This window comes from Neomonachus schauinslandi, chromosome 8 (assembly GCF_002201575.2).
Source record: "Neomonachus schauinslandi chromosome 8, ASM220157v2, whole genome shotgun sequence".
Classification (NCBI taxonomy): Eukaryota; Metazoa; Chordata; class Mammalia; order Carnivora; family Phocidae; genus Neomonachus; species Neomonachus schauinslandi.
Genome location: NC_058410.1, coordinates 7,946,415 through 8,018,503, shown reverse-complemented (window position 1 = coordinate 8,018,503; position 72,089 = coordinate 7,946,415). Strand labels below are relative to the sequence as shown.

General features: G+C 43.5%; 2 protein-coding genes across 3 annotated transcripts in view; one reads left to right on the top strand and one right to left on the bottom strand.

The window, feature by feature from the left end:
* Window positions 1-2,695, top strand: part of LOC110583361 (solute carrier family 22 member 1) — a 27,712-nt gene extending 25,017 nt beyond the window's left edge. Inside the window, 2 exon segments of the mRNA XM_021693428.1 lie at window positions 734-833; window positions 2,629-2,695. Of these exon segments, the coding sequence (XP_021549103.1) occupies window positions 734-833; window positions 2,629-2,695 (167 nt within the window).
* Window positions 2,696-35,099: 32,404 nt separating this feature from the next.
* On the bottom strand, window positions 35,100-65,064 carry SLC22A2 (solute carrier family 22 member 2). Of its 2 annotated transcripts, XM_021693472.1 has the most exons (11): window positions 64,476-64,886; window positions 62,304-62,407; window positions 56,656-56,810; window positions 54,324-54,492; window positions 49,758-49,872; window positions 47,941-48,047; window positions 46,403-46,617; window positions 45,443-45,551; window positions 44,492-44,604; window positions 41,412-41,511; window positions 35,100-35,166 (listed from the first exon to the last, which is right to left on the bottom strand). In XM_021693472.1, exons 1-11 carry the CDS (start codon window positions 64,884-64,886, stop codon window positions 35,100-35,102), a joined length of 1,665 nt encoding a protein of 554 aa, XP_021549147.1. The 2 variants fall into 2 exon arrangements, with proteins under 2 accessions (XP_021549147.1, XP_021549148.1); XM_021693473.1 differs by lacking the exon at window positions 35,100-35,166 and having other exon boundaries at window positions 41,408-41,511; window positions 64,476-65,064.
* Window positions 65,065-72,089: the final 7,025 nt, after the last annotated feature.

Below are 72,089 nucleotides of genomic sequence, written 5' to 3'. Positions count from 1 at the left end.
TCTTCTGCTTAACAATTGAGAATAGACACAAGGAGACAAATGGGAATCAAAGTTTGGTATCAGCTTTGTAGTGATAAAGTTGGATTAGAGAAGGAGGAGGAGACTCTTCCTTGTCTCCCCAAAGTGAGACCTTGCGACCTCCAAGACCCTGCTTACCCACTTTGCGGAAGGCAAAATGGCTGTCTGAGTGCAGAGAGCGGCCATGTCTGGGCTCCAGGTAGATCCACCAAGGAGTGGGAGGGGGAGAGAAATAAGGAGAGGGGAGGAGGGAAGGAGAGAGAGAAACAAGAGAGGCCCACACTGCCCACATATATATTATCTATGCTTCATATTGTATATATAGTAATATAATATTAACATATACTAACTGTAGTATATATTATAGTTTATAGTAAGTATAACATAATATATAAAATAATACATTATAATATAATTATCTAATATGTATAGTTTTATATATGGTAACTACGGTATATATGATATATATGATATATAATAATAAATAAATCCCCTAATACTTAAACATCAGTTACGGTAGAATTTCCCTATTCTTACTCTGATATTTCCCCAGTTATCTTATTGCTTTAATTTTTGCCCTAGATGCTCCTGGTTTCTAAAAAACCAGAGTCTCTCACAGGTGTATTACCTAGCAGCCCTTTAGGTAGCGGCCGGCATCCCGCGGAATGCCGTTGGTTGTGAGCTAACGGTTCTGTGTGAACTGTTTCCTTTGAAGCGGTGTTGGGCCTGGTTGCCGGGGGAATGACGCTGCCTATTCCCGAGACTGAAGGGGTCACCTTGCCAGAGACCATCGAGGATGCGGAGAACCTCGGGAGGTGAGCCCATGGTGCTCAGGGACTCGGGGCCCCTGGGAGTGAGGCCTGCCCTCTGGTGCCTCTATTTCCTCCCTCTGTCTTAGTGGTTTAGGAGAGTTTTGCAGGTATGTGTGCATCTTTTTTTTTTTACTCCCAGAGTTGCTGGAGAGAGAAACACAAACAGTCACTGGTTTTGAGTAAGGAAATATTGGAGAGCACAAATACGGGTTTTTAGCGGGCAGTTGTCTGTTCTGAACTGTGGGATGGAGAACCCAGGTCTGAGATGCTGCCTGACTGAGGACTGAGTCCCTAGCTCATCCCCGGAGCTGACTGCTCTGCGTTGGGAATGATTTTTAAACCAAGCTTCTGTCCTTTTAACAATTGTTTGTTCAGGTTCTTTAGTGACTCTCTTTACAAAGAAGAACAATTTAAAACGTTCATGCCTGTAATGGGGACAAGTGCTTTAATGGAGTCTCAGATTCTGCTCTTTTTTTATTTTTTATTTTTATTTTTTTAGAGAGAGAGAGAGAGTGAGTGTGGGGGGAGCAAGGGGCAGAGGGAGAGGGAGAGAATCTCAAGCAACTCCCTGCTGAGCATGGAGCCCAAAAGGGGCTGAATCCCATGACCTTGAGATCATGACCTGAGCTGAAATTAAGAGTTGGACACTTAACCGGCTGAGCCACCCAGGAGCCCCTCAGATTCTACTCTGAAAGCAATAAAAAAAAGAAAGGACTAAACAGTGCTCAAGGAGGTGGTCACTCAGGTCCCCCTCTAGGCTTGCTCTGTGGATTCTATAGGAAAGACACATGTGTCCCCGTGATGAGAGAGACAATGGTCTATGGAGTCAGAGAGACGTGGGCTCAAATCCAGTCATCCACTTGGCCGCGTGACTTTGGGGATGTCGTTGAAACTTGCAGAAAGTTAACTTCCTTGCCTGAGAAATAGCCACACTAGTACCCAGTTTGGAGGGTTGCTGGGAAAATGCGATGAGATAAAGTAGGTGACAGTGACTAATCAATTGCCCGGGACATAGTAGGTGTTCAATAAATCTGATATTTTCTCCATTCCTCTTGTATCTTGTGTGAACTCCTCAGTGAGCCTCAAAACTTAGTATGCAGAATAATCACAAAAAAGAAGCTTACTGAAATGCAGATTCTTGGGCCTTCTAGGGTTTTCGACTTAATAAATGAAGGCTGGGACCCAGGAAATCTGTGCTTTTAATAAACTCTGCCAATGAAGTGCATTTAAGTGCTAAATAAACCTGACTTTGAGAAATTCTGGGTGTCTCAATACTGATAAGGGATACTCTATTTTAACTGTAAACACATTTTCTAGTTGCTGACAGATAGCTAATGTTGATTACCAGGTTTTAAGCTGTTTCAGTACAATTTGTCCGTAGACACCCGCTCATCTCTTGAGATCTCCCTCTGCTGGCCTCTTCTCTCTGTTGCTTGCTAATCTCGTTTTCACCTTTGTTTTGAGATTTATTCCCATAGACAACTTTGCAATAATTTCTCTCTTCTTTTCTTTCTTTCTTTCTTTCTTTCTTGGCAATAGTTTTTTTTTTTTTTAAGATTTATTTATTTGAGAGAGAGAGAGCAGGAGGGAGGGACAGAGGGAGAAAGAGTCTTAAGCAGACTCCGAGCTGAGCATGAGCGCAACACAGGGCTTGATCCCATGACACTGAGATCATGACCTGAGCTGAAACCAAGAGTCAGATGCTTAACCGACTGAGCCAGCCAGGTGCCCTGCAATAGTTTCTTAATCAAAACATTGACTGTTTTTTAACTTTTATTTTTATTTTTGTCTGCTACAGGATAGCAAAGCCCAAAGAAAACATGATTTACCTTCAGATCCAAACATCAGAACGCACTGGCACCTGAGGGAGACGCTTCGCTGGGACTGAGTGGCAGAGAGGAAGATGGGGTTTTCATCTGAAGAAAAGCTTAGAAACCCTGATTTCTCTGTGCTCTTCCTCTTGCCTGCCCCTAAACCAGTAGCCTGAACACTAAATGTGCTTTGTTTTATTTTCTTTCTTTAAAATCTCCTAAAGCCCTGGCTATTTTTTATCTGCTTACCTTTCCTAGTGAGAGCTGTTGGTGGTTACCAGTTACTTAATTACCTAAAGTATTTGGAAGATCCAATAGAATTTAAATATTGCTATAAAAGAGGCCTCTGTCACCGGTTTCCTAGAGGAAGTGTTGTTTTATTCACTTTCTGAAAGAAAATGTCTTTGTATCTGTAGTATCTATCTTGGCAAAAATATTTTAACATGTAGCCTTCTTGAAGGGCACTTGGTTTTCAAACATGGCGGCACTTCCCGCAAACCATACCCGAATCATGTTGAAAGTGTCATCGTCCTCTGAAGGCCAGAAGTACTGTGACCTTTTTAGGAAGCAGTTTCTGTCACCTATGCTCCAGGAATATTATATTCAATTTCACTCTTGGTTTTCATTCTTGTTGGTGATTCTAGAAGGTAAACTCCTATGCCAACTGCAAAATACTGTAGTAAATATATCAAAAAGAGTTTAGTTTACTGTGAGAAATGTAGTAACTGGTTCAAGTTCTGGTTGAAGAAGCGATTTCGTTCCTAGAGTACACCAAAACCTTTATTTTAAAATTTCTTTGCCTGTGAAATAATCCAAAGACCACGTAATAGCCAGCCTTCAGAGTGCATTGGAAAACCAAGTTTCTAATGTGAACGGGAGGCAGCTGAAAGACAGGTGCTGTGTTACAAACACTTCTGGCCTGATGGGCTAAGTTCAGGGACAGGCTCAGGGACATGAGACCATGGCATTCGGGCCTGAGCAGTATTTGGTCTTCCTTTGAGAATGGACATTGGTTACTTGGAAACCTGAAGCTTTGTCCTTGACCACAAAACAAAACAAACAAAACAAAACAAAACAAAACAAAAATAAGGAAAGGCCTTGTCTTCTGAATTCTATTTTAAAACCCATCTGGATACATGGAGGGGACCAGTGCTTCATTTCTGCTTCTCCACAGCAAGGTCCTTGCCCGATATCTTATCTTTCTGACCATAACATCTACACTCTTCACTGGTAACAAATATGTAAGTTGCGGGCTTCAAATCGTTTTTTTAAAATGTGTATTAAAAATGCCCTCTCTGATCTTTCTTAGAATCCTTCAGTGAAACGTCTGAGGAGGCTTTAAACGAAGGGAGTGTGTGTGTGGACTGAGGGGCAGCCTCCTCCGGCCAGTGTGCTCACCTGCTCTCCCGGGGGAGGAGGCTCAGTCCTGTGACCAGGTTTTAAGGGGTGTCCAGCTGCAGAAAGTGTATGAAAATGTTGCCTGTTGTGTCACGGGGAGGTACTGGCTGTCCTTCCCTCCTTGCCTCCCTCCGTGTGGCTACAAAGGAGCCACAGGCAATCCAGATGGAGTGAGGGTGGAGGGGGGTCTGTCAGGGAGTGTGAAGGCAGAGATAAGTCAGTCACAGAGACAGCTGACATCTAAATACTGGGAGAGCTGGGGAGGTGTGACGCAGGTGTCAGGAAATCTGCGAACTCCTGTGAGGACCTGGCAGCGAGGCCCCTGGGCCCCTGCTCCGGGGGCAAGGCTGTGGGGTCCTATTAGTTCAGCCCACACGTGCTGAGCACCTGCTGTGTGCCCCAGTCATCCCGGGCTCGCAGAAGAGCCCCCAGACAGCTGCAGGCAGGCTATGCTTCCAATCGCCCGACGCACAAACTCCCAGTAGCGCCCTGTGAGGTGATTCAGGTCGTGCTCGTGGGTGTGGAGGAGCAGGGCAGCCAAGCTTATAGGCAGACGGAGGGACATGAGGGTCTGCAAAATCATCTCCCCAGTCCTACCCCCCAAACATTTCCTTCAGTGCCTAGCACCCGGCCTTGAGAGATTTTGTCCTGCATGTCTTGAAGGCCAACCACCGAGAAGGAAGAAGTGAAACCCCACATTGGTCAGCAAGTGATGGGGATGGGGCCGCTCATCGTGTAAAAGCAAGTGGGGACCGATGGTCCTGGGACAGTGCGCAAGAGGGGCGGGTGTGACGGCAGGGCAGGAAGCACTCACTTTCAGCCTCGTGCCTAGGACACGGTGAGGTCATGGGAAGAGCCTGGACTCTGCTCTGGTCTGGAAGTGGTTCCCCCATCTCCTCCACCATCTGCTGATTTTATGGACTGAAGCAAGCTCTTTAACTGTCCAAGCCTCCGTGTCCTCCTGGCACCCACCTCCAGGTGGGCTCTGAGATTGCTGTGAGAGGGATGTGGAAAGCTGCAGAGCACCACCCAGGGACGTCATTCATGCCAGGCTCCATGTCACACGGCCCCGCATTTATAGCATACGTGGGGGTCAATCATCTCCAGCTGGAGAAGAAACTGAGCCATCCAACCAACTCACTCCCTGCACCTGGTTGTGAAGGGCAACGTGTCCTATTGTCCGTTCCACCTCTGCCTCCTCTGTGAAGGTCAAGGTTGAATGTCTGATGTTCCGAGATGTCGCTGGAGCCAATCAGAGACATATGGGGTTAGGCTTCGTACAAAGACACCTTTCAAAAGGTATTTATGAGACACATTCATAGACAGGAGCTCATTCAGTCATGGCAACAACATTTTATTTATTTTATTTTTATTTTTTTAAGATTTATTTGGGGGGGCAGAGGGAAAGGAGCGAGAATCTCAAGCAGACTCCCCACTGAGTGAGGATCCTGACACAGGGCTCTATCCCAAGACCCATGATGTCACAACCTGAGCTGAAACCAAGAGTCAGACTTAACCCACTGAGCCACGAAAGCGCCCCACGGCAACAACATTTTAAAGCTGATATTATTACCTGCATTTCAAAATTGAGAAAGCTAAATTCAGAGATGGTAAGTGGCTTGTGCTAATAAAGCAAGGAATTGGACCTTGCATTTAGAAAGGACCAGATTAGCTAGTGCCAGGGGAGTTCTCCACAATTCTCAAACTGTACCTCTTGAGTTTTTAAACTTAGAAACACCAAGAAACACACACACACAAAGAAAATCACTTCAAAACCCACCATATGACAGAATGCTATAGAGGGAGAATCAGCTGGTTCCCCACCCAGCCTCCCACCGGGGGCACTGCTGATAGCCGGCTCTCCATCCTTCCTCTTAACATTGGAGCCGCAAGGAAAATCGGGAATATCGGGCAGGCTGTGTCCTGGAGCACTAAGAGTGTGCATTTCCCCCCACTCTCCTTCTGTACCCCAAGTCTGGCCACTGCACGAACAGCAGCTGTTGTCCCAAGCTGAGCTGTCCCAGTAAAGCCAGAAAGCAAAGGACACAGGTCTTGGCACCTAGTTGTCTGCTAGGGATGGCGGAGACCCAGGACAGGAGAAGAGGCATCTTCCACCCATCAACGGAAGAGACAAAAGTGCTCTGGGCCGGGAAGACCACAGAGGGAAAAGCTGAAGAGCTAGGTGCTGGTCTTTGAGAACCTGTTCTGGGCTCTGGCCCCCCTACTCTACACTGGCCCCCAAGGCGGCCAAGTCTGGCTTAAGTTTGCCTGTGAATTACCAGAACCTTCCAAATATCAGGGACTTAGACAAGATGAAAGTTTCTTTCTTTCTCACATTCAAGAAGTTGGCTCATTGCTGTGCTGGGCAAGACTTCCGTCCCCAGGTGGCTGCTGGAACTCAGTGGTCACCGTCATCCCCACCACATGGACCTACATCACAGGGGACGGGGCACAAGGAGGAGGACGGTCTTCCTTTAGGGACACTTCCTGGAAGTGGTGCATGGCGCTGTGTCTCACCGGCTAACACATCTAGAGAGAACAGGAAACGGGGGTGGGGTACGTGGACCTTACATAAAATTGGGGTTTCATTACTGAGGAAGTGGTGACCATGGATTTTGGAGGAGAACCAGCTCTGGTTGGTGGGATGCCTGACCCTTCAAAACAAATCTGAGGGCCTGGGAGTAGAGGGGACCCGCACTGTTGGCCGTGGCACGAGGGAGGCCCCCAGAGACCCAAGTCTGGGGAGCCAGGGGAGGGGAGAACACAAATGCCCTGATTGGCCGGAATTCTCTGAGAGAAACCTGAAGTGATCAGGCTTGCCTTGAGTTGGCAGGACTGAGTTTTCCACGACCTGCTGGAATGGGGGCTGGAGATAGAAAACCACGTCCGAGAACAAGGCTCCATTTCTTGCTTCTTTGCCTTTTGCGGCCTAAGAGCTCACTGGGGCGCGCCATCCCCGCGGTCGGCAACGTGCATTTTAAACAGTTTTCCCATTTGTGAGCACATGGATCTGATTTTTTGCTTAACAACTTCATAGTAATGAATTGAGCAATGCAAGTGATTCAAGGTGCAAACCCCACCTTAGCACCTTCTCTTTCTGGCTTTTGTCAGAAATGTCCAAACTGCACAGAATTTCTCTCTGCTCCGCCAAGCATTTTGTGTGCAGACTCTACCTGCTGAACCAAATCCTATTTGTCTTATCTTATGAATTGATTTTTGTTCTTGCTCTCTCTCTGCACACACATTACAAATATATTACATTTCACAGCACATATTATATTACATATAAAATCACCCCAAACACACATGACTGTATTTAAAATCTTTCAATAGGTACATTTCCCAAACATAGCCGTGAAAAATTTTGCTCTGTTTTAATTAAATAACTCCCCTCTCCACTAGGGACTAAGTCCTCAAATGCGAGAGAAAGTGTTCTTACCGTCTGCCCCTTAGGAATGTGGAGGGGAGGGATATCCGTCTGTGTCTGCGGGGCTGCTGTCCCCTTAGGGACATAATTAAAATCCCGGGGACCAGATGGCCTTGTGTTTAGCAAATAGGTCCCACCAGGACCTTTCGGGAATGAAGGCAGGGTTAGGATGGGGACAAGGAAACAAAGAGAACGCGAATCAGCTGCCCAGATTTCCGTAAAGCTCAAAGCTGCTTTCTAGATTAAAAATAGGGGGACAGGGGCGCCTGGGTGGCTCAGTCGTTAAGCGTCTGCCTTCGGCTCAGGTCATGATCCCAGGGTCCTGGGATCGAGTCCCGTATCGGGCTCCCTGCTCCGCGGGAGGCCTGCTTCTCCCTCTCCCACCCCCCCTGCTTGTGTTCCCTCTCTCACTGTGTCTTTCTCTGTCAAATAAATAAATAAAATCTTTAAAAAAAATAAATAAAAAATAAAAATAAAAATAGGGGGACAAAGGGAGCTAGAAAGAAGATGTGGGAATAAGGTGCACATTTGGCCAAGTGGGTCCTTACAGGTCAGGCAGTTCCCACGCCCCACCCACCACGTCCTTAACCGGCTGAGAAAGAAGTGAAGATGTGAAAGATGGCCAGGTGTCCCATAGCTGGCACTGCTCACATGTGACAATGACAACTGAGGTCTATCCTGTCACTGCAGTGACAAAGCCCTTCACTGCCTACAAGCAAAGGGATCATAATAGCCACGTGGTCCAGAAGAAATTGACGGTGTGTTCTGGTGGCTCTCCCTCACCCAGACCCCAGCTGGTGACATCAGATGGAGGCTCTGCTGGTCCCAGGAGGGCAATAACGGAGTCTCTGAAGAGCTGGAGAGCAGCTGGGAAGAGAAGTTGGTAAGGCATGGCCCTGTCCTCCATCCTTCAGATCAGACTCTAGTTGTGCTTCCGACTGGTCCTGGAGGGGGGGTCAGGACTATCCAGAGGACCACACTAGGTGCCCTAATTCCCAGAAACCCTTTCAGTTTGCATCTATGCCTTGGGAACCCTCGAATGGTGACTAAAATGTTAACCCTGTGTCTGGCCGGGTTATCAGTCAGCACCTCTGTGACTTCTTTCCCAAGTGCTGATGTCGTTTCCTTTGACCCCACATGCTGGTGCTCACAGACACCCTCTGCAATTTGCCATCCAGCTCAAAGCTACAGAGTGTTTGGTCTTTATCTGCTCTGGTATCCCAGTCGTTAATAGCATTAATAAGATGTAGAATCGCTCTTCTTTAAACACTTGGTCTTCGACGTGTAGAAGGCAAGGTTTTTGTGGTTTGATTTTCGTGTCTGTTCTCATTTATACTTCCAGTCAAGTGTCTTGAAACAATTTGTCATTTCACTCCATGGCCGAGGCGCCCTCTGGTACCGCTCCGCCTGCTGCAAGAGCCCGTGGGGCCATCAAATGTGCACTCCAGGAGGCCAGATTTAAGCATAATTTGCTTAAATAAATAAAACAAATTAACTAAAAAAATCATGATTTCAAGAAGAGTTGCTATGGTAGGCTTAGGAAGAAGAAAAATTCAAAATTCAAGAAGAGAAAGGGAACATTTTTGCCAAAGACTCTCAGAGATGTCTAAGGTAGTGTTAAAAAGACAGATTTCTAAACATGGAGGGTCCACAAAGACCACAAAGGGACAATTGTACCATCCTAAAAACAGTAATTATGGTCAAATGAAACAAGCTGAGACTAAACAAAGAGTCAGAAGTCCTTAATAATACTCAAAAGGGACAAATAATAGGAATTGCACCAAGGAAAAAGCATACATGAGTTTCTAACCAAGTTTACAAGATGTTCTGTTAATTGCTCAACACAACTAATGTGAGTTCTCTCCTCAATGTTCAATTACCACCAAGGCTGACAGTCATAACAAGAAGCAGATGGAGAGAGGAAGTGAAGCATGCTTAAAGTATGTAATGTCTATGGTTTGATCATTAAAAAAATTTTTTTTCTTTTCAATTTTTTATTTAAGTTCTAGTTAGTTAACATACAGTGCAATATTGGTTTCAGGAGTAGAATTTAGGGATTCATCCCTTACATACAACACCCAGTGCTCATCACCCCAAGTGCCTTCCTTAATCCCCATCCCCCATCTAGCCCATCCCCCACCCACCTCCTTCCATCAACTCTCAGTTGGTTCTCCATAGTTAAGAGTCTTTTATGGTTTCTTTTACTCTCTCTTTTTTCTTTTTTATCTCATCCTGTATGTTTATCTGTTTTGTTTCTTAAATTCCACATACGAGTGAAACCATATGGTATTTTTACATTAAAATATGTTGGTCATGCAGAATTATGGGACCCAGAAAGCAAGGTCAAATCTTTCCGGGGCTCAATCCAAGCTGGAGACTGGAAGGTTAGGGATAGGAAACGTTGGCCTGCTTGGTGCGTGCAGGAGAGGATGACTAGCACACGGGTGGGGGACTGGCAGGGGGGCCGCGGAGCCCATGGATGCTGCCCTCACTGCGACTCACGCCAGTGAGGCCCGACTGCGTAACACGCCACCAAGTTGTGCCCTGGGCAGGAGTAGTCACAGAATTGTTTATCTCCTTGAAAGATTTTAAAAAATGATATTTCAAAATGACACACCTTCTTAATTGAAACTGAAAAACTGGAAACTATGAGACAGTTCCTGCCTACCTTATCTGTCACATGCTCAACAGTAATTATAGTCACATCTTCAAATGCTACTGTCCATCCAGGCCAGAACCGTCAGAAAATGAGGAAATTTGGCAGGCACAGGAGCTCCCCACTTCCTCTTACTGTTGCAGATAGGCTCTGGGAGAGCAAGGACAGGTGCTGGTCAGACAGAAAGGGGCCGAGACCCAGGGAGTCCTGGGGCAGCCCGCCATGAAGGGACTGCACAGCAACATCACCAAGGAAGAAGTAGAAACACTTGTTTTGATTATTGAATTGGAAGATCAAAATCAGATATATGCACTTAAAACTATATGTGTTCTTAAACAAACAAAAAATTATATGTGTTTTTTTTTTTTAATTTGAGGGAATCGTGTGATGATCATCTACTGATCACAATTAGCCAAAAGGTTAGTGAAAAGATAAACACTAATCACTGGTGCCTAGTTGGGGAGGGGGCAAAATAAGGTGAAATACTCATGACCCAAACTAAGGACACAGAGAAATAGTGTCTGGGACTTGGGAAATAAAACATGACCCACTGTTATTTGGAATTAGGAAGTTCCAGAATATTTTTACTTTTTCGATGTGGTTCCTATTGTCCAGCTGCTCCTGACATGATTGGGGCTGTTCAAAGTTGGAGACATAACCCACTGTGTCCAATTCCAGGGCCCAAACCAAAGGCTGCTCTCTTGAGATGAGAAAGATAGATTTCCAGGACAAATGAGACTATCCCACCCCAAAGGCTTGTATAAAACATACAAGTGGCCCTTGAAATCTTATTCTATGCTGGCTTTGTTCTAAAGAACAGTTGTGCAATATTGGACCACCCCTATCCATGGGAAAAGGCTGGGTAATTCTAACATTTGGTATAGGAATCCTGGTTAATTTAAAGTGGCATATTTTCTGCCAGTGCCCCTGTGAGAGCCATGGGATAGAAAGATGCACAGATACTAATTAATGGTAAGTTAAAAGAAAATGTACTTGATAATGTACTTGTACTTGATAATGACAAAAAATCAATACCAAGGAAATATAGTGAATGAATTAATGACCCATCTGAGACTAATGAATGGTGGTGACTAATGAATGGTGGTAGCTAATGGAGACAGTGAAAAATACTCTTGTCTGGATATTGTTGAATTATTACAGGATTAATCATCATTGTTGGGCTGCACAGCCAGACCCCTCTGCCTCCCACTCCCTATACTTTTATTTTGTCTTGGGGAAAAGCCAAAATCAAAGGATATTATGCCTCTATCCACTGATAGATCCATTAACCCTATTACTCACCCTTAATTCATTTAGTGGGTATTAACTGATCATCTATTACATGCCCGTACAGCTTTAGGTCCTGGGGATTCAGCTACAGAGAGAGGCAAGATCTCTTGCGCTTATAGAACTTACATTCTAGTTGGGAGAGACAGCCTAAAAACAAACAGACAATTGAAGTAATTTCAGAAGGAAATACAGTCACACAGGATGATGGGATGCAGAAAGACTTGAATGGACCCTACCCCCAGGGCTAATTTAGTTTAAGTAATTTTGTACCAATATTTCCTTTCTTCTCAAATGGAGAATAGAAATACATTTATACTGAGGTTCCTGAATGAGTGTATAATCCTATTTTCCTACTGAGGAAGAATTAATAATATACATAAATTCTTTTATTTGATGCTCTTTTCTGAGAGATCTTTCTGGCTTTTGGTGACAACACCAAAATCATTAAGGGAGCGGTGTGTGTCTTACTTTAAGACTGTGTTCTTGATCAGTAAGATTTATTGACATTAAACCCCAGGGTTGCTATGAGTGAATTTCTTTATTCAAATTACAACTTCTGCCTTCTTAACTTTCAATTACTGGAGGAGAATGGCTCTCAAATTCCCAAGTTTCGACTTGAGACAGTGGGCACATTTGTCTGCCTCTGATGAGAACACAGCTCAGGGTCCACACCGGCTCAGAGTCCTGCAACTTTCCAGTCCCCACCCAGAAGGCTGGAAGCAGTACAGGTAGTACTAAGATATTGTTTGGGCATTGGGTTTAATCAGGGAGAACAAGTGGGTGGAACCTTTAACCAATATCAGACTCTTGATGCCAGGACATTGCCATCCCATCAAGAACAAAAGATTCAAAGAACAGTCTGACCAGAGATAGGGGTGCAAATCCAGTCTACAGTAGGTATCAAAACATGTGGCAAAGAAAAACTACAGCAAATCTAAATGGCTAGATCCACTTGTCCAGAGTCTGAGTCCAAGATGGCAGAGTCCAAGATCCACTTGTCCAGAGTCTGAGGTCCAAGAGACCTTAGTTTTGTCGGGTCCCAGAAATTCAGCTAGATAGCTATCAAATAATTTTGAACACCACCAGAGATCTAAGAAAAGAATAGCTGCAACCCTACAAAAAAAAGCAACCACTTTCTGCAAGGTAGGAGGTGTGGAGAAGTGAATCTGAGGTGATTTATGGGAAGATAGAATGTCGGGGGAGGGAGCCGGCTACCGGCAAGTGATAGAGCAGTGGAGCACAAAATCACAACTTTTAGAAGTCTGCTCCACTGAGGGACATCGCTCCAGTGGCTAAGTGGGGGGTGGAACCCTCGCTGGGACAGTGTGGTCTCAGGACTCTCGGGGTCACAGAAAGACCTAGGGTGCCTGAGTACGGCAGAGTTCCCAGATATTGGAGTGGGGAAGCTGGCTGCAAAGACGGAGCCAAGAAGTGGGCTCTCAGCTCGGGGTTGCCACAAACCATGATCCGCAGCACAGTCAGGCCACTACTCTTTGAGCCAGGGCCCAACAAGTGGCAGATCCAGGGAGACTCCCCTTCTTCCCCTGGGAGGAGCAGCGCGGGAGCCCACCATAGGGATCTGCAGGGTTTGGAGACTCCAAACGGGGTCATGTGCCAGAGATAGAAATGCTCGGTCACAGGCTGGGTGAGCATGGAGTGCAGCCAGAGACCGGGGAGACAGGAGTGATTGACTGCTTTTCCCTGAGGGTGCACTGAGGAGTGGGGCCCCGAGCTTTTGGCCCTGGAACCAGAGATTGGGAGGCTGCCATTTGGGAGGCCACCATTTTCATTCTCATCCTCTAAACCTGTGCGGAAAGCCTTCAGGGAACAAAGACTCAGAGAGCAATCCAGAGCAGATGACTTAGCCTGGCCCCTGGCAAGGGTGGTCCAATTCCTCCTGGGGCAAAGACACCTGAAAATCAACGCAACAGGCCCCTCCCCCAGAAGATCAGCAAGAACATCCAGCCAAGACCAAGTTCATGGATCATACAGAACTGCAAAACTCAAGCGCTAGGGGAAAATAGTATATAGAATTCATGTTTTTTTCCCCATGATTCTTTAGTCTTACAATTTTATTTTTTTCTCTTTCCTTTTTCAACCAATTTCTTATTTTATCAACTTGTTTTAAAAAATATTTTTTAATTTTCATTTTTACAGTTACATTCTATACTTTCATTGTATTTAATTTTATTTTTGTATATATATAAGTTTTTACATCTTTACAATTTTGGGATGCAGTTTCTTCTAACAAAGTGACCAAAATACACCCAGGATCTAGTGTATGGCTGTGTTCTCTTCACCTGTCTGATCATATTTGCTCTTTTTTTCCTTCTTCTTCTTCTTTTCATTTTGTTTTGTTAAAGCCTTTTTAGGGGCGCCTGGGTGGCTCAGTTGGTTAAGCGACTGCCTTCGGCTCAGGTCATGATCCTGGAGTCCCGGGATCGAGTCCCGCATCGGGGTCCCTGCTCGGCAGGGATTCTGCTTCTCCCTCTGACCCTCCTCCCTCTCATGCTCTCTGTCTCTCATTCTCTCTCTCTCAAATAAATAAATAAAATATCTTAAAAAAAAAAAGCCTTTTTAAATTTTCATCTTTACAGTTATTCTATCTTCTCAATATATTTAATTTTATTTTTGTATATATATATATATATATATATATATATATACATATGGGTTTTTTTCTTTCTTTGCAATTTTGAGATGTAGTTTCTTCTAACAAACTGACCAAAATACACTCAGGATATAGTGTATTACTCTCTTCTGTTCACCTGAATGTTTATATCCTTTTTAAAATTTTTTCTCTTTTAATTTTCATTTTTACAGTTACATTCTATCCTCTCATTGTATTTAATTTTATTTTTGTACATATATAAGTTTTTCTTTCATTACAACTTTGGGGTCTAGTTTTCCAACAAACAGACCAAAATACACACAGGATCCAGTGTAGTGCTCTATTCTGTTCACCTGTTTGATTATATTCTCTCCTTTTAAAAAATGTTTTTTTAAAAAAATTTTTATTTATTTATTTTCAGTTTCAGGTCTCTTCTGATTTGTTTAGTGTATATTTCTCTGGGGTCCTTGTTGCCATTTTACTATTTTGTTCTCTCATTCATCTATTCTTCTCTGAACAGAAAGACAAGATGGAAAAACTCACCTCAAGAAAGGGAACATGAGTATCATGTCATGTATTGACTGCCAGGGACCTAATCAGTATGGACATAAGTAAGATGTCAGAACTAGAGTTCAGAATAATGATTATAAAGATAATAGCTGTGCTTGAAAAAAAGCATAGAAGACACTAGAGAATCCCTTTCTGGAGAAATAAAATAACTAAAATCTAATCAAGTTGAAATCTAAAAGGTTTTTAATGAGATGCAATAAAAAATGGAGGCTCTAACTGCTAGGATAAATGAGACAGAAGAGAGAATTAGTAATACAGAAGACAAAACTATGGAGAATAAAGAAGCTGAGAAAAAGAAAGATAAACAACTACTGGATCACAAGGGGAGAATGAGAGAGATAAGTGATACCATAAAGTGAAACAATATTAGAATAACTGGGATCCCAGAAGAAGAGGAAAGAGAGAGAGGGGCAGAAGGTATATTGGAGCAAATTATAGCACAGAACTTCCCTAATCTGAGGAATAAACAGGGATTCAAGTCCAGGAGGCACAGAGAACCCACCCTCAAAATTAATAAAAATAGGTCAACACCCCGACATATAATAGTGAAACTTGCAAATCTCAGAGACAAAAGAAAAAATCCTGAGAGCAGCTTGGGACAAGAGGTCATAACCTACAAGTGTTGAAACATTAGACTGGCAGTAGACCTAGCCACAGAGACCTGACAGGCCAGAAAGGATTGACATGATATATTCAGGGTGCTAAATGAGAAAAATATGCCGCCAAGGATACTTTATCCAGCTAGGATGTCATTCAAAATAGAAGAGTGATAAAGAGCTTCCAGGTCAAACAGAAGCTAAAAGAATTTGTGATCACCAAACCATCCTGACAAGAAATATTAAAAGGGATCCTTTAAGTGAAGAGAGAGCCCAAAAGTAACACAAACCACAAAGGAACAGAGACAATATAACAGAAACAGTGACTACAGTAATACAACAGCCACAGAATACACATTCGTCTCAAGTGCACATGGAACATTCTCCAGAATAGATCACATACTGGGTCACAAATCAGGTCTCAACCAGTACCAAAAGATTGGGATCATTCTCTGCATATTTTCAGAGCACAGTGCTTTGAAACTGGAACTCAATCACAAGAGGAAATTTGGAAATAACTCAAATTCATGGAGGCTAAAAAGCATCTTACTAAAGAATGAATGGGTCAACCAGGAAATTAAGAATTTAAAAAATTCATGGAAACAAATGAAAATGAAACACAACTGTTCAAAACCTTTGGGATGCAGCAAAGATGATACTAAGAGGGAAGTATATAGCAATACAAGGCTTTCTCAAGAAACAAGAAAGTTCTCAAATACATAACCTAATCTTACATCTAAAGGAACTGGAGAAAGAAGAGCAAATAAAGCCTAAACCCAGCAGGAGAAGAGAACTAATAAAGATTAGAGCAGAAATCAATGAAATAGAAACCAATAAAACAGTAGAACAGAGCAGCGAAACTAGGAGCTGGTCCTTTGGAAGAATTAATAAGATTGATAAACCCCTGGCCAGACTTATCAAAAAGAAAAGAGAGAGGACCCAAACAAATAAAATCATGAATGAAAGAGGAGAGATCACAATGAATATCGAAGAAATATGATTATAAGAACATATTATGAGCAACTATATGCCAACAAATTAGGCAATCTGGAAGAAATGGATGCGCACCTAGAGATGTATAAACTACCAAAACTGAACCAGGAAGAAATAGAAAATCTGAACAGACCAGCAAGGAAATTGAAGCAGTAATCAAAAATCTCCCAACAAACAGGAGTCCAGGGCTGGATGACTTTCAGGGGAATTCTATCAAACATTTGAAGAAGAATTAATACCTACTCTTCTGAAACTGTTTCAAAAAATAGAAATGGAAAGAAAACTTCCAAACTCTTTCTATGAGGCCAGCATTACCTTGATCCCAAAACCAAAGACCCAGCCAAAATTACAGACCAATATCCCTGATGAATATGAATGCAAAAATTCTCAGTACATTAAAAGAATTACTCACCATGACCACATGGGATTTATTCCTGGGCTGCAAAGATGGTTCAACATCTGCAAATCAATCAATGTGATACACTACATAAATAAAAGAAAGGACAAGAACCATATGATCCTCTCAATATATGCCAAAAAAGCATTTGATGAAGCACAGCATCCTTGATTAAAACTCTTCACTGTGTAAGGATAGAGGGAACATACCTCAATATCATAAAAGCCATATATGAAAAGCCTACAGTGAATATCATTCTCAGTGGGGAAAAACTGAGAGCTTTTCCCCTTAGGTCAGGAACATGGCGGGGATGTCCATTATCACCACTGCTGTTCAACATAGTACTAGAAGTCCTAGCCTCAGCCATCAGACAACAAAAAGAAATAAAAGACACCTAAATCAGCAAAGAAGAAGTCAAACTCTCACTCTTTGCAGATGAAATAATACTCTATGTGGAAAAGCCAAAAGACTCCACCCCAAAATTCCTAGAACTCATATAGGAATTCAGCAAAATGGCAGGATATAAAATCAATGCACAGAAATCAATTGCATTTCTAAACACCAACAATGAGACAGAAGAAAGAGAAATTAAGGAGTCTATCCCATTTACAACTGCACCCAAACCATAAGATACCTAGGAATAAACCTAACCAAAGAAGCAAAGGATCTGTACTCAGAACACTACAGAATACTCATGAAAGAGATTGAGGAAGACACAAACAGAAAAACGTTCCATGCTCATGGATTGGAAGAACAGATATTGTGAAGATGTCAATGCTACCTAAAGCAATCTATACATTCAATGCAATCTCTATCAAAATACCATCAACTTTTTTCACAGAGTGGAACAAATAATCCTAAAATTTGTATGGAACCAGAAAATACACTGAATAGCCAAAGGAATGTTGAAAAAGAAAAGCAAAGCTGGTGGCATCACAATTCTGGACTTCAAGCTCTATTACAAAGCGGTCATCATCAAGACGGTATGGTACTGGCACAAAAACAGACACATAGATCAATGGAACAGAATAGAGAGCCCAGATATGGACCCTCAACTCTATGGTCAACTAATCTTCGACAAAGCAGGAAAGAATACCCAATAAAAAAAGACAGTCTCTTCAACAAATGGTGTTGGGAAAATTGGACAGCCACATGCAGAAGAATGAAACTGGACTATTTCCTTGCACCATACACAAAAATAGACTCAAAATGGATAAAAGACCTAAATGTGAGACAGGAATCTATCAAAATCCCAGAGAACACAGGCAGCAACCTCTGTTACCTTGACCACAGCAACTTCTTGCTAGACACATCTCCAAAAGCAAGGGAAACAAAGGCAAAAATGAACTATTTGGACTTCATCAAGATAAAAAGCTTTTGCACAGCAAAGGAAATATTCAACAAAACCAAAAGACAACTGACAGAATGGGAGAAGATATTTGCAAATGTCTTATCAGTTAAAGGGCTAGTATCCAAAATCTACAAAGAACTTATCAAACTCAAAACCCAAAGAATGAGTAATCCAATCAAGAAATGGGCAGAAGACATGAACAGACATTTCTCCAAAGAAGACATCCAAATGGCCAATAGACACATGAAAAAGTGCTCAACATCACTGGGCATCAGGGAAATACAAATAAAAACCTCAATGAGATACCACCTCACACCAGTCAGAATGGCTAAAATTAACAAGTCGGGAAATGACAGATGTTGGCAAGGATGCGGAGAAAGGGGAACCCTCCTACACTGTTGGTGGGAATGCAGGCTGTTGCAGCCACTCTGGAAAACAGTATGGCGGTTCCTCAAAAAGTTGAAAATATAACTACACTATAACCCAGCAATTGTACTACTGAATATTTACCCCAAAGATACAAATGTAGTGATCAGAAGGGGCGCATGCACCCCAATATTTATAACGGCAATGTCCACAACAGCCAAACTTTGGAAAGAGCCCAGGTGTCCTTTGACAGATGAATGAATAAAGAAGATGTGGTATATATATACAATGGAATACTACTCAGCCATCAAAGAAAATGAAATCTTGCCATTTGCAATGACATGGATAGAACTAGAGGGTATTATGCTAAGCAAAACAAGTCAATCAGAGAAAGACAAATTTATGATCTCACTCATATGTGGAATTTAAGAAACAAAACAGAGGATCATAGGGGAAAAGAGGAAAAAATAAAACAAGACGAAATCAGAGAGGGAGACAAAACATAAGAGACTCTTAACCACAGGAAACGAATTGAGGGTTGCTGGAGGGGAGGAGGGTGTGTGGATGCGATAACTGGGTGATGGACATGAAGGAGGGCATGTGATATAATGAGCACTGGGTGTTATACGCAACTGATGAATCATTGATCTCTACCTCTGAAACCAATAATACATTATATGTTAATTAATTGAATTTAAATTAAAAAAATAAAAAAAAGGAATAAATCCACTTGTCCGCATCCAAAAACTTTGAAGAGTGACCCACACATTGTGTGTGTGTGTGTATGTGTGTGCGTAATTGTTACAGGTGACTATGATGATGATCTTTTCATGTAATAGCCCATGGCCCTTGTGCAGAATCCTCATGAATCATCAAGAAACACATTCCAGGAGACTATCTCATCTACTACTTCTGGTGGGAATAATGTAGATTCATCTGAGAAAAAGAAATGAGCTGAGAAAACATAGCCTAACATTTAGAAGATTCAGGAATTCAAGATAAAGTGACAAACTTGAGATAACATAGCAAATATTTCCTTTTAGAAAACGTCCCCCACCCAAAAGGAGAAAACTTTAAAAAATCTCCAATTCATGTTCTCTGCAAGTTTCTAGAAGATGACGAGGTCATGAAAAGGGAAAACATTTTTTTTTTTTTTGAGTAGGCTCTTACCTACTAATAAGGAAAAGTGGAATATCCCAAAAGGAAAATGGGCAAAAGACAAAAACAGTCATTCCATAATAAAAAGAAAATTGCCAATAAACAAGAAAACGGGGTCACCCCCACTACTGACAGAAACGTGGGTAAGACAGCTATGAGATATCATCTTTTGTTGGTCAGCTTTGCAATGCCACCCGTGTGTGTGGGGAGAGGGGTCTGTGTGTGCCAAGGATGCAGAAGAGCTACACTCTGGCAGTGTGCTGGTGGAATTAATTTGTAACATATTCTAAAGGGCAATTTGAAGTACATAGCAAAAGTCTTAAAATGTGCTGGCTAATGGAAAGATCTCTCCAATCTCCACACTATTCATGCTCTTAACCTCCTCCCTCTGCCACCTCAGAAGCTGACTGCAGAGGTGCCAGTGGTAAAGAAAACGGGTCCATCTGTCAGGCCTTCCTGATGTCTCTGTGACACGGTCTGACCCCCTCACCTACTCTCTCATCCACCACAGCGCAGGGATTTACCTAGTTTGTTCTGTTTAAGAATCTTTGTAATCGGGGGGCGCCTGGGTGGCTCAGTCGTTAAGCATCTGCCTTCGGCTCAGGTCATAATCCCAGGGTCCTGGGATCGAGCCCCGCATCGGGCTCCCTGCTCGGCGGGAAGCCTGCTTCTCCCTCTCCCACTCCCCCTGTGTTCCTGCTCTCGCTGTGTCTCTGTCAAATAAATAATAATAAAATAAAATCTTAAAAAACAAAAAAAGAATCTGTGTAATCGGGATGCCTGGGTGGCTCAGTCGGCTAAGCGTCTGCCTTCAGCTCTGATCATGATCCCAGCGTCCTGGGATGGAGCCCCACGGCGTGCTCCCTGCTCAGTGGGGACCCTGCTTCTCCCTCTCCCTCTGCTGCGCTCTCTCTCTCTCTCTCTCTCTGACAAATACATAAATAAAGTCTTAAAAAAAAAAAAGAACCTATGTAATTGGTTTAATGGGACTTCATTTCATGAGGGACAATTGGCCTTTATTAATCCCTCCTTCTCCGGGGTGCTTTAGAGTCGCTCCCAGAGCCAAATTTAAAGGAAGGGAGGGGGAAATCTCTTCATTCAGAGTTTCCCTGGGTCCTCTCATTAAGTTCATTATTATACCTGCTGCATTTCCCATTGAGCAGCATTCTCTTGTCCCTAAAACAGAGAAAACCTTTATTTTAAAATGTGTTTGAGCAGAGGTAATGACGTGTCAGTGTCTGGCACAGGGCGGTCATTTCCTACTTAGGAAAATCAGGGGTGGCCAGGCTTGGCCTTGAGGGAGTCCCCTGAAAGCATCAGGGGCTGATTTCTCTTGAAGACCCACGCATGGATGTTTTCCTGGCCTCCCAACTCACCATGGCTAAAAGGAAAAAGTGACCTGCACTGTTGGCTTCAAGAAAACCTTTTTGTGCATTGTATGCCAACCCATGTTGGTAAGGGCCCTGAACTGAGACCCTGTGGGGCCGGGTAGAGCATTGGGACTCTCTCTCCCACTAAGTCCTGAGTGTGAGGAGCCCAGCCAAGGGGCATGGGACATCGGGTACCCTTCCCAGGGTGGGACCAGTCTCCCAGACGAGAGTTAACCAACATCATGGTCACATATCATGGTTGGTGCTTAGAGTCTAAATGGTTTTTGCACAAGGACCATTGCAAAACACATTTACACAAATACTATAAAATAAAATAATGAGCATGTTTGTGGCTTCTATTGGTATGACTAGACAACTGAAGAAAAATATGATTTATTAAAAAATTTTAAAATAAAAGTCTGCCTTTTCTGGATTGTGTTTCTTGATGATATAAAATGATTCTGTACAAGGTGTGTGAACTATTAAATAAAAAGTTTATCACCTCAGTCATACACACAAAAATATGGCCATCTAGAAGCTGGACCCTTGTGCGTTATTGGTGGGAATGCACCACAGCACAGCTACTGTGGAAAACAGTGAGTCCTCCAAAAAGTAAACATAGAATTACCATAAGAGCCAGCAATTCCACTTCTGGGTATATATTCCAGAGAATTGAAAGCAGGGTCTTGAAGAGATATTTGCACACTCACGTTCATAGCAGCATTATTCACAAACAATATTTGGTTGGATATTGTTTAGCCAAAAATGGAAACAACTCAAGTGTCTATTGATAGATGAATGGATACACAAAATGTGATATACGTATATAGTGGAATACTATTCCTTCCTTAAAAAGGAAGGAAATTATGACATTTGTAACAACACGGATGGACCTTGAGGACATTATGCTAAGTAAAATAAACCAGTCACAAAAAGACAAATACTCTACGATTGCACTCACATGAGGTGCCTAGGGTCGTCAAATTTACAGAGACAAAAAAGAGAAAGCTGGGCACCAGGGGTGGGGGCACGGAGAACGGGGAGTTCGCGTTTAGTGGGTATGGAGTTTCAGTTTGGCAAGCTGGAAAGAGTTCTGGAGACGGATGGTGGTGCCTGCACAGCAGTGGGAATGTACTCCGTGACTCTGAACTTAAAAATGCTGAAGATGGTAAGCATTTTGTGTATTTTACCACACTTTTAAAAAAACGTGTCCAGTAAATACACCACGCACAGGTGTCTTTTCTCCACCTAGGGCAAAATAGTCCCAAGTGACCCAAGTGCTGGATGGAGTTAGGTTGTCTTGCACACATTTGACTCCTGTCTGGGTATTTTGCATTCACCCTTGATCTCAGTGGAAGTCCCTCTGGGCTCCCAGACTAGGTCAGACTGCTCTGTGACGCTGGTGCCTCCCTCTGGGCTACCCTTCGTTAAGCACATTCTCTGTTCAAGTCACTGAGCTAGATGAGTGTGTTGGGTGACAACGTTGTAACCTGGGACTGTAACTCCCTACTAAATGTTGTCTCTTCTGCTACAACATGAATTCCATGATCTAAGAATAGCATCTCTTGTTGCACGTAGCATCTGCCAGGACAGAACTTGCACGTAGCAGACACTTCATAAGTGTGAGTCAAATAAACACGACTGAATGCCAGTAGAATGTCTATTATTGCTTTTACCTTGTAGATTTTAATACTTTTTTTCTTGTGCATTGTGATTGGCAGATGCTTTTCAAAAATTCCTAGAGACCACATTGAAAGTAGCAGTCCCCACACCAGAAGCTGTTAAAATTATTCATGACAAATCCCATTTAGCCACTCTTGGTACCTGCTGGAATCCCTAACGTGCATCTCTTGTAGGTTCTAGTGTTTTTAAGCATTGGCCCTGCTGTGTTTCTTCCAGGCTTCCCAGGACCTAAATAAATAGCAAATGACCACTGATGTCCTTCCAGATGTTTTGTTACAATATCCCTCTCCAGGGAGAGAAAAGGCTCAAATCTTGGATTTCATGATAGCCAAAGGTAGGTTGTGTTAATTTAGATTGATCCCTAGAGAGTGCCGTGAAGTCTGGGGTTCACCAAAGGTCTATAAATTAGGCAGAATTGATGTTTCTCCCTGTGTATTTCTTTCACTTTACTCTTGTACCTACTCCATCAGATCCCATTCGGATGACAGCTTACTCTCCCCCCACAGAGCAGCCCTGCAATGCATGAAGTATTTAAGGGAGTTTATCTTCTTGTGGCTTTCACCCCACAGTCAGCTGTCAAAATATTTATTAGGTTAGTCCATCAAAGCCGGCGATTTAAAACTTTGTTGGCTAATGCTTGTTTTTTTAAGAGTTTCTGAGGTTAGGGAGAAATATTCTTACCCTCTGGTTTAATCTCGCTGACGTGGTTAGGCTGCAACATATACAAGAGATAGTTCCTTTCTATTCTAGATACTAGAACTTTTGTTTTTTAAAAGCATGTCAAAAAAATCAGATATTATTCAAAGCCACACTTTCAAGTAATTATTACCAGATTTTTATTGTCATCATCGGGTCTGAATAAAATAAAATATAAAATATAAAAACAAATAGTCCACTTAATCTGATTGCTTTCAAATTTTTAAGGATTACTGGGTCAAATGAATTAACATTGTTTGAATCTTCAATGACCAAAGAAACCTCAAGTACACCCATGCGTTTCTGTTTCCAGATTAACATTAAGTTACTATGGTTTATTTGTTTTTATAGAACAGAGACTTGTAAGATCTTTCCTTGGCTACCACCTGGCTCGATTAGTAACTAAATCATATTTTATCCTGGTTAAGAAAGTACATTTTCCTTTAACAAAATGGAATGGCAGCTACTTGCCATAATTACTGGATCAAATATGGTCAAAAAAGGCTCGCAGCTATGTATAAATACGGTTACATATGAGCTACAAAGTATACAACTTGAAAAATAGTGCTTTAGGGATTTAAAACTCCTCGTGATGAATTATAATGGAAAGATAAATTTTGTAAGTATTAGAGCTATTGAATTAAAAATGAAATCTTTTTCTTTTGCAACATGTTCTATTTTTTCTGATCATAAATAAATGATACACAGGAAGACTTCCACTTCTGTTTGGAGTAGAGAGTTAGAAAGGAACCACAGAATAAACCCATGTAAGAAAAATGGAGATAACAGAAGAGCAGAAAATAATTAAATATAAAACAGAAATGAAAACAAAGTAGAGGTGCACACTTGTATACTTGAGTGTGTGTGTTAAACATAAAGGCAAGGAAATGAGATAGACAAAAGGGAGCCCTCATGCACTGTTGGTGGGAGTATAAATTGGTGGGGCCACTGTGGAGAATAGAGTGGAGGTTTCCTTTAAAAGTTAAAACTAGAAGGGTGCCTGGGTGGCTCAGTTGTTAAGTGTCTGCCTTCGGCTCAGGTCATGATCCCAGGGTCCTGGGATCGAGCCCCGCATCGGGCTCCCTGCTCCGTGGGAAGCCTGCTTCTCCCTCTCCCCCTGCCTGTCGCTACCCCCTGCTTGTGTGCACGCGTGCTCTCTGTCAAATAAATAAATAAAATCTTAAAAAAAAAAGTTAAAACTAGAACTACCATGCTTTCCAGCAACTTCACTTCTAGACATTTATCTGAAGAAAACAAAAACACCAATTCAAAGAGATCTGTGCTCCCACTCTGTTCCTTGTAGCACTGAAACTGTCAGGACACGGAAGTAACCTGTGTCTATTGATAGATGAGAGGCTGTGGAAGCTGTGGTTCACACGCACACACACACACGCGGGAATATTATCCATAAAAAAGAATGAAATCTTGCCATTTGTGACAACATAGAGGGCATTAGGCTAAGGGAAATCACTCACAGAAAGACAAATACCATATGATTACACTTAATGTGGAATCTAAAAAACAAAACAAATGAACAAACATAACGAAAAGGAAACAGACTCAGATACAGGAAACAAAATGCTGGTTACTAGAGTGGGGAGTGGTTGGGGCGGGTGAAACTGGTGAAGGGGATTAAGAGGTACAAACATCCAGTTATAAAGTAAGTAAGTCAAGGAGATGTAATGTATAGCATAAGAAATACAGTCAATGATACTATGATAACTTTGTGTAGTTACAGATGGTAATAATGAGACTTATTGTGGGGATCATTTCATAATGTACAAAAATGTTGAAACATTGTGATGTACCTGAAACTAATCAGATATTGTATGTCAATTATACTTCAATTTAAAAACAAGAAAAATATCGCACACACATACACACACACACACACAAAACAAACCTAGAATAGTTGTTGCCTTTGGTATGGTGGAGGTGGACCAGGGAGTAATTAAGGAAAGAAGGCTTTACAGATGACTCATATACCACATCTGTGCCTTTGTATGCATCAAATATTGCCTAACAAATATATATGATGTATTTATTTACTTATTTGAGAGATGGAGTGTGAGCCCGGGGGGTGGGATGGGGGGAGGGTCAGAGAGAGAGAGAATCTCAAGTAGACTCTCCACTGTGCATGAAGCCAGACGTGGGGCTCAATCTCACACCTGAGCTGAAATCAAGAGTTGGATGTTTAACCGACTGAGCCACCCAGGTTCCCCTTAACAAATACGTTTTTAAAAATATGTGCATTACAGAAAATTGGGAAAATGCTAAAATTATGAAGAAGAAAATTAAAAATTACTCCTGCTCTCAATTGTCACTCTATTTCTCTTAACCATTTTGGGTGAAACTATTTCTGAAATGTCTTTTTTTTTTTCTTTCTGAAAGGACTTTTAATGTACTCAAAACTGGTTTAATGAATTTGGGTTATTTTGTGTACAAAAACTACTGTTTTGTGCTTGAAGTTACTGATGGTCTCAGGACCCCTATAATCGCCCCTTGATATTTGCCCCCATGTGAAATATGATGGCTGAGGATTTGATGAGTTTCTAGTCTGTTTTCTTTTAGATTGTTATAGGACAATTCTCCTTGCTATACTCACTTTAGATTCCTCCCTTACCCTAAGGCCCCACATCGAATCAGTCTCTATATTGTTGCTCTCCCTAAATCCCCCCTCTTATCCCCTTCTCATGGCCTATTGAGGCTCAGCCTGGGCTACTCTTCATCTCCTGCTGCCCGTCCCGCCCTTCCCAGCCCTCTTCCCACAATGTCAAGGGTCAAGGCCGTGCACCTGATGCTCTCCCTGACTTTCTCCCTCCTGCATATGCAGTACCTCAACCACACAGTAGCTCCCAAACCTGCTGCGATCTCCACTCTCCCTCCTCTGTCTAGCGAATCCTGCTGATTCCTAGAATTGTAGCTAAGTAGCAGCTCCCCAGGGAAAATGGTCTCCGCTCAGCAAGGAGGACCCAGTGACTGTGAGGCCAGCGGCTTCCTTCCTATTCCCACGCTCACTTTTCACACTGTGCTGTCATTGCATCCTTTACCTCCTGTGACAACAAAACCCACATCCATCTTATTCACCGTGTCCCAATGCCTAGCGTGATGCTGACATTATTAGTCAGTAGCCAATAGTTACCGAGTAGAGAAGGTCCTACACGCTCGGCTCTATGGCTAGTGGCGTGGGAGACATTGCACGCACACCCCAGTCTAGTGACACACCCCAGTCTGTGTGTCACTATGTTACCGTGCAGGTAGCTTGATGTGATCAACTGTGGCAACAGTTAGATTGTGAGCTCCAGGGGCTCAGGGACTGGGCTTTACTCTTCCTGGTGTCCCTGACCCTAGTAGTTCTGCCTGACATGGAAATCGTCACTAATGGTGACATTCCTCAAGTTCTCCTGGGGACGAGAGATGGCTTAGGAAACAGGCACACAGGATATGAATATGGGCTTTTCCAGAATTCTTCTTTTCAAGATCTAAAGATAATATCATTTCAGTACTGGCAGAAAAATCTCAGTAAGAATTGCTGTCTACGAGAAGCCCTCCGGATGAGTAAGTGGCGATGTCTGGAGCTGGCAGAGAGGTCTGGGCTGGAGCCATGGACGTGGGAGTCCTAGCTGGTCCCTGGTGGTGGGAGGCAGTGCTGTTTAGGAGCCTCTGGGGGTACACAAGCACTTAAGTGACTGAAGGCCGGGCACAGGGATGGAGGGGTTCCCAGAGCACAGCCAGACTGGTTTCCAGGACTGATGTCCTCTGCCCCACACATCATTCAGGAGCTGAGTCCTAAGATTCTGGGTCATAGAGTGGGTTTCTCCAGATGGGGGACCAGGAGAGGAGATTGCTTTGTTTCAAGGGACCCTGGATTAGGCAGTAGTGGGGTGGCGGGGAGAAGAGAGGCAGCCCAAGGACAGGGGAACCTGGAAGGTAGAGCTTCAGTTTTGCCAGGACTAGTCCTGATAGAAGGCAATCCTTGTGTGCTCTACACTTGAGGAAAAGCGTTCATGGTATAGGATTTGTTATATTCTAGGCTTGGCAGGGAGGACATGGAGTGAGGGCACACTGATTCATACAGTCATGTCATACATGGATATCATACATCAATACCTTGCTCTACATCTTCCTGCCTTGAAGAAATTGTTGCTCGAGATGTCTAAATGTGAACCTGAGCCCAAGACCTATTTGTCTGTTGACATAAAGTAGAGTTATTGCCACAAAGAGGTCTTGGCCAAGTCACTTTTGATTCCAGAACTTAATGGGGGTCACTCAGGCTCCCAGTTTTATAGTCCTTGTTATAGAGCTTATGCTAAGATTTACCAAACAAGGAAAAGGGAAGAGTTTTATTCTTGGCATTTGCTCAGGGTGGTTCTTATACTCATCGTCTTATTCCTTGAGGCTTGTGTGAGAAAAATAAAGATAATTCTATGTTTTCTTTAAAATATCAGCCTTTGGGCTTAGGAGAAGCTTGAAACCAGCCTCTACTTAACTGGCTCACAGGATTTCGCCTCCATGATGATGGTTAATTTTGTGCATCAGAATGACAGGGCCCTGGGATGCCCAGATTACACATTATTTCTGATTGTGTCTGCGAGGGTGTTTCTGGGTGACATTAGCATGTGAATCAGTGAACTCAGTAGACTGCCCCCTCCCCAACATGGGTGGGCATCATCCAATCTGTCAGGGGCCTGAAGAGAACAAGAAGTGGAGGACGGGAGCATTCTTTCCTTCCTGTCATCTTCTTCCTGCCTGCAGGAGCTGAGACATGTCTTCTATCGTGCCAGGAGGGACACCATCAGCTCCCCTGGTTCTCAGACCAGCAGACTTGGACTGAATAAATGACATGGACTTTTCTGGGCCTCTCGTTTGCAGACAGCAGATCGTGGGACTTCTCAGACTCCCTAATGGAATGAGGCCATATTTCCTTTTCTGTATGGACACATACATACATAATCTTACCGGTTTATTCTACATGCATGCATCCTACTGGTTCTGTTTCTTTGCAGAACCCTGACTGATACATTTCCCTCTGTAAAGCCAGCTGACGACCCCTCAACTCTGGCTAGGTGGCAACATTCTAGAATGTTCACCCATCTGCATCTATCAGCTGAGTTATAGGCTCACCAAGGGTCAGTTACATTTGTTCCTACCTCTGTTTTTTCTCATTGAACTTGGTATTATAATTACCTAATTTGATGACATCATGCAACCTGATAAAATAGGAGTGTAAAAAGTGAATTATATTTTTATTATAATTTGATTAAAGTAAGTCAATGCTTTCTGGATATTCAATAAAAATGAGTCACTAAAAATGGCTAAATGTGGTGATTTAAATGTAAAAGAAAAAATATGGTAAAAATCCTGGACTTCGGATTCAGATTGTTTCAAAGTGTTCTGAGTGTTGGCTCTACTTTAAAGAAATCAGAACTGCAAATTATAAACAAATATAAAATGTGATTTATGCAAGAAGAGCATGGGGAACTCCCATCAGGAGACATACTTTTAAAGAACAGTTTTTCACTCTTCATTAAAGAGATGTAAATATATTCTTTTTGTTCTAGGCTAAATTAAATAAAATTTCTTTTTACTCAATAGGCATTAGGTAATGGAGATTCTACTGAGCATAGACACTGAGCGTGTCTTGAACAATATGGATAGAGGTGTCTGCCAGCCCTCCATTTGCAAGTCGCCTCTCAGAGTCTGCACAGCCAACCCCTTTCTTTTCTTGAGTGTTGGGGCCTGAAGGCGTCACCATGCCCTGAGCACACCCTGAGGCCCCTGGTCCTAGAAGGTGGCAGCCCAGCCACACAAGAGGGAGGAATCCACACAAGAGGCCATGTCCCCAAGAGTGCTGAGCACGGCCCCCACGCAAAGGTGCCCCATAAATGTTAGCTGTTCTTCCTTCCAAATCACTACCTTTCTATCTGACTGCTTGTCTGACTGCCTACAGAAAATGGGGTTTAATTCCGGGCACACAGAAAAAGAAACACAGAGTCTGGAGTGTTAATAGTATTGCTTTCTATGTGCTCTTATTATTTTTTCTTCCAATATTCCTTCTGGCTTCCAGAGGTGGAGTTCCACCCAGAGGTCACCAAACTTTCTCCATAAAGGGCCAGGTACTAAATATTTTAAGATTTGTGGGCCAGAGAATATGGCAACTATTCACTCTGTTACAGTGGCTATGAAGCAGCCACAGACAGTATAGAAATGAATGCGCTTGGTTGTACGTCAATAAAACTTTACTTAAAAAATGGGCTGCAGGCTGGATCTGCCTATAGACCATAGTTGGCTGAACCTTGTGTCTTTGACAAGAGTTCTGAACTGAATGAGGGATCAGTAAAACCTTGGAAAGTGTGTGCAGATTTTGGTAATGTGTTTTTCTGGACAGAGGAATCATAATTTTCTTCCGATTTCAAAAGCATTTTGATCAATAACTTTAAGAAACATTGCTATAAAGAAATGGTCTCTTCTAAGCCTCCATGGCATTTACTTTTTAAAACACTGTAATTTTCATGATCTATTTTTAAAACTTTATTTTGAAACAACTATAGATTCACAAAAAGTTGCAAAGTTAGTACAGAGAGGTCCTGGGTCCCCTTCACCTAGTTTCTCTCATGGTTACGTCTTACATAATTATAGTATATTATTGAGACCAGGAAATTGACGTTGGTACAATATGTGAGTATAGTTCTCTTACATTTTATAACATGTGTAGATTTATGTAACCACTACTGTAATCAACCACTAATCTATTTTCCATCTCTATAGATATTTTTCCTTTCGTGAATGACCTTTCATCACTCTGCATAGTACCCTTGAGATCTGCTCAAATTGTGTATCCTTGATTTGTTTCTTTTTCTTGCTGAGTCGTATTCCTTGGTATGGATACACCACACAGGTTGTTTAACCATTCACTCATTGAGGAACGTTTTGGTTATTTCCAGATTTTGGCGATTATACATAAAGCTGCCATGAACAATTGTGTATAAGATTTTGTGTAGACATATATTTTCCTACCACTGGGATAAATGCCTAGGAGGACAATTGCTGGGTCATATGGTAATTGCATATTTAGCTTTTTAAGAAAGTGTCGAAGTGTTTTCCAGAGTTAATAATTTATTTTTAAAAAATGGCATGAACATATGCCATGAACATGCATAAGAAAACATGCATAAGAAAACATAAAAATGCAAGAATTACAGAAAAATCTAAAATCTCTCCTTATGCACTGCTCAGTCCCAGACTTCCTCCTCCTAGGTCATTAGTTAGGTGTACATCCATTATTCCTACATTATTATTCCAAAAGTCCTTGGTTGTGGGGGTCTTTCTATGGAGTAGCTATAAATTGTTTTCAGTCCTTTTTAACTGATGAGTAGATACACCATAATTTATTTAAGCATTTCTCATATTTAAAGACTCTGGTTATTTCCAATTTTCACTGTCATCAGGAAATGATGAAACAAGTATCTCTCAGATGCTTCTGTGTGTGCATTTATATTTCTAAAAGACATACATTTCTGATATTTATGGACACTACCAAATTGCCTTCCTAAAGAATGTATCAATCAATACTCCTGCCAGCAATGTATCAGTTTCTTCACACCCACATCCAACTTGATATTGACTTTATTAATTTTATTGATTAATCTGAGTGCAAATATTTTTTTTTAAATCTTTTTTTTTTTTAAGATTTTATTTATTTATTTGACAGAGAGAGACACAGCGAGAGAGGGAACACAAGCAGGGGGAGTGAGAGAGGGAGAAGCAGGCTTCCCGCTGAGCAGGGAGCCCGATGCGGGGCTCGATCCCAGGACCCTGGGATCCTGACCTGAGCCGAAGGCAGACAAGCTTAACGACTGAGCCACCCAGGCGCCCCCTGAGTGCAAATATTTTATTGTCATTTGTATTTCCCTGGTTAACAACGAGGCTGCACAGTTTTTCTTTATAACTTAATCAACCATTTTTATGTTACTTATGTAAATAACTATTTGTATTCTTAGACCATTATTTTTTCTCTTTTACTATCTTTTTCTTATTGATTTTTAGTAGCTCTTTATTTCTTTTGGATATTAACCTTTTGGAAATTTTATATATATTGCAAATATTTTCCCAAATCTGTCACTCATTTATTGAATTTGCTTTTGGGGTGTGTGTGTGTGTGTGTGAGTTACACAGCTAGCAACATTTAGTTTAGTCTTGTGTTGTGTAGTCACATTGATCAATCTTTCACTTTATGTCTCTTAGATTTTATTTTTGCCTAAGAAGTCCTTATTTCAAATTATGGAAATAGTCTCTTATATCTTTTCTAATGTTTCTGGTCTGCAAACTACTGGAACTAATGCTAGGTGTTTCACCTGGCACATTAAATCTGGAATCTTAGATTAGAACACTGATCTCGACAAACTGGACCTGATTCAACATTGTTTCATCCTCCTGGGCCTAGTCTCATTACAATTCATTCCTAAATTACGCCCCATATTTATGCAGATATGTTACAAAATCTTGAAATTCTTTTCATGTGTAAGGTGTCTCTTCCCCAAACTTCTTATTTCTCCCCTTGAGACATGCTGGAATCTACTCTAGGCATACCTGGGTACAACATGGGGGGTGGGTCTTAAGGAGTCTTATCATTCCCTCTTTTTTTTTTTATTTTTTATTTATTTATTTATTTTTAATTTTTTTTTAAATTTTTTTTTTATTATCATTCCCTCTCAAGTAACCGTGTAAGATGAGGTCATTAAAACTCTTCAAACAAGGGAAAGTGTTTTTGTTTTTGTTTTCCAAAAAGGAAGAGAAGGGCAGCTTCTTTTGGCCAAGGAGGTTCAGGGGATTTGGGGTTCAGGATCTTCAGATTCATTTGTCCACTTACAGTCTCCATTTCATTTCTCAGGAGTCCACCCCTTCCCATCCATTCTGTAATTTAAATTTCAGAGGCATGGCTAGGCTGTGAGTTTAGTCTATGATGTAATTCTTAACCCATAGGTTCAAATTTGAGCCTGCTTTTCAGTGGTATCAGCCTTGCTTCCACAAAACTCAAGGTCTTTTAGGGCCATCATAAGGAGCTCTCAATTCTCTGGCAGTGCCTCAACCTGACACTTGAAAGCCTTAAGTTTTTATGTTCTTTTTGTAATTTCTCCAATGGAGTCATAAGCAATGAGCTCTACACCAGAGATTCTGTAGCCATAGTTTCCACTGCAGTGATCAAATTCAACAGTCCCTTGGCCTCCCAAAGTCTTGCTTTATTTTTTATTTTATTTTATTTTTTTAAAAGATTTTATTTATTTATTTGACAGAGAGAGACATAGTGAGAGAGGGAACACAAGCGGGGGGAAGCGGGAGAGGGAGAAGCAGGCTTCCTGCAGAGCAGGGAGCCCGATGCAGGACTCGATCCCAGAACCCTGGGATCACGACCTGAGCCGAAGGCAGACGCTTAACGACTGAGCCACCCAGGCGCCCCAACAGTTATATATTTTTTTAAAGATTTTATTTATTTATTTGACAGAGACATAGCGAGAGAGGGAACACAAGCAGAGGGAGTGGAGAGGGAGAAGCAGGCCCCCCGCAGAGCAGGGAGCCCAATGCGGGACTTGATCCCAGGACCCTAGGATCACGACCTGAGCCGAAGGCAGATGCTTAACGACTGAGCCACCCAGGCACCCCCCCCCAAAGTCTTGCTTTAAATAGATACTTCATTTCAGGTAGTCACAGCTTAAAGTTAAGTAACTGTTTTGCGACCGAATGTCATAGGGAGATACTGTTAGTATCTCACGTATCCCTGGCAATAATGTCATCAATGTGTTCAATCCCAATCACATCGTTTGACAAACTGCACATTTTCCTATTTGGGCATCTATTCCCTGGGTGTGGTCCCCAGTATGAATTCATGTGAATATTAATTCATGTTGAATCAGCAAAACAAAAACCACTGTAGGTATTTCAGAGAGAGGCAATTTAATACAGGCACTCGTTTACAAAACTGTTGAGCAAAAGGGAGAAAGGTATGCTAGAGAGAGAAGAGGGTGTTTACATAAGACCAGGAAACAGCGATTGCTCCTGGCTGGGGCCTGAGATCCTGTTCTTGCCGTGAAGTCAATGAGGCGTTGATGTTGCTGCTGCTACTGCTGTTAAAAGTGCACCCATGCCATCAGGCAGTGACCAGGAACCTGCACTCCTTTGGTTCAGGTTGCCAGCAACTGTTACTGCCACTGCCCAAGACACCTTCATGATACAGGGGAAAAGAAACGTCTCTCTTGCTCCTATCTTCCTATCCGGACAATGCTACCCATTGGTAGAGCCTTATAAGAAGCCAGGTGGCAAAGGGCCGGGAATGTGTAGTTGTAACTCCTGATGTTACAGAAGAGAATTTAGAAGGACAAGTATGTGCTCTTTCTCAGGACAATACTGGGAGATGTGCTTCTTCAAAATGAGGGAGAAAGCCAAGAATGAGGAAGACTTCTGACCTACGAGACAGGGAATCCCTCACAAGAAAGAGGCACTGGAATGCTCAGGAAGGGGGAGAAAGGAGAGCCCAGGGCAACCACTGTGCCAGAGGCCTTAATATCAGCCAGGCTACACTGGACCAGGAAGGCTGCAGGCTCCAGGTTGGAGGGCTCCCTGGAAGAAGGAGCTGTGTTTGAATGCACCGAGAGACTTCTTGTTTTATCAGAGAGTTGGGGGGAAATTGATGGTGCCTATGTAGAAAACAAGCAATAAAAACCAAGGCTCAAGAGAAACAAAATGCTGTGAAAGAGTAAAAGTGTGATCAGAGTACACTATGTGGCTCAGCTGTTAAAAATAGTTACACAGCCATAACAATGTGAATGTCAACTTTTGACTGAATAAAAATGTGATAACATGGAGTCTGAAGAGAAGAGAGAAGTTGTGGTTTGGGATGAGGAGAGAGTTGAAGAGAGCTAAATCTTTATATTTTATATCAAAAAGTCAACAGGTAATGAAAAAGTCAAGAGGTGTCCATTTAAAGCAAGTTATTCAGCTATATAAAGATAAATCACAAGGGGAAAAAAATCCAGCTAAAATAGCTGAAAATTATTCCGGAGGCACTGATAGAAGTGGAATGGGGTAAGGAACTTTTGTTTTTCATTACAGGCCTTGACGTATTTAGCTTCTAAAAGCTTTCATTTACTATATTACCATGGTAAAATATTAATATAATTTTTAAACCACAAATTTAGAGCAATTTTTGTTGGAGTGAAACATTACCATGTTGGTTTATTAAGCCAACTTCAATACTGCTCTTTATCAAACTCTTCTCAAGATTTTTTGTAAAAAGTACACATTTGTTCTCATTCAGTCTAAATAGGGGAGATTTAGTGATTAATCAGGTTGTAGTTCTGATTCTTTTATTTTAGGTTCCTTTAAAGTCTAACCCAGATAATAATGAAGGCATTTAAAATTTTTTCACATATGACACTGAAAGGCCAATTTAAAGTTCCTGACATACATTCCAGACAACTTGATATTGTCTAACTGTAGTATATCTTTAAGAAAACAGGGTCTCTGCTCCCACTTAATTGTTTTTCAGATCTTTTCTATTTTGTTTCCCTGGCCCACAATTCCCCTATGTATTTTGGTTTGATATCATTGTGGAGAAAGGAATAAAATAAAGAAATACAAAGATGAAAACAATTCCCAGAACACCAATAGCATTGTCCTAGGAATGCTGGGAATGGCGTGAGCTGGTGGGCTTTGGTGGGATCTGGTCCCATGGGAAGATTTTAATACAGTAGGACAACAAACTCTATTTGGCTATAGATCTAAGTTTGTAGGGTTCAAAGGGGAGTGAGATTGAGTTGCATGGGCTTTGTGGTGGATGGAGGAATCTCTGGTCTGGACTTGTATCATCACAGCAAGGCCGTGGCAAGAGTGGTCTCTCTTCTTAGTTTAAGGGAATGTCTAGTTTCTTGACTTGGAGGTAAATCATCTTTTCTTTATTTTTTCTTGGTCTGCAGTAATAAAAACATGGAGAGGGGATAAAGAAATTGTGAGGAGGCTGAAAACCAAAATCAAGTGGGTAAGAAATAAATGGAACAATGAATGGATGTAAGCTTTGACCAGGCACACTCTTGCAGTGTGTTCTGAGTGGTGATTCCTAAAAAGAAAGTTGACAGAGCTTGGTGAATAACTTATGTGATGGAACAGTTCCAAAAATGCTCTTCTGGGAATGGGACTTGCCTATGTTCCTTATTTAAGGTGGTCACTTTTCTATGTAATAGAGGATGCGGGTAATGATGACATTAATCTTGCATCAATTAAAAATGATGATTGCAAAATTTAGACACCATTGTCATTAGTTCTTGTAAATACAATTTTAGAAATTATTCTTACCAATGCTTATTTATTTTTCAACAGTTGGGCAAGTGAAAAATCAAATTGCAAATTTTCTCAATTATCTTATCTTTATGAATACTGGGAAGTTGCTGATACTCATGGTAGAAATTCTGCTTTCTTCATCCTGCTGTTCCCAGACATGCCTTTTGGACATGCTCTGTCTCAAAGTAATATTGAAATCTGGAGTGGGGCTGCCCCCGTGTCCCCCAGCTCCTCACAAAATTTCCCTCGCCTCGGGGTGTTTAGTCCTGCCTCAGCTTCTGGGCCAGTCTGAGACAGGGAGTATAGCAGAAGCCCACCTGAACCCCCTGGCGGTGCTGGGGTTCTCTCAGCCTCCAGATGTAGGGGCCCAAGGAAGTTGGTGGTGCTCCCAGGGTCTCTATGCCAACAACAGTAACAACAAAAGCAGCAGCAGCAACAACAGAAACAACAATAGCAATAGGAACACCAGCAACAACAGGAATAACACCAACAGCAATAATAGTAACAACAGCAACAACAGCAGCAGTGATAGTAACAATAGCAACAACAGCAACAACAGCAGAAACAACAGTAACCACAGAAACAACAGGAAAAACAACAGCAACAATAATAACAACACCAGGAACCACAGCAGCAACAACAGGAACAACAGCAGCAACAATAGTGACAACTACAGGAACCACAGCCGCAGCAGCAGTAACAACAGCAGCAGCAACAGCAGCAATAGTAACAAGAGCAAAAAACAGCAACAACAGCAGCAACAACAGTAACCACGGAAACAACAGCAAAAATAATAATAACACCAGGAACCATAGCAGCAACAACAGGAACAACAGCAGCAACAATAGTGACAACTACAGGAACCACAGCCACAGCAGCAGTAACAACAGCAGCAGCAGTAACAAGAGCAACAACAGCAACAACAGCAGCAACAATAGGAACAATGATAGCAGCAACAATAGTAACCACAGCAACAACAACAGCAATAATAGTAACAACAGTAGCAGCAACAATAGTAACCACAGCAACAACAGCAGCAACAACAATAACAACAGCAATGACAATAGTAACCACAGCAACAACAACAGCAGCAACAATAGTAACAACAGCAACAACAGGAACAATGGCAGCAGTAATAGTAATAACAGCAACCACAGCAGCAACAACAGTAACCACAGCAATAATAGCAGCAACAACAGTAACAGCAGCAACACCAGCAGCAGCAACAATAGTAACAACGGCAACACCAGCAGCAGCAACAATAGCAACAATAGAAATAGCAACCATAGTAACCCCAGCAACAACATCAGCAGCAACAGTAACAACAACAGCAACAGCAGCAGCAGTAATAGTAACAACAGCAACAGCAACAACAGCAACAGCAGTAGTCATAGTAACAACCTCACCAATACCAACAACAGCAACAATAGCAGCAACAACAGCAATAATAGCAGCATCAACAATAGCAGCAGCAACCATAGTAACCACAGCAGCAACAACAGCAGCAGCAACAGTAACAACAATAGCAACAACAGCAACAATAGAAACAATAGAAACAACAGCAACAATGGTAACCATAGCAACAGCAGGAGGAGCAATGACAGTAACCATAGCAACAGCAGGAGGAGCAATGACAGTAACCACAGCAACAACAGGAGCAGCAGCAGCAGCAACAATAGTAACCACAGCAGCAACAGCAGCAGCAACAATAGTAACAACAACAGCAACAGCAGCAAGGATAGCAACAGCAACAATAGTAACTGCAGCAACAGCAGCAGCAACAGTAATAGTTACAATAGAAGCAACAACAGTAGTAACCACAGCAAAAACAGCAGCAATAACAACAGCAGCAGCAACAGTAGCAACAGCAACAACAACAGCAACAACAGCAACAGTAGCAGCAACAACAGGAACAATGACAGCAGCAACAATAGTAACCACAGCAACAGCAGCAGCAGTAATAGTAACAACAGCAACAGCAGCAGCAGCAGCAATAGTAACATCAGCAGCAACAGCAGCAGCAGCAACAACAGTAACTGCAGCAACAGCAGCAGCAGCAGCAGTAACCGCAGCAACAGCAACAGTAGCAACAGCAGCAGGCCGCAGGAGCAGCCGCAGCCTCGCTGACTGACAGCTAAGAACCCCAGCGTGGCCGGGGCCCCTCCCTGCACTCACCCCTGCCCCCCCCTCGTGAACCCAGCTCCCTGGAACCTGGCTGCCAGGACTGGCTTTGTCACTCACTGGCCTCCTGGGTGAATCTTTGATCTTTGCTGCCTTCATTTTTTTCAGCTGTCAATGGGGCTAATAATGACAGTACCTGTCCCGCAGGGTTGTCACCAGGATTAAATGGGGCAGCTCGGAGAGGGGCTTCGTAAGCATTAGCTGAAAGCTCTGAGTGAATGTCAGCTACTGTTACCCAATCTTACAGACAAGGAAACAGGCGGAAGAGTGAAATAAGGGGTACATCAGAAAATGCCCAGGGCTCTCTGTGTAACTAGGACGAGCTGTGGGTGCTGGGGAGCCGGAGGGCTTGGGAGGGGGGGAAGGGAGTCCTGTTTTGGCGCCTCTCCCTCAGTGTCGGGGGACGCTGGGCCTGGGTCAGCTCTCCTGAGGGACACCTCTGTGTCCCGCGGGCCGCCCCTGCTCATCTTGGCCTGCAGGGGGGCCCTTTAGCAGCCCAGCCTTGGGTTCACCTCCCCACTCTCCTCTGCAGCCGTGAGCCTCACACAGATCTGTCTTCCATCTTTGAAAGGTGAGCTGGGTTATGGAATACAGAAAACAGAAAAGCACAAATCTTCAGAGAAGTGTTTGTAGATCACGTGAAGAGAAGGCATGTAAACCAACAACAGGAATAATCTTTGTGACATCTCCTTCGCCTGATGAACCAGCCTGATGGGAAGCCTCTTACAAGTAGACGTTTGTGTGTCTATCACGGAGCTGCGCTTCCCTATCTCAAAACCATTCAGAATATATTTTAAAATTTGATTTCCACTCAGTTGTCTAGTTACCTGTTTTACAAAGCAGCTATGAAAACTATGGATAATACGGTGGCTATTGGACATTTCCGAAGTGCCAGGCACTTTCCACGCATGTATCTCATTACAAAAATCCAGTGAGTAGAAACCATTGTCCCCATTTACAGATGAAAAAACCAAGGCTTACAAGAGTTAAGGCCTCATGATGGGAAATGTCAAGACCTGGCCTATCAGACTCTAGAGCTCATGCCCCTGCCCACCACACCTTACCGCCTTCCCAGCAGGGGAGCTGGCTGCACAAGCCTGGAGAGCCCATGATTAGCGATGCTGTAGAAGGAACTCAGCATTTAGTCCCCAGCTATATGGGGAGCACCCGGTCTGTGCGTGCCAGGTACTGTGCTGAGTCCTGGGGAGACGGCAGTAAATGGGGCACAGTCTGTCTTCAAGGGGAGGCTCGTGTGCATGGGAAGCTTCCCTGAGATAGGGGTACAGGGGGGCAGTTGGTCTAGATCAAGGATCTCAAGCTCAAATGTCTGCATGCACCAGGCAGAAAAAACAAATGTGCTAGGCACGAGATAACGGGGAATGTGGCACTGTGGCCTCCTCCAGCAGACACGCCCTTCCAAACCCTCAGCCCCCTCTCAGCTCCTGCAAGCCATCAGCAAGAGGAAATGCCTGTGTGGGTTACCAAATCCTCTGAATTGTTTTTTCTTTAAGAGATCCTGGAAATCCAGTTTATATGAAATTTCCCACTTTAAAAATACCACGTGGGTCAAGCAGAGCCCTTGAGGCCCTGATATCCTGTGGCTCGCCAGTGAGTGACCTCTGGCTGAGCTCAAAGGCCTCTTGTAAAGCTGAGCTCCAAGCTCTAGGACAAGCCTCAGACCACGGCGATTCTTCCATAACCACATCTGCCCGGGTGCTGAGTATGTTAAATGGGAACAATGTGTAGAACGGATAAAATTCAGTTCAGCTCATGGTGCCAGTAGGCCGGAACTGGAGTATAAATAAAATGAATAAAAACATCTAAGCATATTGCATAAAGAAACTTGTGGACAGTGTGTCCTATGTTTCTCTTCATTAGACTTTCTTAGGTTTAATTTTTGAATAGGTTCATATGGTCCAAAGTTTGGAAAGTAGAAAAGGGTATGCGCTGGAAATCCCTCCCACCTGTGTTCCAAAGCCTCTCATTCCACAAACAGCCAATGTTCTGGTTCTTGCATATTCTTCCAGAGATACAGGTAAAGATAAATATATGTATTTACATATATATTTACATATATATTTATATATATATTTACATTTATATAAATAAATGTATATGTATTTACATTTAACACATATATATTTTTTCATTCCTTTTATAGAAATGGCAGGGTATATACTTTCTATATTTTCCTTTTTTAAAATTTTTTTATTTATTTATAAAGTAGGCTCCATACCCAGCATGGAGCCCAACGTAGGGCTTGAACTCATGACCCCAAGATCAAGACCTGAACTGAGATCAAGAGTCAGATGCTTAACAGACTGAGCCACTCAGGTGTCCCCCTTTTTAAATTAGTAATGTATCTTAGAGGACTTTCCTTATCAGTGTGTATAAAGCTGCCTCATTCTTTTTAAGATTTTTATTTATTTATTTATTTGAGAGAGAGAATGAGATAGAGAGAGCATGAGAGGGGGGAGGGCCAGAGGGAGAAGCAGACTCCCTGCTGAGCAGGGAGCCCGATGCGGGACTCGATCCCGGGACTCCAGGATCATGACCTGAGCCGAAGGCAGTCGCTTAACCAACTGAGCCACCCAGGCGCCCTGCCTCATTCTTTTTAATGGCTATATGGTATTTTATTGAATGACATACCATAATTTATATAACTGGTCTCCCAATCCATGGGTATTTTGGTTGTTTCCAATCTTTTGTTACATAAAAAATTGTCTTAAATGGTAATCCTGTACATACGTCATTTTGTACGTGTAAATTCCTGGAAGTGTGGAATTGCTAGGTAAAAAGAAATACACAGGGGCACCTGGATGGCTCAGTTGGTTAAGCGTATACCTTCAGCTCAGGTCATGATCCTGCGGTCCAGGGATCAAGCCCTGCACCAGGCTCCCTGCTCAGCGGGGAACCTGCTTCTCCCTCTCCTTCTGCCCCTTCCCCCGCTCGTGCTCTTTCTCTATCTCTCAAATAAATAAAGTAAAATCTTTAAAAAAAATAAAAATAAATAGCCATTTTTGATACTCTTGTCATATTGCCATCATAGAGATTTCAGATGTGTACTCCCATTGGCAACGTAGGACGCTGTTTACCTACATTCTTCCCCAGCACAATGTTACCAAGTGGTTTGATCTTCAACAATCTAAATTGTGAGTAGTACAGTGTTCGTTGGTACTTCTCTCACTATGTAGGAAATGAGAATATTTTCATATCTTTAAGAGCTCTTTTTATTTTCCTTTCACTGAATTATGTGTTCAAGTCCTTAGCCCATTTTTTCTTTTGTGCGGTTCCTCTTATGGATTTGTTAGAGCTCCTTATATATTCAGAAAATTAGCCCCTTGTAGAGGAACAAAAATTTTCTCCATGTCTGTTATTATTACTTTTTTTTTTTTAAGCTTATGTTAGTTTTTCAATAGAATTCTTTATTTTTATAAAGGCAAACTTATTGATCTTTTTAAAAATGGGTCCTGGACTTTTTTTGCCGTACCTACAGAGAGACCTTCCCCACTATGAAAGTATAAGGGTACTCTTCTATGGTATGTTCATTATTTTACTGTTTCTTTGTATTTTCTAATCTTTGATTTTGTGTGACTTGATCTCAATGGATGGTATGAGGTGTAAGTTCAGCCTCATGTTTTTTCCAACTGGCTACAGAATTGGCGCAGACCTGTATGGAGGAATTTCAGCTTCCTACCTCTGCATGTTTTCAGCTTCGTCAATAGTCTCAGGCAAAGCCTTCCCTTTGGTCTCTGGGAGCAGCAACACCAGTCCCCCAGCAACCAAGCCAACCACCGCTGGAAGCCAAACAGATGCAAATTACATTAGGAACTAAAACAGGCAGGCTTTATAATCAGAACTCCCCTTACTTCTTAAAAAAAAAAAATTATTTTTTGTGATATTCTATACTTACAGATTTCTTTGCTATCTCTGACTGTCCTATAAATATTTTGCTGATTCCAAACTCCGTTGGATTACAATTCCTTATAGGGAGATGAAATACTCAACATTTTGAGTCAAGGTTATTCTAAGCTAGAGAACATTGCCATAATATTAAGATACATTGGAGTTAGAAAATAACTCTGAAAAAAAAATCAACTCTTAGGAAAGGAAGAACATAACCCTGCCAATATAAAGCACTTAGTAATGAGAATGAGTCAGAACCTTGGAACATGACTAGCACCCGGAAGTAGTGAATCATATATCACTGCATTCACAGCATTTAAAAAGTATAGCCAGGCCTACACTTTCAGTGTTTGAGAAATTCCTTTTGTTCCTTTTTCCTTTGTCTCCAGCTGTAATTTTTTGCACATGCTGGGGAGTCATAGTAAACATTAGAGTGTTTATGTGTCTTTAAATTCCCATTTACGTTTTGGGATTTCAAGGTTATGTTTTATGTTTTACGATAATCGAATGCACGAAATAGATGTGGGGTCTTCATTGGTTTTGGAGTTCCAAAAAAATGCACACTGGCCTCTGTTTTTACATCTTTACAAAATGACAGGAATCGAGGCCACAGAGCTCAGTGGTTCAGGACGCTGGTTGTAGCTCTGGGTGCCTGGGATCCGGTTCTGAGCCCCCACTCACTGGTCTCAGAGCCCTGGGAAGTTCGGTTCCAGACTCTTGGCCATAAAGTGGGGTGATATTCCCACCTCACACGCTTGTTCTGAGACTGAAATGCATTCCTGCTTGTTACGTGGCAGAGCCTGCCGCAGAGTTAGGAACGAAGTAGCCACCTTCAGAGTCTCTCTGAACATCTAAAGATTCACTTGGCTGTAACTCACGCAAATAATACACATATTCCTCTGGCTTTGATTCTCTGCAGTGAGTGAATTAGGAAGAGAATATAATGGATTCATCAAATGATCATCTCTTTAGCTTTTTATATTTGCAAAGATAAGCCTCATTAACCAGGGTATTTCTTACCAGTTTTTTTCCAGTACTCTTTCAACTGTTCATTTGTTGATTTTCAGGCTCTAGATAATCACTTCTGGCTATTTCAAGACCACAATCAGTACACCATTATTGCGGGCAAAAGAAAGGGAAAGGAGTAAAAATGGAAAAGTATTTGTTTTGTTTCCTGCTAGCTACTCAGATTGGTAAGAAAAGAAGACGGAACTACAAGCATCGATAACAGTGGGAGTAGTCTTTGAGTTTACTTGAAACGGTGAAATGCAATTAAAATCCTTGATCTTTCCCAGGGGAAGGTGAATCCCTGAGGGAGGGTCCACAGAGGCTCATCTAGGTCTGGACTTGGCATTGCATTGTTCAATGGTCCTTAGAGAAACACGAAGTCTCTGTTTTCCACCCAGAAATGTCTCACTGACCCATCGATCACTCACTGCCTACCTAAGGGAATGACCAAGGTTGAGGTGTCTCCACCTTCCCCCTTGGAAGGAAGGAGCCCAGAGGGTGTCGTGGTATTTCCCCAAGATGGAAGGAAGGCTCTGCGCAGGTCCCTCAGCCAGTGTTGGGAGAGGAAGATGCCCGGGGTCCCCGAAGTGGTACCAGCCACCCTGTTGCCAAATCATGCTTCTGCCAGGATAAAGAGCTTGTGTTCTATCAACTTTGGCCATCTCGCTGTTGCTAAGTCGCAGCATAGAGAAATTCACTGGGTCTGTTTTGAGGGTGAGTTTTATCAGCAGTGTGGAACATTTGCTGGCTCATCTAATAGAACTGGAAAATTTCCCCCTCACAAATCCCTTGAGAAGAGGAGTGAGCAGAGGTACTTGTGTGTGGCAATGAGCGGCATTAGGAGAAAAGCCATCTGGGTGCGCCCTCGGTGTGCAGAGCGTCTTGTCATCCCTCCCCTCAAATGAAGTAAGGGTTGTAGGCCCATGGGGAAAACTGCTATATTTTTGTCAAATTAAAAGTGGCTCCCAGTGGGTCTAAAAGAAGACTGAGCTGGGTGCGTTGAGGCCTTCTGGCTAACACGAGGAGGCAAACACTGTGTGCATGAATCTGGTCACCCCTCTGCACCCCTCTGTGTGGCGCACAGGAGAGGGTCTGTCCCATCGTCCACAGCTATGGGGAAAGGAATGGACACGAATGAATGGGAATGTCCACGATTCCCGGACCCCTTTCACGGTCTATAGTAGTCATGTTCAACATTGGCCTCTTCTGTGTGTTAATTGCTGATAGTTAGATTTGTCCCTGTCACCTTCCATGCTGCAGGCTGGGCAGTGGGGGGAGGGGCAGGCTCTGCATTGGTACATTACTTCAGGGTTGGAGGGAAGGGCTGTACCAATCCTCCTTAAATCTAATAGCCCAAGGGATTTGGGGAAGGGGTGGCCGACATTAGCGCCATGACGCTAATGCATTTCCTTAATGATGGTCTTTGTTTCCCCTGAGTTTTGAAATCGCTCTTTGCAACATGTTAACTGCCTTCCTTTGAAGTAATGAAGTGAAAAGTTTTGTATTTTCCCACGTTCAGCCATCAAGGAGGCAGAAAGAGTGAGCTCCATGACAAAGAGACCCAAGGAGGGGTGGAGATCGGTGAGGAGAGAGTTAGGGGTGTTCTTCAGGCAAACGGCTTTCCACCTCACTCCTTCTTGAACTTTGTACCGCTGAGGCCAGGAGTCTTAGTGGCTCCCATACTTGGGTCTTAGTAGCTACTAACAGTATTACGTATGCTAGTATTACTAACACTGAGAGTAGTACTAATTACTAGCTGCATTCGGTAGTTGCCAGTAGGCATGATACCTGTTTTGAGATGTAACAAAGGAGGTCCCTAGAAAAATGGGTTTTTGTTCAAAGGTGTGTCTGAGGGTTTCTCACCAAAAACCACCAGCGGAAGCTCATGCCAGACGTCGGTGAGCCGGTAGACCAGGAATGGCGTGATGATACCCCCGATGTCACACAGGGAGGAGCAGACGAGGACACCAAGATTCCTGAAATGCAGGGAACTGCTTTAACTTCCAGCTTCTCACGGTACAGTACTTATCCCCTACCCCACCCAAATAAATCCTTCCCCGAGTCACTGAAACGTCAGCAAACTGAAAAAAAACGGCATTCACGTTGTTTTCAACACACACAAATGGTGTATGAGTCATAATTCCACTCATATTCTTGTTGTACTTGTTTTATATTAGCTTTTTGGAGGATTTTTAATGGGGGGGGCAATTTTCACTTTTTACTTTGGTCATCTGTCTTCCCCGCAGTGTTCTATGTATGGTCTTGTTCGTACGGTTTCCTTTATTTATTTATTTATTTATTTATTTATTTATTTATTAATTTATTTGAGAGAGAGTGAGTTAAAGAGAGAAAGAGACAGAATGAGCTGGGGGGAGGGAGGGCCCAAGGGAGAGGGAGAAGCAGGGTCCCCGCCAAGCAAGGAGCCCGATGCAGGACTTGATCCCAGGACCAAGGGATCATGACCTGAGCAGAAGGCAGACACCTAACCGACTGAGCCACCAAGGTGCTCCCCTGTTCATACTGTTTCTGATCACTCTGTCCCATGGCCATTTGGTAATCCCTCTCTTGTAATCAGTGTCTTCTGTTCTCACTACACAGTGACTGTATTTCACCCCAGCCTGTAACTGTGAGATGTGGTCTGGCTACTGCCTTTAAATGTTCTTATCCTCTCTTGTCCTGTGGTTTGTTTTGGTTTTTGGTTTTTCTTGCCCCATGTTTTGAAAAGGAAGGTGCCCTCTGCTGGTGCTTGTGGTAGTTCTAGCCTGTAAGCAAATGTCCCACCCACCCGCTTCATGGTGAGGAAAATGTGCTCACCTGATGAATGTGGGGTACAGCTCCGCATTGACCAGGCAAACCATTTCATAGGCCATTGTAATCCCCATTCTACCCAAGCACGCGGCTGTGACTCTTAGCCACTGGAGATCTGTGGGGCAAAAACGCACCACTTACATTGCACATACTCCCTGGTCTGCACAGTGCTCCAGAGGGGAAAGTCCACATTCCAGAATGGGATGAGAATGCAACATTCTTCTTCTCTAAACTCAAGACTTCAGAGCAAAATTTCCCATGTTTGTTAGTTTTAACCTTAGGCATGATTCTAACACTCTCTTTAGAACTCAGTCATTAATGAACAGAATTGTACCAAAGCTGGGCCAACTCTAGTTTATACAGGCCACCCAAAAGAAACAGCAAAATATGGGCATATTTCAAATAACTGCTAATGACTAAAGGGTTCAAAGAAAGCTTCATGTTGCCAATAGGATTCTGTTGTACAGGTTTTTCTCCTCCTCATTGAGAAAGCATTTGAAAAGGAAAGAAAGGAACTGAATAATTGTGCATTGGTTGCATTTACCTAAGCTTTCTTACTTGTTCTGCAGGATGATGCAGGGAACTCAAGGGAGTTGCCTAAATAGTATCTGGAAAATGCTGGAATAAGACTTCAAGCCTGGGCCTTCTCTACCCCAAAGCCCATGCTCTCTGTTCTGGGCCAGCTCCATGGCCTATGGCATGTGTCCTCTTAGTCTCTTGTTATAGTACATTAGAGAACAATCAGGCGTGATTATTATTGTCTGTTACAGCAGACAAGCCTTGGGTACAATTCTTCTTAAAGACAGGGTGGCCATATGGGTTTGCTCAGGAAGGTCCCAGATACTGTGTTCATTCTTTCCAAATTGACTTGGATAATAAATTACATCGTTTTACTATCAGAGGGTTGTGACATCCCCTCTTCGTGCAGCCTTGGCAGACAAGATCCCAGCATGGCTTGACACTTACCCTCAGGGATGAAAACCGAGATGAGGCAGGCTGCTCCTGCCACCAAATTTGATGCAGCCCACGGAAACCGACGACCTATACGGTCAATGGTGAGGATGATGATGAGGGCGGCTGGGAATTCCACCAGGGCAGAGTAGAAGAAATCCAAGTAGATATTGCTCCCCGCAAGGCCCATGTGCATGATGAGGCCTTGGTAGAGAACAGAGCTTGTGAACCTGAGCAAAGAGGAGAAGCTCAGGTCAAGCCAAGCACCAGAAGTAAGTCATCAAAAAGGAGAGGCTTCTGGAGAAAGAAGAGTTGATCGTGGGTCATCTTTCTTTGTCATCTTCTTATTGCTTTTCCCTTCATTCTACTGGTTTTCCATGATCTGAACCACGGCGGTGGCTGACTGTGACCCCAGAACCAGGAAAGGAGAAGAAAGGAGGATTGCGCTCCCTGGCCAAATTGAAAAGTAGAAAGAAATGTCTTTCTAGGGTGACTTATTTGGTAAAACTGTATCAGGTTATTAGTGATTGTTAATTATTTCTCTCTTTGTGATCCTCTAATGGAATTGGGATCAAAGGGATTGACTACTTAATTCAAATTTTAGGAAACCAGAGACCCAAACGGGTACAGCCTCCCTTCCTGCTGATTTCTCTTCTGACATAATATAGACAACATTTTGACGATGTTTTTTGGTTATGTTTTGTTGACCAGAAGTTATCTGCAATGGCAAATAAGAGGATGCTTGGCAACAGTCACAACTATTCAGAAAAGGAAAGAAGGGTACGAAGCCAAATTTCCCGGCTGTATTTTACAGGTAGTATTTTCAAGGTTGCTAAATGAGTTCCTGAGGATCCTTGCTTCTGTCCGTGATTCCAAATCTTCGCGTGGCTGGCGTGAACCCCGGGACACACTGAAAGGAAAGTGAGCTGCGCTAAGGAAGGCTCAGTGCAGGGTGAATGGCTCACAGCTCCAGGAGCAGCCTGCAGACCGTGGAAACAATCGTGCGTCAGCCACCGGACTGTGGAGCCAGTGGATTATTCCTTGTGGTTTATTCTCCTTCATAAGTTTATTTCTTTCTCCAATAGACAAGAAAGGGAAAAGACCCTTCCCTTGCTAGCCCCGTACAATAAGGAGAGATCTATCCTCATCATAGGTATAGAACCGGTAGTTCTCAGGTTGGGCTATATGTCAGACTCACCTGGAGAATGTTAAAATATTGGTGCCTAGACTTTCCCTGGGCCAATTGCATCAGTATTTTCTGGGGCCAGGGTGGGGGTCCTGGCGTTGTTATTTTATAACCTCACAGGACGTTTTAAGGCAATGCCAAGGTTGAGGACATACTTATCTATGCTTTGAGACTGACTTCAAACACCTGCCTGAAAAAATGGTATCAGAAAACGTGGCTATAAATGAGTCCCCTTGCTGCCCACTGTCCATACTTATACCGGAGCTAGGCTGTGACAGTGCTGTCTTGGTCCCTCCCCTAATGTGGATGACGGGGATAAAAAAAAAAAAAAACGTGGAGGGATTTTAAAATGAAAAACATTCCTTACCAATTGTACATCAAGATCAAAGTGTGTTTCCTTATCTGAGGGGTTCTGACCAAGTCAAGAAATGAAGGATTCAGCTTCTCGTCAACTTCCTCTTCAGGTCTGAGGCTCTAGGAACGGAAACAGGAGGAACAGCTTTGTGTGGTGAAAGACAGTGTCCCCAGATAAGACAGGGAATCCCGACAGTACCTGACACCTGCTGAGGGCTTCTAATGAGCCTTTCACACTTACTAGCTCATTTAACCTTGGCTATCCGGGTAGTTCGGTTCCATCTTTTTCATCCCCTTTCACAGAAGGGGAAGCTGGGCTAGGGGGAGTTAGGTCACTCATGGGCATATGTTCAGTGGCACTGAAGGTCAAGCACAGGGGAGCAGAAGAAGGCCCAGCCCGGGGGCCCTGAGGGCTGGGGGCACCGGGCGTGCTCCCTGCCGGACCAGGTGTGGCCCATCGCTCAGGAGGCTCTGCTCTGGGACCTTGGGACTTGGAGCAACTCGGTATTGCCTGGAACTTGTTGGAATGAAAGACCCAGGGCCCCTGTCCAGACACGTTGAACTGGAATCTGCATTTCGGCAAGGTACCCAGGGGCATCCTGGGCACAGGTATTAATTAACGTTGGGGAAGCCCTGCGCTAGAAGAGAACAGTAGGTGGTGGAGTTGAGATTCAATCTCCAGGGCTCAGGAAGCAGAACCTTTGCAAAAACCACTTCTTCCTACAGCCACACAGGAGGGTGTCTGCAAGCCTGAGGGGCAGGGGAAGAACCTCCTGCAGACTCACCGCTCTCATGTGAATGAACTCTGCACTTTGGCCAGACTGTGACTCACGTGTGCTTTAGTCCCTGACCAATTTCTGAAAGGATCTGAAACTTAAGAATCAGGGCTATGCTGGTTATCCGTGGCAAAGGGGATCTACCCCAACCACCCAGAAACCGGAGAGGAAGTGAAAAAAAAAAAAGGCCTCCGAGTCCCCAAATGCTCACTCTAAAGTCATGTAAATCATAAATGCTTACAGGTAACCTATCTTAGATCCTGGAGCAGAGACGATTACTCTTATTTTTTTTTTTTTAAAGATTTTATTTATTTATTTGAGAGAGAGAGAATGAGAGAGAGAGCACATGAGAGGGGGGAGAGTCAGAGGGAGAAGCAGGCTCCCTGCTTGGAGCAGGGAGCCCGATGCGGGACTCGATCCAGGGACTCCAGGATCATGACCTGAGCCGAAGGCAGTCGCTTAACCAACTGAGCCACCCAGGCGCCCCGATTACTCTTATTTTGACAGAGTTTTCTAATCAGCTTGATTTTTGCTTTTCCATCCCCTGTCAGGTCAAAAGGCTTCAGCTAAAGGTGATGAGGTCTACCAAAGGCAAACCATGAAATGCAGAGAAAACGGACACCCCCATGTTGTGTTTTATTTTAAAAGACAGGAGACTGCTCACAATGTTTTGGGACAATTTTCTATCCAAAATGTTTAAAATTCTAAGAAATGATTTGTGTCTGAAGACTCTTCCCTCCAGGGAAAAGCCCCCTCCCTGGTGCAGATGGACACCCGGGGAAGGAAAACATCGGGTACCTGGGTACCAGTGCCCGCCACAGCCTTGGGTTGCACACGATAGAAGCTTCTCGTTTGCCTTTAAATGATTTTTGGTTTCCTTTTAGTTTTATGTTTTTGATTGATTTAGAATTTTCTTTACCAGGGACCATGAGTCCTAGCACGACAGAAATATCCTGTTACATATGGTGAGCCCCCTCTGCGACTCCCTATTGAGAATGCATGGCTTTCCCAGATCCTCCTGTTCCCTGATCTGATAGTTCAGCTGCTTGCTTACCTGAAGGGAGGCCGGCAGAGATTTTCCATTTTTCTTTGCGATGTACTTAATGACTCTCATGGCTTTAGCACTTTTGTTCTGGGAGATCAGCCACCTCGGAGACTCAGGTATGCACCTAGGGTATAGCACAATGTTATCAGTGCTGTTCAGTACGGGATGAGGGCATCTTCCTGAGCCTCCATCCCCAGTGGTCGTAATCAAATTTCTGCAAGGGATCTTACACAGTGAAGTTCGGTTGGATCTACAAAGGAGATAAAATTGTGCAGGGGCTGCCCAGCAAAAGAAATCAACAAAATGAGAAAGCAGCATACTGGATGGGAGAAAGTATTTACAAATCACATATCAGGTGAGGGATGAATGCCCAAAATATACAAAGAACTCATACAACTCAATTGCAAAAAAAAAAAAAAAATCTGATTTAAAAATGGGCAGAGAATCTTAATATACATTTTCCCAAAAAAGACATTCAGATGGCCAATAGGTACATGAAAAGATGCTCAACATCACTCATCACCAGGGAAACACAAATTGAAGCCACAAGGAGATGTCACTTCACATCTGTTAGGATGGCTAGAATCAACAAGATAAGAAATAACATATGCTGACCGGGTGTAGGGAAAGGGAATGCAGACTGGTACAGCCACTGTGGGAAATGGTGTGGAGGGTCCTCAAAAGATTAAAAATAAAACTACCCTATGATCCAGCCATTCCACTTCTGGGTATTTCTTAGAAGGAAAGAGAAATACTAATTCAAAAAGATATACACACCCCTATGTTTCTTGCAGCATTATCTACAAGAGCCAAGTCATGGAAACAACCTAAGGGTGTGTATGTATATATATATATATAATGGAATATTATTCAGCCATATAAGAGAATGACGTCTTATCATCTGTGACAACATGGGTGGGCCTAGAAGGTATTATGCTAAGTGAAATAAGTCAGAGAAAGACAAATACCGTACGATCTCACTTATACGTGGAACCTAAAACAAACAAAGCTCATAGATACAGGGAACAGATTGGTGGGGGAGGAGGTGGACAAAATGGGTGAAGGGGTCAAAAGGCACAAACTTCCAGTTACAAAATAAATAAGTCCTGAGGATATAATATATAGTATGGTATATATTAACTATAGTTAATAATACTATATTGCATGGGGCACCTGGGCGGCTCAGTCAGTTGGATATCTGCCTTCAGCTCAGGTCATGATCCTGGGATCCTGGGATCGAGCCCCGCCTCGGGCTCCCTGGTCCGCGGGGAGGGGTTATGGTATATGGGTTTTTCCTCCTTCACCCGCTGACTTCTATTCAGCCTTGTGCAGGAAACTTGCAGGTCCCCTCTTCAGAGAGTTCCCAGTGGGACTCTGCAAAGCAGGGGTCAGCTGAATATCCAGCCAGCCCTGTGCTAGAGGGATGAGAAGCAGGTTGGCTGGGGCTGGGCACGTGCTGAGAGCTGACAGCTGGGCTGCAGGGCTGCTGGTGGCAGGATGCCGTTCCGTCATGGGGGAAAGCAAGAACTTTATGTGTATTATTCTGACAGCTGATTTCTCAAAGAAGGAGGTAAGAGTTTGAGGCAAGCTGGTGGATCTGGGCAGACACAGGGAGCCCCTGGAGCTCCTTGAGCAGGACTCCAGCCACTTGGATCCGTGTTTGGAGACCACTCTTGGAGCGGCTGGCTCAGGGTTGATGGGAGGAAGAGGGACTGGCAGGGTGGAGGTAGCAGGGCTGGCCTGGTGGGAGCTCCGGCCTAGAGTCATGTGGGCCATCACTCTGCGAGAGAAGGTTGCTCTGAGAGGTGGGGCTTCAAGGAACTCGGGACAGAAGTTTGTGGGAGGGCAATGGAGAGAGGAATCAATGACAACTGATTGAGATTTGACATTAAGAATGGAAATGTGGTGAGCTCAGCCATAATCAATCCACAACTCACAGAGCGCATCCCTTCTGCTATGACACCATAGGGCGATTTTTCTAGATCACATTTGGTGCACAGGTTGAGCCCGGTCACCCACACCTCAGGAAGCAGGGTCAGTTCAGCCAGGTGTTGCATGAACTGAAGGGCCAAGAAGGTGAAGGACTTGGGAACCAGATCAGAGAAGACAGGAACCATAAGTGGCTAGCCTACAGGTGGAAAGTCTGGATGGACTCTCAGAAGCATATCCAGATAGTTCAAGAATTGCCCGGGAGAATAGAAGTTAATTTTTTGAAGCTCTAAGTGCAGAATTGGGAGCCCTGGGTACACTTGCCGGGAATGTAAATTCTGGCTCAATGAGAAGTCTCTGGAACATGAGCTTTGGGTTCTACAGTAAAGTGGCTTGCTTGATGATGAAGTAGGAGCTAGCCATTAACAGTGTTCAAGCAGAAGCTGAATAATCATCCCCTGGGGGCGTTGCTATGGGGCTCCGGCCCTGGACAGGAAGCTGAGCCAGAGGGCCCCTAATGTTACCTGCCCTCAAACAGCTGACAGCCTACTGGGACAGATGGACAAGTCCCTCAGTGCCAAGTGAACAGCTGATCTCAACAAACAGTAAGATGTGAGGGTTACAGAGACGTGTGTGTAATGCCACGGGGCAGGGGACAGTGGCCCCACCAGGGCAGGCTGATCAAGGCCAGCCTGCACAGAGTCCCTCCTCTGGTGACTGCCACATCCCCTCTGTCCCCATAGCTCCTGCCTTCTAATCATGGCACCCCCTCTCTCTTCTTCTGTCCTGGCTCCTCATCCTTAGCTTGCCTTTTCAGGATTTGGTGTTTTCTTGTGATCTGCCCCATTTCCTTCCTCTCCTGACTCTGCTCATTTTCTCTGAGTGATTGCCTCCATTCCATAGCTACAACAAAGACGGGAATTTTACTTGAATTCCTGATCCTTACGTTCAACCGCGCCTGGCTATGCGCACGTTCATGTCCTTTCCGAATCTCCAACTTCGGCATGTCCCAAGCTCGCCTCATCCTCCCACCTTTCAAACCCACTCCTCCTCCTGTGTTCCTTACCCCTGAACGGTGCCCCCAGCACATACACACAAACCTCTGCTCCACTCACGAGGTACCTCCTCTCTCTAAACCTTCACATTCAGTCTCCACCGACCTCGATGCAATGTGTTTACAGTTTCCTTCACTTGTCTTATTTCAGGCCCTGTCCTCTCTTGCAAGGATTATGGCAATAGTTCCTTGCCTAATCTCTTTATCCCCACTCTTCCCCCTAAACACCTGTTTTCTACTCTACATTGCCAGTGATGTTTTAATGATGGTGGTTGCATCATGGAGGTTATAGATTTGTAAGTAAATTAAATTTGATTCTATTAAGTAAAAATGGCAAGAAGGAGGGCTCCAGAGGTGGTCAGAACTTGGATAATAGGTGTGTCTTTTCTGTTCTGCTAAAGCATCAGGGAAACAAAACTGTTGAAAGATTTTGAGGCAGGAGAGGAACACGGTGGAACTGGATTTTAGAAATGAAACTTGGATTGGAGGATGGAAGAGCAAATGTTGAAGAAACCAGGAAGAGTCTATTGCAGGTGTGGCGTCAGAGACATAAAAGAGGAAGAATGGATATGGGAGGGGGGTTAGGGTTAGTCTCAGAGTTTGACCAGCTTTTGGAGGAGAGACAGGCTTCCTGGGAAGGGTTGAGATGCTTAATTCTTAGACAAGACGACTATGCAAAGAACAGGTGGATACATCCAGAAAGTGGTTTGTTGCATGGTAGAGGGATTTGCTTGATAACTCAGCATTCCTCTTGCTTTATTTCGGGCAACCTCACTTTAGGGATTTCTGATAGTTTCTGCTGTTTCCACTGCTTCCATGGTTCCCTTGGCAGTGGTGACAAACATATTTCGCATGCCCTGGAGACTCCGATTTGCATGGTCTGTCTGGGGTGTCCTATTGGCCTGATCTGGGAATAGGACTGATGGGCTTGATTGGAGATGCCTGCCTTGGGCAGGGACATGAGGAAGTGGTGACACGGTGCTACACTCCATCTTCTCTTACACTAAAGTCTCCTCCGAGCAGGGAGAGAATAAGAATACTAATATTGTCAATCTCTGCCAAGGGCACCACAGTCACTAGAAGTTAATTTAAACACCATATAAATTGGGGTGCCTGGGAGGCTCAGTGGGGTGAGGGTCAGACTCTTGATTTCGGCTCCAGTGGTGACCTCAGGGTCAGGAGATCCAGCCCCTCATTGGGCTCCGAGCTCAGCAGGGAGTCTGCTTGAGATTCTCTCTCTCCTTCTCCCTCTGCCCCTCCCCCACCTCACATGACCTCTCTCTCTCTCTCTCAAAAATGAATCAATAAATCTTAAAAAAAAATAATAAACACCACATAAATAATGTGAAAAGACATAAATCTAAAACTCTTAAGCCCAAAGTAAAAGGACATTTGATTTCTAGAGAAGAAGACAGATCGAAGCTCATGTTTTTCTTTTTTTTAATCCTGAAACATGGACCTGGACTTTTCGTGAAAGGAAAGAGTGAAGGACACGTTGGAATTTGGAAGGATAGTGTGCATTAGGGGAGGCAGCCTTTTCAGAGAAATGAAATAGTTCAAGTTATTTCTTTTTTTGTTCCAAATGGACTTACCAGTAATAGAGCAAGAAGCAGACGTTGGGCAGAGTAACAGTGAGCTGTAGCCACCTCCAGTGAGGAAGCACATAGGCCAGCCCAGCCAACGCCAGGAGCCCCGCGGTGAAGGCCACTTGGTAAACAATGCCCACCGTTCTCCGATAGCTTAGCCCGACAAATTCTGTAACTGCAGAGAGAACCCAAATGGTCAATGCAAGTCGGTAGGACAATGGCTTGGCTGTCCAACTTTGGGGAAACGAGCATGCCAACCTCAAAAAAGAGGCCGAATTCTAGAAGTCTTTTAAATAGCTTTCTGAAAGATTTTAAACATTCCTTAGGGCCTATTTTGTTATAATTATTGCTGTCACATTAATTAATCTAAGATCTTGTAATTCCACATTGGGTGGGGTGAGAGGCCCGCCAGTGTGAGCAAAATGTGTGATTTAGAGAAAAATTCCAAGGGCAAACGCAACTGGATTTCAGATACATGCAAAAAAGTTTTTGAAGCAATCCAAAGTTGTTTTTATTTTTTTAAATTGTTTTTGCCTTTAAAAAAAATCCAGTTGTTTTTATTTGCAAAATTTTGATCTAGAGTAGTAAGGCAATGGTAATTTAAGTCCTGAATAAATGGATCAAAGATTGACTTGAGACTGTAGGTGGTTTTATGTAAATGAACATCTCAATACAGCTCGTTCTCTTATATGAGTTAAATATTTTCTTGGCAATCCCGATAATGGGTGTAAATGGCTGGGAAACCTGGTAGTGGGTTTAGTGGGTTTCCATACTGATTGGTCAACTGGTACTGTCTTGCAAGAACTGATTTTTAAATTTGCAGGAATTTTGCAAGGTGCTTATTAAACCCATTGGTATCTTAAAGTCAGTCATGGTGGGAGTATTTACAATTTAGAAACCAGACAACACCAAAAATCAGGGCTTTTTGTTTTCTAAAAGCCAGGTTATCAGCACACCACTGCATGTGGTAGAATAATCAGTTTTGTCCCATTCCATGACTGCATCTTGACAGATGTGTGAGGTCCGTAGTACGTGGATTTAGGGGATAGTCATTTCTATATCACAAACATACTAGAATTTAAATTCCAGCTATTCCATGAGCCACAGACCTTTGGCTTTAAATGTTTAGTAATCATGTTAAAGACTTCAACTATTTATAAACCATATAGAAATGCCCTCAAAAGGTATTTCTATATATTACTGCAAATGATCAAAAAACATTTAAAACAAAGTTAAGCGGAAGTCTGTAAGTGCTCAATAAATAGAAATATTTCGACGTGGTTGGGGTCACGGACGGGGTCTGGGGGTCATGGGGCAGAAAGAGGTCAAGCAGCAAGGTGTACCTCAAGGACAGAGGGACTGGAGAAGAAATTAATGGGCAGAAGGCTGAAATTTAAATTTATACAATTAAATTATACATATTTCTACATATCATGTGTTCTAAAAACCAAATTACTGATTGAATAACAGTACATTAATAAATTACTTCACTGCCCACATATAGATTAAATGTCTACCAGGACAGCACATAATAGCATCCAGCATCTTTCTTCTGAGTTGCAAATTAACTTTACCAGGTACAATTTTAAGCACACATATTCTAGCTCCCATGGGTAACCAGGGTTTTATGATGGTGATGGTTTCAATTTCAAAGCATCCATTTCCTTTCATTGGATGCTATTTGACTGTTGCCAAGGGAAAAGAAAGATGGAGTTCATTCCCAAGATCTGATTAGGATGCTAATTTTTCTTAATATGGCTTTAAAGATGCTATGCTGTTAGGATTCAAATATTCTCCTATACTTGATGGATCTTCCGCGTAATTCTGGCTGCTAGTGAGTGGGATGGAAAGATATTCCTTGTCAGACAAGTGGCTGGGGAACTTAGATTCTCCACAGTGCTCATGTTCTCCCTTTCCATGTATATACATTGAGGATAACAAGAGATTTCCTAGAATCCATTTATGGAAAGCAGTAAAGTCCCTTATAAGTCTAACATATCTGTCACCACTGAATTTTCCATGTGTAGGCCTGGTAGGCTAGATTTTCTCTGTGTGTAACACCCCAGGGTACAGAAAACTTTTTCCTAAGAAGTTATATTAGAATCTGGATGGCTTGATGTTTACCCTCATTTCTGTCTTCATTGTTTTCTTTAGAGGAAGAATACAGAATGAGTGGACTGAAAAGATGTTAGAAATCCTTTTGATACAGAAAAAAAAAAATCTCTCAACATTTCCTTGAAGCTGGGTCCATTTTTTGGCACAGCCCCCTCCTGTCTCCTGAGGATTTTGGCAGCAACGTGGCTTTGTTCTCACAGCCATAGCCACGAGCAATTCTTACTCAGGATGTAGCCTATTAACCAGCCTGCCTTGCTGACCAGCCCCTGGATCAAGCGGAAAATTAAGACCCATGTATAGTTTGGGGAAACAGCCATGAGAACTCCAGATGCAGCATTTATGAGGATCGTCACCAAGAGGCAGAGCTTACGGCCAAACCTGCAAGGAGAGAAACAAAGAGAAAACATAGAATTAGATTAGATTCATGAAGGTTGTAGAAAATGGCGCGGGAGTTACGGAAATCTTAAGGGGAGGTTAGCTCTGAATTATGCAAACTCAGGAGGCTTGGATTGATGCCCACCAAAAGAATCCCTGACTTCAGGTTAGTTTGCTTCAGGACTTTTCCCCAGGGCACTCTGTGAAAATTCTATGCACAATGAGCCCCATTCACCCCAGGGCTAGAGAACCTTCTCAGTCCCACACTGTGGAGGGTATTCAGGCAGGGGGTGATTCTTCCAGGCCACCCAGTGCTGAATGCCCTACGGGCCCGTCTGGGTCTTCCATCATCGTAGGAGCGGGGGCCTTTGCACTAACAGTCTCAACCAACTGCCCACCCAAGAGTTTTTGCTTTAGGAAAAAAAATTCAGTGTTTAATGTACTCCCCCATCCATTTTCAACACTGCTTTTGGACTTTGTGGTATTTGCATGTCTCCATGGAAAAGGTCTCTGGTGTCAGCTGTGGGGTGGGGGTGGGGCGTCTTTGTCCTGGAGTATCCCAGCAAGATAGCTTCCACACCTTTGGTCTGAGGGACTTGGTTTTCATCAGCTGAGGGACCTAGAGAGTGTCCCAGGACACAGAGGAGGGGAAAACTTAGAGACCTGGTTGAATTTTGGCTTCATCACACAGAGGAGGGGAAAACTTAAGAGACCTGGTTGAATTTTGGCTTTATCACTTAGTATAATGTCAGCCGGTTACTCAATCTTTCTCAATTTCCTCAACTGGTAAAGACCTATCTATCTGACCCAGTTGACAAGAGGATTAAATGAGATATTACACGTAAAGAGCTAGACACTTGGTCTCCCCCATTTCCTACCTTCTGTTTGTAAGGCAGGCTCTCTGAAAGTTGACTTGGGACAACTCGTTCGTATTGTCATCATGTCATCATGTCCGCCTTGTTTTGTTCTAAGAGACACCCTAATTGGCCGTTAATGGGTATTTTAAAGATTCTTCATAGAAAGTAGTGTTTTATTTCATCTTTTCGTATCTACTTCAAACTGAAGAGTCATGAGCACTTTATGTCATTCACTTTGCACATTTGATGGTGGATGAACATTTTTTACCAGCCATTCTGCTTGTAGGCATCTGTGTTCTAGTGTCCATTTCAATATTAACTGACCATGTAAAAATAATCTGCAACATCATTAACAATTATTCGGGATGTGAATGTTTTAAATCTGAAATTTAGAGATTAAGCAGTCTCATGAGTAATTAATGTAAACCGGTAAAATTCTTAAAACCCTCTTTTGGCTATTCAGTTATTTTTTTTTTTAAGATTATTTATTTATTTATTTATTTGAGAGAGAGAGAGAGAGAGCATGAGAGCGGGGAGGGTGAGAGGGAGAAGCCGACTCCCTGCTGAGCGGGGAGCCCGATGCAGGACTTGATCCTGGGACTTCAGGATCATGACCTGAGCCGAAGGCAGTCACTTAACCAACTGAGCCACCCAGGCACCTCTGGCTATTCAGTTCTTAATTCTCAGTTAATGGTTCCCCACTGTAAATATCTGCTTCCTTGGCCTTTTTTTAGAGATAGAGAGAAAGAGAGAGAGAGAGCGCAAGTGGGGAGAGGAGCAGAGGGAGAGGGACAAGCAGACTCTGCGCTGAGCACAGCGCCCAATGTGGGACTCCATCTCACGACCCTGAGAACATGACCTGAGTCGAAACCAAGAGTTGGATGCTTAACTGACTGAGTCACCCAGACACACCTACCTCCTTGGCCTTTTATTCAAAGTCTTCTAAAGTCACATCTCAACAAAGTATTTTAGCCTTTCTTCCCATGTTCTCCCACCAAATCCCTTTCTTTACCCCCGAGGAGTTTACAAACATTTGTTCAGGGGATAGCTCTCTAGCTTCCAAAGTTGACTTGGGCACACCATAGTAGTCCTGCTCCTGTAGCTGGATAAAATCCTGTGGATAAGAGAGTATATTTACCTTTGGAAACTCAGAGCATGGAAACCTTCAGAAAATCAAAGCTATGATGCAAAAAAACTTCAGTGGGGGATATGTTCCAAATAAGGACATAATGTTATTACAAAAATATGGCATGGCTGAAAGAAGTTTGGGAGATCTAGGATAGTGGTTTGAGGCTTCTCCCTGCAACAGAATCATGTAAGTGATTAAATGAAAAATAAAGAGCTAAAACAGCAGAGGGGGGTGGACTCCAGTGCTGCTAGCTTCATAAATCCGTTAGCTACTTACTACTCAATGTGGCCCAAGCCTCATCTGCATCACCTGGGAGTGGTTAGAAATACAGGGCTCACTCTAGGCCCCACTGGATCAGAATCAGAGTTCTAACAAAATCCAGGTGGTTTATATGCACATTAACATTGGGAAGCACTACTTGCATTTCACTGAGTTTCCTCATCTGCAAATTGGGGATAAGAAAATCATTTTTAAAAGGCTGTTTTGAACCTAAATGACATATGACACATCTGGATGCCCAATATGGTGCCTGGCACATAGTTGGTAGTAGAGAGCTTGTTTTGGAAAGTTTCACATAGTTGGGTAAGTTTGACAATGACCCACTGGGACTTTGATTCTGCTCTGATCTAGTTCCATCATGAAATATAGACAGTGGGTGCTGGCACTTGAGAGCTGATTATTAGGCTTTCAGAAAATTTTCGAGCTAATTGTTGAACACAGTCATTGTTAAAAATTACATCATACACTTAGGTAAATTATATTAAAAACAAGTGTAATAAATATGCAAAAACATTGTTTCCTAATTATTTCACCATGTTTGATGATTATCTATGCTCGTGAGATTATTTACTTGTGTCCTTTGTATCTGTACAGTGGAAATACTGGAAAATGGTGCATATTTCTAGCCAACTCTGTGTTCAGTGACCTCATTTTTTGGTAGCTTGAAATGACCGTGGTGGGAGTATGTACACCACAGAAATCAGCAAATGCTATACATCAAGGCTTTATCCCTCAGAAAGCCAGTCATTGAACTTTTATAAGCATGCCACTAAATACAGAGCTTATAATTACTGATCAGTGGAGTAACAAATCTGGAATTGGTGAGAGATTACTTTTTCGTGTCAGGTGATACTAAAAAACATTCTTTAGGAGGTTTGACTGATGACATAAATTAGACATATTATAAAAAGTTTATTTTCAAATTCTCTAACACATGCCCATTCTTCCTTCCTCCAGTCCATTTGCAAACTGACCTTCAGAAAGCTGACATGGTGTAAACCTCCGTATCCTTATTTACAACCTTTTCATAATATCCTTCTGGTTTTCTTCTAAAAGCTACCTTAATCAACCGCTGGTTCTTATTTTTCAAAAGCATCATAGAAGACAATCTATTTTATTTAATGTTGGTTTAATCTGTAGCATAAAATGAGTTTCCTTGAGATTCTTGTACCCTTGTATAAGATCTGAATATTGTCCAGAAATAGGCATCAAATATACAAAGATAACTTGCCTTTTCTTTTTCTCCCACTGGCTGTTGTCTTATTACCCACTCTCACATGCATACCTGAGTAGAACAGAAAGGAAGAGACAACAACCACCCAAACTTCAGACAACTTAAGAAAAAGAAATGGAGGTTTGGATATCGTTTTTGTGAGGAAGAATAATGAGTAATCAACTTTGCATAGGAGATTTCAACAATAGGAACAAAATAATGAGGTCATCCAAGAAGGTGGATAATTGACTGAGGATTGTAAATCAGGAATGCACTGTCAGTGGGGAATTATAACCGGTCTCCTACTCCTTGAGTGGGATGAGAGTAATTAACTCATTTATTTAACCAGCTGTGAAGCTCAGCCACCTATTTGCTCACTTCCAGCTGAGTGTTAGTATCTCTGCCTTACAGGGAACGAGGAAGCGGAGAGGGGGTAAGGAGCCGATGGGCCAGACAGACACACTGGAGCAAGGCAGACTCCAGACTGTCCCTTGCCAGCAGCTCTCCTGACTTACAGGGTCTTCTCCAAACCACAGACCTCACTTGTGGGGCAAGAAAAATAAAAGCCGATGACCTTCCTCTTTACCTCACAAGCCTCCCACACAAAGGAAGAACCTTTAAAGGAAGACTAAGCAGACAGTTACGGAAGTGGCGTGAAGGACGGAGCTGCCCTGTGGCTCAGTGGCCTCAACTGCCTTGCCCCCCTCCCTCCTGCTGCCACAGTGGGGGTCCAGGCTATGAAACTGCAGATGCCCCTGGGAGAGGATAGATTAAGTTATTGTTATTAATCTCTAACTCACTTGCAAGTTTTCCTCCAGCCTGACGATACAGCATAGTCAAAGAAAATATTCGATTTACATTTAATATAATGCTCATGGGTTTGGGTTTATTTGCATCACAGATATAGTTGGGGAGGGCAACAAGCATAAAGTGTATTTGGCATTTATTTCAGAATTAAATATATATTTATATTTTGCAATAATATAAATTTATTTTGTAATAAACATAAATATAAATTTATTAAACAGATTAGACTACATATATTTATTCTATAGTTCTATATCCTGAGCTCATGGGTGACTGGTTATTAAAGAGAATGATACTGTCCAAACAGTTAAGCATGGTGCCTGGCACATGGACAATACCCAATAAATAGTATTATGAGTGCTAAAGTATCAACTATAAAGCAAATTTTTCTGTTCATTTCCCTTTTGAGGACTCCTAAAAATATTTAATTGGCCATCAACCTGGTAAAGATGCCTGCTATATAGAACTTTCAGCACTGTGAATCTGGGATTACAAAGTGATGGATAAATAAGACATACAGGCACCACTGGATTCATACAGCTCACTGAAGACTAGCTCCCTGAAGACACAGACCATCTAAGAGGACCATTTGCTATATGTTCTATACAGAGAGGTCCTTTCTCATCTCTCTCCAGGGACACTGACATTACGGAAGTGGATATTTACATCTGTCAGTGTAGATGGACCCAGTTTCTCTTTTACCAGATCATATCCTGGGTTCTACACCTATAATTACATCTGGCCCCAGGGCCCCAATTCAGTACTCCTACAATGCCAAGGACCAGACAGGGACAGCCACAGGGAGAGTCTACACTGGCTCTGGGTGTAGGAGAGGCAGGCAGAGGAGGGAGAGCTCAGGGCCCTGCAGGCTCACAGATGGGGGAATGATGATGAGGCCAATGAATTGGGAATCACAAAAATGATCAAGTCATCTATGACTCTCCCTTCTGACCCTAACCCACAAGGAAAAACTGCTGCCTAAGGTAGAAATGTTCCTCCAAGACCCCAGGGAATTGGAAAATAGTCACATCGGTCGTGCTCATCAAAGCAGCAGAAGAAATCTCAAATTGTCAAGACAACTGACATGAGGCCAGGAAATTGTGGTCTTTGTGCTTGGGGAAAGGATGCTATTCAAGCAGGGGCAGGTGAATCCAAGTGCTTCCCGGACCTGCAGGACTTCTTAAATTCCACCACATTCGCACGGCACCTACCTGTCTGCTAGGTAGCCGATACTCACAGCACCGATAAAAAATCCTACATTCACAGCCGACTGAAACAGGTCCAGCATCCAGGAATCAGCACACACTAGGTTAAACTACAGAGAGGCAAAAGGTTTCCCAGGTCAGGAGAGAAAACAACATCCTATTAGACATAACTCAACCCAGGGAAACTCATTGAATATTCCTTGCGTTGAACTGATGTGGCTGAATGGCATGGCGATAAACCAACTGTTTCTTGCTTATATGAATTTTCTTTACACAACTGGAAGACTTGTCCCATAATCTATTTAGCATTCCCTCTGGAAGTATGTCATTAAGCCAAATTCTGTTGTTGGCTAAATCAGCTGAAATCAGGTTTCCCTTTCTTTTTAAATATATATATTTTTTAAAGATTTTATTTATTTGAGAGAGAGAGAGAAGGGGGGGGGCAGAGGCAGAGGGACAAGCAGACTCCCCGCTGAGCAGGGAGCCCGATGTGGGCTCGATCCCAGGACCCCGGGATCGTGAGCCAAGTGGAAGGCAGACGCTTAACCGACTGAGCCACCCAGTGCACCCCGCTACTTTCCTTTCTAGCTTTAATACACAGAAACAAATGGGTGTGTAAATAGGATATAAATGCTGCCCCAAGGAAGTTGGGCTGTTTAGCTTCTCTTTGCTGTCTCTTTAACAGTAGGGGAAGCAGGAATGTCTTCGTAGGCTGTTACATTTGCTCTCATTTGGAACAAGAGGCAATGTTGAAGGAAGAACAGGTGCTGGCCTGGAAATTGGGGTATCTGATTTCCAGAGCGAACTGCTAACTCTCTCACTCTGTGGCCTTGGGCAAAATTTTTCTCAGTTCTGGGCCTCAGCTTCCTCATCTCTGTATGAAGGGATGAGATTAAGCCATGCTATATAGCCTCCTAAAATTGTACGGTGTTATATCTATGACCTGGATCTATGGTTTCATGTAACTATTAGACCATTGAAGAAAAGCTCCTCTGCCTAAAAGTCTGTTCATACAGAATGTCTTCACATTATCCAAGCCGTCCTTTTTTTTTTTTTTAAAGATTTTATTTATTCATTCGACAGAGAGACAGAGAGAGAGAGGGAACACAAGCGGGGAAGTGGGAGAGGGAGAAGCAGGCTTCCCACAGAGCAGGGAGCCCGATGCGGGGCTCGATCCCAGGACCCTGGGATCACGACCTGAGCCGAAGGCAGACACCTAACCGACTGAGCCACTCAGGCGCCCCCCAAGCTGTCCTTTTATTTTTTTTATTTTTTTTTATTTATTTTTATTTTTTTTTAAAGATTTTATTTATTTATTTGCGAGAGAGAGAATGAGAGACAGAGAGCATGAGAGGGAGGAGGGTCAGAGGGAGAAGCAGACTCCCTGCCGAGCAGGGAGCCTGATGCGGGACTCGATCCCGGGACTCCAGGATCATGACCTGAGCCGAAGGCAGTCGCTTAACCAACTGAGCCACCCAGGCGCCCCCAAGCCGTCCTTTTAAATTAAGCCAGGCAGCTGGCTTTCTCTGGAGTTTTAGAATAATTGCATCCTCCCATTTTGCTTTGTCCCCAATAAAAGCAGGTCTCCACTTTTGTTTTGTTTTGTTTTGTTTTCTCTATATTCATTAAGATGAGTCTTCATAATTAGATGCTAATGTCGGAGTTTTTAATAAAGGAATAGTGCCTTAACAAAAGCTCCAGCCCCAGAAGGTTTTATGCAAATGTTTTTAGCAAATCAAAGAGAGAAAAACAGCCGTCAAGAGAAAAACATATCCTATCACAGTGAGGCAACGTTCAGGTGAGTTCCATGAGCTCCCAGCTGTCCATCTGTTATACAGCTGCCAGAATGGAGGGCTTTCAGGAAAAAAGAGGAGGCTTGAAAATTTTCCTTTTCCTGGAATTATTTCCAGGAATCTGCTATGCTTTTACTTGTTTCTTACCACTGAAACTTGTGTGCATTGGAATCATTCTTGTCAGAATTTGATGAGGTTTAACTACTTCACTCATATTCCAGACAAATAAGAGGCTGCATGTTTTTGTTGGAAACTAGGACTTTATAAGATTCTCTGAGTCCAAAGAGCATGTCCAGACAGTGTAAGAACTGGGCCTTACTGGCTTCTTCCTTAAGAAAAGCTACTCTATTGGCTTTTTCCTAATGCAAGTCTTGCACTCACTTACCTCGGTCACGATGGACGAGCCCCGTGTGTCGTACACCCAGCCGTGGCGACAGGGCCCCAGCGGCAGGTGGCTCCTGTTGGTGGCCAGGCCTGCCAGCGGGTCCACGCAGCTGAGGGCGCTCCGGTTCCAGTCCACCTCGTAGCCGCGGCACTGGCGGGGGAAGGCCTCGCCCATGGCCCCCGGGCCGGGCACCGTGTAGTTCAGCTCGTCCGCCAGGCTCCAGCCGCATCGCCGGCTCAGCTCGGCCACCCCGGGGCTCAGGCAGCGGTGATCCGGGGTGAAGCCCAGGAAGACGATGCCCACGTAGATGGGGGTGAATGCTGCAGAGAGTAGAGCTAAGAGGAAAAACGTCTGTTTCTGGAAGAAGTCAAATTCCCCTATGTGCTCTAGAATGTCATCCATGGTTGGCATTATTACGAGAGGCGGGAGGGGTCCCGATGCTTTTCCCTGTGCTGGTACGAGTGTCCCTGAGCCAGGCCGTGGCCAGCTCAGCACAGCTCTTGACCAAGAGTCAAAGGGAGGGAGGGAGTTGACTTTAGAAAGTGACCAGCCTTTGATCCAGACCTTTACTTGCTCGGGCTAATTTCCAACCATGCCCTCCTCCGGGGGATGTGTGTCCTGCTGCTCTCCTGAAATGCCCGGAGCAAGTAACAGGGCCAGATGTTGTGTTCGTTGTAACCCCACTCTCGGCGAGTTTGTGCTAGCTCACACCAGCACCACAAACAAGCCGTCCTCTGTATCACACAGGGAGAAATCGGAGAGCGTTCACGTATCGCAGACCTGTTAATCTCTCCCTAGTTAACTCAGTGTCCAGGAAATTAATATATTCGTATCTCACCCACGCAGCCAACCTTTTCTCTAAGGTGCTACAGAGAACGCACACGCATTTGGCTTTGCTGCCCAGTGTAACATGAATCATGGTCTTGGGTCAGAGCTCTTGTCTGGATTCAAAACGGTTTGCAAATTCTACCCCTGGCCTCATTCTATAAACAACAGCAAGTTTTTACATTGGGGATCCCATGTTGTGGCTGCTTGTTTTGATTTTTTTTTTCTAGATTTCGTAATTCTGCTTTTTAAAGATTTTAAAGAATGCCAATCTGGCATTCTTGCTTTACAACCCTGGAGTGTCCTTCCTTGACCCATTTGTGAGGAAAGAAGAAAATGTTCACCCCGCACGTACAGGTCAAGTGAAAATGCAGGCAGGAGTATCTCCATTCTTCTTTGGTCCTAGATATTTCTGCCCGTGGTCAGAGATGCCCCTTTAGAATGGGGTTGGGTGCATCTAAACACAAGACAAACAGCCCATCTTTCCTGGTGTGCAAAAGGATCCTTACTACAGCAGGAAGCTGCCCCATAGAGAAGGTGACCTGTGGATATACCTGCAAATTAAAATACCAGAAATTTAATCCAGTTTTCTTTCTTCCTTTTCTTCCATTGACCAGCCAGTGGGTATGATAGCCCGGGTCTAAAAGTAGTAGCTCCTAAGGATCCTCTTCCTTGCTGCAGCTTCAAGCCTCTTATTTTCTTGAAAAAGCAAGAAGCAGGTGCCTGTTGGTCTCCTGTCAACCTCTTTTGCACCTTCATTGGCTCACAGGGGTGCTCTGCTTAGTGGCATCAAGCTGGGAGGATCTCTGTGTCCCCCGGCCCCAGTTTGCCACTGGCTAAGGGAGTGGGTTCAGACTCTGTAGAACCAAGAGTTTGGGGGAGTATTTCTGGCACAAAGGTATAATGACAAAGCTTATCCGCAATTACACCCACTGGCTATGCTATAGAAAACAAAACAAAACCAACAAGAAATGGATGACATATCCAAGGCCAGGGGTAGGCTGCAGGGAGCAGGGATCTCATCTTCTGGAAACACCAGACTTCTGAAAAGCTGTGGCTCATCCTGTGGCCATTATAGGTGCCAGGAAGCATTTATTAGAGATGAGGCTGTGGCCCAGTGTGGCCATGAATCTAAGATGTGTTCCAGTCCGTGCCTGAGGAGCTCCCCGGATGCAGAGACAGTTTTCAAATAAAAATTAAAAATCATTGATAAAATAAAGGAAAGATAAAGAAATAGTGCCAACCAGCAAAAAGATAAGGTAATGTTAAACAAGAAAAATGTACATTTAACTTTTGCTTCCATGGAAAATAGAGTAGGTGTACTTTTCTTTATTCTTCCCACTGAGTACAATGAAAATCCCAGGATACTATTTATGAAACAGTTGTAAGAGACGGAGCAGCGGAAAGAAGGCCGACTGGCTAGGGATCTCTGGGACCAAAGACACAGTGGTGAGTTTCCTCCCTGTGTTTTCTTTCTGCTTCACATAAACCGACTGGGTGCTGGAGAAGCCGGCAAGCCAGAACTACCAACGGGCATGGACATCAAGAGCCCTAGCTAAAGGCTGCTCTATCTAGATTCCCAGGAATACGTTCGAGCTTTTTTATGACCACTGTGGGCATTTCGTCCCTCTTTTAAGTGTTTTAGTCAGTCTCTTGTTAACTTCAAATCGTGTTTGTCTCCTAAATGTCTCTTAAAATCGTCTTAAAAGAATGTCAGAACTCCATGCAACACAACATTGCATTAAAAGTTGCTGTCTGCAATCCTGCAGTGTGATCTAGTCATCTGAACAAGGATGCGGAGCACCAAGAACATAATCCCCTAGCTGGGAAGAACAGGCAGGGACCAGCTACCACCTAGACCGGCCTCCGTCAAATGTATGGATCCCTCAATAAGATCTTCAATACACACAGCCACTCAGCCTTGGAGGCTGCCAGCTTCCCTGTCCAACATTTCTAGTTAATAGAAAAGTTCCATCTTAGATAACACTGGTGCCTGTCCCTGTACAACCTCTCCCTACTTGACCTACTTGTCCCCTCCAGGATGACCAGAACCAGGACTCCTTCCTCTTCGAGGTGACACCCATCACATGGCAGAGGTCTGCACTATTGCTATGCCTGATGTGAAGAGGTTGAGGTGGTCTGTGCTTCCTCCTAGGAGTCAAACATGACCAGCTGTGGCTTTGGTCTTAGCACCACGACTTCTGCCTCTGGCCTCTTCTCTGATCCCAGGGAACTGATGACGGAAACCAGAGGTGGACTTATCCAGTGCCGTTGAGCATGGCCGCCAGCATGGCATGGAGGAGGGGGACAAGGGAGCTCCATCTCCGGAGCACATGCTCTGCTCCAGGACATCTTTGAGGGGCTATGTTCACGTGACTTCTCTCCTGTAATCCAAAGAACATCCCTGTGTGCTGGATGTGAATGCTCCTTTTTCACAGATGCGGATACTGGGGATCAGAGCATTATAGGAACTTCCTCAGTGTCAGCTAGCCAGTTAAGGATGAGTCAGACCCTGAGGCTAGGGTGCTCCCTTCCTCTGCCTCCCCTCATTCACCAGAAAAGCTGATAGAGTGAACTCTTAAAAAGTGACCAAGGTCATGACACTCGACTCCAATCCCAGGAACCCAGAGGTGGTCCTGACTGCCTCTTACTAGGACATTTTACAAACACCTGCACCCTGGGTTTGACTCATTGAGATGATCCACTTCAAGACACCAGATCTTTATGCCCTGAGCAAGAGTGCATCAGGTGAGAGGCAAGATGAGTGTTGTTTGCCAAGGAGAAATGATGTTGAAATTCACTACGAATTACTTACAGTAAACAATCAGATAAGGAGAAGGTAAGAGCTCAGATCCCTTACAGCAATCGGTTTGCCTGTCATCAACAATTTTCCATCGACTATGAGCACAGGGGCAAAGCCCACAGCATGGCCGCCATAACATTCATCCTTGGCAGGTGACAGGCTAGACTCCTCAGCAAAGACATAGGCAGTTGAACAACTAGAGAGAAACTACAGAGGGGGATGCGGGGGCATAAGATAGCGTTAACTCAGAATTTACAATTTGAATCTGGTCTCTTGTGCCCCTATCACTTCCGTTTGGGGGGAGTTGGTGCTTACATACTCACAAGTATGATAAAGGCTAATCTGATCCTATGGTGAATGATCATCTAATCCACATAATCTGATGATTATTGTAATTAATATCGGAAGTATTTCTCAATCTTTATCAGGTTCCTTTGCAATGTAAATAAATATTGTCCCCAGGCTGCTATTTTCAGGAGGCACAGAGCAAGGTGGTTGTGTCTAGACTAACTTTCTCAGCTCTCCCCACTGGAGGACAGGAACTGGTTCAGGTTAGACTCCTACCCAGCAACAAGCCAGGCCTCCGGTCCTTGGAGGACGACAGGGCAGAAGCAGGTGACCCATCAGCAAGGGAGAGGGGTGTCTTTGGTCCCGTGCTACGCAGGATGGCTTTGACATCTGATACAGTGAAAAAGCAGGATGTGGTCTTGGGTCAGTGCTTCCCTTGGGTACGTTGAAGTCTACCCGAGACAAGGATGACTGAAGGCAGATTGTCTTACAGTGACGCGTGTTGTGTGTTCTCTATGTGGCTCACGGGGATAATGGCAGGAGGCCAGGTGGGGCCAGGAGGGGTGAGTCCACATAGCCCGGACTATGGTCCAGCCTTGGCCTAGAGCATCTGTGTCATCTGGGCAGGCTCCTAATTTGTAAACTGGTGACTGTACCCACGTCAGAGAGCTGATGAGGAGGAACACACAGGACTGCCCAGCATAGTGGCTCACACTGGTCTGTGGTCACTCATGAGACCTTCCTCCCCATCTCTGTCCCTCCCTTCTCCCTTTTTTCTCTCCTCCTTGTGCCCCACCTTGTCTTGCACTTGCTGGTGTCTTCTGCAATTCCCTGCTTCCCATCTACATCACTGCCAGCTGGTTAGGCAGAGGGCCCTGTGGCTAGGCATGGTGGCAAAAGATCTGCCTTGACCCAGAACATCCAGGTGGAAAGGACCTCAGAGGACATCAGAACAGCACCATGCTTACATTCCTCACAGACATCTGTCCCAAATAGATCCACATAAATGCTTCCTATGTCAGGTGAGCCTGGTCTATTATTGGATATTATGGATAGCTGGAAAGATCTTCCTCATATTGTATCAGAATTTGTCTTCCAGAATCTTCCACGTACTTGGACATTATTCTCCCTTTTGGAGTCAGGTAGGTTAAGTTAAAACTTTCCTACATAGAACCTCAGAGACTTAAAGATAACTTTCTTTGACCTTGGCCTCTTCTCTCTTCTGGAGTAGATCACCCCATTCCCACAGAGCAGGTATTCAATTCTCCCCACTCCCAGCGACAGCCCTGAAGTGCGCTATAGCTCCTTTCTTTCCTTAACATGCTGCCTCAAGGACCCTGCACACAACTCAGTTGGTGGCCGCCTAGTGTGCTACACAGCCAGGTGGTTGCTTTCCAAGCACGGATGGGGCCAATGCCAGCAGAGGAGGTCATTCCTCAATCAACCCACTGTAGTTACCTTCCTGTGAGGCTGGCTATAGGAGGGCTGGTAGGAATTCCCTTTGGGCTTCCTTCATTGATGACATCTTTTGTTTTGTTTACCTTTATTGGTTCTCTTCCCTACAAAATGATGGCCCTGTGCTTATTTCTTTTAAGCACGGAAGTCAGAGTCAGATGGGCATGAGATCAGAAGGACTTTGCCAGGAGGGCTCCCTTCCTCCGGTAGCACCTTCTCGCTCCCCTTGCAGGCTCAGCCTCCACACCCACGCTAGCAGCTGTTGGCTTCACAAAAGGCCTGGACCCTGTGCTCTAAAATATAAGACATATGCTTGACACCGAATCACAAAGGCAACCCAACAGACTTCACAGACTTAATTTGAAGAGCCACAGGGAAACTCATATTTTAAAACACCCAGACAGTTAAGTACTCGGTTTCCTTCCTCACAGACAACACTTGTCTTTAAAGGTTGTTTTATTTCTTGTGTAAAATTAAATGCAGAGTGTTGATTTGGCCTTAGGCTTCCAAGTCAGGTTGAACATGCAGCTTCATGTTTGGGCCTTCAGGATTCAGAGCTCTTTGATCTGGCAGCTCAGGACTCTCACACGGTTTTGTTTGCCAAAGCAAACACCTGATTAATATGCAAATACAATTAAAACTTTCATGGGTGTTTAACCTCTCCAAAATCCAGGAAAGAGTGAACTTGGTTGGACTGCTTTCTTCAAAGAGATAGTGAAACCTGTTGAGATAGAAGGAACACCCTTTAAATGTTACATGGAATACTACTAGAGAATGAGAAGAGGCTTTAAGATTTTCATTTCCATAATTCTCAGCTTTTATTTTTTTAAACTTTGGGTTAGTGACAAGTTTCCTCCTTGACCAAGTTATTGTTGCTTAAAACCATTTAACCAGAGCACTGAGAATAACAGCTTTTGTAACCTCTCATTTGCTTATGATGTGGGAATTTGGACACAGATGTACATGCAGAGTCAAAGGGCATACATAATGCTAATGTCAATTAATCCCAAACTGATTAAAAAAAAGGACAAACAACACTTCTCAGAGCGAAGCCATAAGCTTTGACCCCGGTGCCTGAGGTCAAAGAAATCTGGTTAGAGAGGACAATATAATGAGTTAAGGTGAGGCATACTGGAGTAAGGGTAGGCCCTTAATCCAATATGACTGATGTCCTCGTAAGAAAAGGAGACCCAGGGAGAAGGCCACCTGGAGTCAGAGGCAGAGACTGGGTGCTGTCATTGCCAGCCAAGACCGTTAGCTGCCTCCAGAAGCTAGAAGAGGCGAGAAGAATTTTCTCTTACAGGTTTCAGAGACAGCATGGCCCTGTTGACACCTTGATTTCAGACTTCTCATCTTCAGGGCTGTGAGGGAATCCATTTCTGTTGGTTCAAGCCACCCAATTTGTGGTACTTTGTTATATTGGCCCTAGCAAACTCATACAGCTAGCCAAAGGGGAGGTATGGGATCCATATGGCAGTTATTCTCGGTCTATTTCATGTACACGAGGACCTGATGGGTTTCTCAGAAGTCTTCTGTACCCTCACAATTACACTGTCTCTGCTTCCAGTGATGGAGCCCGAACTCTTCCCTCCTTGGCTTGCCCCACCGCTTCCCTTAGTCATGTCTCTGGTTAAAGAATGGAAAGAAACTAGTGGTGCCCAGTGGCCTAGACTGACACAGATGACATATACGTCAGGGGACTTCCTGGGTCATGCCCTCCAGTGTCCTCCAGCACCATGCAGGCCTGCTCTGCCCCACTGTCCTCAGTCTTTCTCCTCCACCATCCTCCACCTGACCCCCACCCTTACCCCAGAGCATGGAAATGCTCTCCTTCTTTCATGGTACCCAAACCAGTCCTGATGATAAGTTTGAGTTTTGTTTTAAGGAAAGAACTTCCAATGTAGTGTGGAGTGTGGACCTTTCTGATATGTACACTCCATACTCATCAAAGTATCTAATCTCATAGAATTAGGTTGTGAGTAAAAAAGCACAATAATGTTTGGGAGAGGTGACATATCTTATTAGAAAGTGTCGAATGAAACCACAAAAGACTTGAGAATAAGAAAAATAAAAGCCATAGGATCCATTGACATTTCTTGAAGAACTTCTGTAATTTGTGTTTTTTTTTTCAGATTTTATTTATTTATTTGAGTGGGGGTGCAGAGCACAGAGGGAGAGGGAGAAGCAGACTCTCCGCTGAGCAGAGAATTCAATCCTGGGATCCTGAGATCATGACCTGAGCC

Coding starts and splice junctions, on each gene's coding strand:
- SLC22A2 (XM_021693472.1), bottom strand. CDS start 64,886: ATGCCAACCATGGATGACATTCTAGAGCACATAGGGGAATTTGACTTC. Junction 56,811..62,303: donor ATCGGCTACCTAGCAGACAG/GTAGGTGCCGTG, acceptor CTCTCCTTGCAG/GTTTGGCCGTAAGCTCTGCC. Junction 35,167..41,411: donor GAAGCTGAAAACATGCAGAG/GTAGGAAGCTGA, acceptor TTATTACTGCAG/ACCAAGAAAAAATAAAGAAA.